The following is a 72,089-nucleotide window of genomic DNA, read 5'->3' as shown; positions in this document are numbered from 1 at the left end:
CTGGGAGTTGGCCATGGTCCTTGGTGGCATAGGTACAGGTGATAGGTAGCAACCAATCTGGATAATTCTGTCTGCATGTTCATTAGAACAGATAACTGTTTTGTCATTGTGAGTAAATAAATTAGGGACTTATGCAGGATTTAAAGACAGTTGTAGAAGTGGAAGTGGCTCAAAATAGAGTTGTAAGATTTTCCCTAAATAAATGTACCATAAACAAGCAACAAGATACAACCTGCCAGAATTAGGGATAGTTAAAGCGTCGTATTTTGACGTACTCTACCGCAAACTGCCATATACAAGGGTTATCTTCAACCCAAAAAGGAAAAAAAAAAGGTTCGGCATGTTGTCAGAGGCAACAGTTGCTAATGAGAGTGTCAGTATTATGATTTTTTTTATGGGTAGCAGCAGCTTCTTTAACAGGGATAGATTTGTTAGTTCATATACTAGCCACCAGATGCTCTGTTCTGCCTAATTTCTCACAGTAAAGAATTATTGTTTCTTTTGGTCCTCAACTTTTTTCTATACACTCACTTCATGTACACACAAAACTAGATTATTTTTTCTAAAATGTGTGTTTTTCAATGGTTTTCAAGTAATTACCAAACAAAATAGGAGGATGCTCTAATCGAATCCATGAACCCCCAAATAAGGTCTTGAAACAACTAGCATTGAAGGATATTTTGTTTTGCAAATGGGATGATATTGTTGGAAAAATAAAATCTCCAAAACTTTCGAAGGATTAAGTTTTTACAATCGCTCTGAAGCACAGCATATCAACACCAGCAGTTCATGCTTAGTGTGAGTGGATAGTTTGTAACACCATAATCGATTGTGAGTTGTTTATACAGTGTAATTTATTATGTGAAGTATAAATTGTTTACTCTTTGCTGCTTAATGTGTTTGCATTACTGTAAGGAAGTGGAATTTAGTGAAATATATTTTGTAGAATTATAACTGTGTGCTTAAATAATGATATTTTATTAAATATGTTTGTTTATGTATGAGAAATGGTAATATAAAAAATGGTTCATACTTAGGAATTTTGTATTGTATAATATAAAAGACATAGTGATTCCCCTCCGCTACGGAAATGGTGTGGTGCGAGGTAAAAGGTCAGATTAATGCTCAGGTTTAGCGGGATGCGAGAGAGTACAGTAGGTAGTCAGTTCCAGCAGCCGACCAGTTACAGTGCAGGTGCTGAGCGAGGCATCCAGTATCTAATTTGAGATGGAATGGCCTCGGGTGTAATTGAGGCTGTAAAGGGGTGCTCTCGCATTGGTAATGGCTCTAAAAATGATATTCACATCGCCAAGAAGAACTCAGTAGAGCATATTACTGCCAAAGGAGAGACCAGGTAGCCGCCACACGCCCACCACCACTATTGCACCACCACTTCATCAGATCCAAGTGGTTACAACTGTATAACAGTATGAACCAGAGACTTTGTGTGATTTAATTTGCAATAATAATTCAAATACTACTGAACTGTGTGTTCGAACCATGAATTTACTCCTTGCATGGTACCTAACAGGGTCCTCTCCTCAGAATTATTGAACACCAAGTATCCTGTGTGTGAAAACTGATAATAATCTGTGTTATTTAATGAAGCCTAATTTCTGAATGCAAAAACATATAAATGTGGATAGTCAGATTAATGGTTTCATATAAATCAAGGAAGACACTTACTGATGAATTTATAAAAATCCCCAATGTGTTTTGATTTGCTTCTATTTTACAAATATCAGTGTTTTAATGTTCAGCAGTATAAACGTTGTCAGTGAAAATCAGTTGCTTCACAAGTGGTGTTATAAAGCATTTGGGTTAGATGCTGTTTGATGTTAACTTTTAACTGAATTCTTTTCTAAAGTTTGTAGAGAGTATTGTCAGTGCAAAGGGTATTAAAATATGGCAAGATAAATCATCGTAAGTGGGGAAGAAATTCAGCTTTCATCATCATTCAAAATATTTATGAAAAGTATGTATAGTTTGCATATACAGGGTGTTACAAAAAGGTACGGCCAAACTTTCAGGAAACATTCCTCACACACAAATAAAGAAAAGATGTTATGTGGACATGTGTCCGGAAACCCTTAATTTCCATGTTAGAGCTCATTTTAGTTTGGGCCCCATGTTCTTCCACCTACGCTCAATGGAGCTCGTTATCATGATTTCATACGGGATACTCTACCTGTGCTGCTAGAACATGTGCCTTTACAAGTACGACACAACATGTGGTCCATGCACAATGGAGCTCCTGCACATTTCAGTCGAAGTGTTCGTACACTTCTCAACAACAGATTCGGTGACCGATGGATTGGTAGAGGCGCACCAATTCCATGGCCTCCATGCTCACCTGACCTCAACCCTCTTGACTTTCATTTATTGAAAGCTCTTGTCTACACAACCCTGGTACCAAATTTAGAGACTCTTCATGCTCGTATTGTGGATGACTGTGATACAATATGCCATTCTCCAGGGCTACATCAGCGCATTAGGGATTCCATGCGACGGAAGGTGGATGCATGTATCCTCGCTAACGGAGGACATTTTGAACATTCCTGTAACAAAGTGTTTGAAGTCACGCTGGTATGTTCTGTTGCTGTGTGTTTCCATTCCATGATCACTTTTACACCAAATTTACTCAAATATAAAATGAAGAGAAATACTTAAAACATCAATAACTACTTCTGTTTGTACATAAGATTCGGAGACATTTAGATTAGACTTCCACAATTTTGAGTTTGAAATTTTTACTCAATGAAAGTCTTCAGTAGAAACTTTTAAATTAAAATAGTACTCAAAGCTTTGCAAATAATCATTGTAACTTGATACTTTGGCTGACACCGTTCTATAAATTCCATTTAAATATCAGCCACAATTAAATAAAACTTTTAATCATAATATATACCTAACTAGTTGGATAGTAGGTGAACACTTTTGAGTTTCCTCCTCAATTTCAATTGCAGCTCTCTGAACTGAACACAGTGCATCGTTGAGTCATATACAAAGGTTATTAGACTACTCATTATTTCAATAAATTTTCTTGCTGGTAAATAGTTTCCCTTCCCATTCTGCATGATCAGATTACGATTATGAGCATTAGAATTTATAAACAATGCACAAGACTCTTCTTTGCATATTTATGAATGCACTCCTGAATCTTAGCCAAAAACATTTGATGCCCCATCGTAACAATGGACTCTGAGATTTGCGAGTGATAATTGCAGAGGACTAAAATGTCATTGGTGAAGTTCTATTTATGCAATAAAATCCAAAAAAATATACATTCACTGTCAGATCTTCATAACCGACTCTGATGCAGACATAGACTTATTCACCTTGGGACATGTCACAAGTTTTATCTCATAACACTGAAAAATATTCAGCAGTTTTTAACTCATCCATAATTCCTGACAAGACTGGAGTGGTCAAAAACTCGAAAATTTCATTTCACTTATCATCATGTAAGTTATTTGTGACCACCTGTTTACAACCCAGATTTTAATTCTCCCACATCTGCTCGAGCCTTTAAAATCATGGTATAGTTATTGATATTCATCATCGTTGAATTCTTGTATTGGGACGTCCTGACTCGACAGTGTCTTTAATCTGCCGAATATTTTCGACAACACGTTTCGATTATGGATCATTCGTTTCAACTGACATGACCATATCAATTGAGTAGTGTTACCAGTAGCAGTTTCGACGTTTTTTTTAATGTTTCACTGGAATTCATATCGAAGAACTTGTTACGATAGTCCTTATGGGCTCTGTTCCGGGCATTCGGTTTGAAAAGTCATCGTCAACTCATGTTTTTTTCGAATTTTATGGAGTCTGTAGAAGGTGACTGCAGCTCACACGCTTTAGGACACATTTGACACGTTCTTTTATTAGTTTGTTGAGTTGGAACAAGGGACTGTGTTTCGTTCGATAAAAACAAATGGCGTGGATGTTTTGTAATTAAAAGTTTTTCATTTGTATTTCAGGCATGTAATATGTTTCCAAAATTCAATGTCGAGTCTATTGAAGGTAACAAACTGCTTATTAAAAACACTATGACCCATTTTGTAAAGCAGAAATTTGAGCTGCATACTTTTAAGTGTACAGTTATAACACTACACCTATTGTTTTTTCCTTCCTAACATGAATATAATATCGATATCTATTTTAAGTGTTCCTACAAGGTTTTCCACAACAAAAGGGAAACAGTTCCACCTATTGTAAAATGTCTGTTAGTTAATTATAATATTCGTGACTAACTGGAATAAATTTCAGTTGATATACGATAATACAAATATCAAAGAAAATACAAATGTTTACTAATGTTCTTATACTATACGTGAACCAGAAAACCGAGTAGCTGGGGCGAACACAATCACTGTTGAACGGTAAACAACTTCACTAATCCCTTTCGCAATATGAAAATGGTGTCAGATGTGGCCGCTAATAAGCACTTAATAACCTAAAAACTGTTTTCAAATGCTTTCTACAGTAAGTGCTCAGAATAAACATGCAATTTTAGGACAAAAAATATATAAAAATAAAGTACAGCGCTTTTATGTGGCAGTTCTCCTCGTTCAATTTTTTTGGTTAGTTACTTCGATCTCGTATTTTCATAAGTGGAAGAGTTTGTATATTGACAGAATGCTCGTGAAGCTGTTGTCACAGTCAGAATGGCTGCTACATCTCTGTCAGTGATGTGGACTATTTTTCATGTGTCATCTTTGATATGTTGTTAGTTTTATTATGATTTGTTGAAATGGCGGCATTCTGCCCATGTTTGTGTGCCATGTGAAAATAAAATACGTACTTTCAGCTGTGATGTACTGTGCTTTTGCGTGTGTAACATGCCACATTCAAAGGAAGATTAACAGGTCAAGGGCCAGGTTCGCTGATCCACTGCAACAATGAGTGAAGATGCCATCTAAATGAAAACAGGCTGGAAAATCATTCGAAACGCCAGGAAACTATGAGTACTGGTACTGAAAATTTGCCCTTTTGAGAATTGCAAAGAGTATTTGTAAGAGATATTACGAAATCAATGGGAAAATGGTACATTTGACTGAATTCCTTGAAAATAATTTGGAAAATATAGGAACAGAAATATTTTCTTTCTCTTACAGGACGATATAATTACAGCATAAACATGGTGGACATGCGTAAAATCGAACTGTTGAATGAATTACCATCACTAGTCGCAAATAATCAAGGGTGTCGTGTCTAGGAAGCCTGCATACTCAGTTCACTAGACAAACAATCGTATTAATGAGTTTTATTACAATAAGAAAAGATACAACACTTAACTTTGGTAATTATACAGATGTGTCACAAGCATAGGGCGATATATAAAATAATTAATCTTCTTCAGTATAAATAATTCCAAGTCTGTGCTACATATAGAGTACAAGTGAGGTGACTAGTGTTGACGCTGCTATAGAAGTCGCTAATCTTGAAGCTGCTATTGAACTGGGGCGTCACCAGTTGGTCGCAGTGCTTATGAACTCTTCACATAGGGGCCACTGCTGTCATGTTGTCGTTCTGGACAGAGGTCCAGTCAGTGTGCGATTGGCTGACTTCTTCTCACAGCCTTCTCTTCCCTGTCGTTCCCAGCTGGCGTGCCAGCACTTGACTTTATGCCGTAACATTTCCCCCCCTCCCCCTAGAGCGACGGAGCACTGTCGTATATGGAGCAAGACAATGGGTGAGGAGGCAGGAGCATAGACGCTCTGATGGACTGGAAGCTGTGGCTGTAGGGGACGTCAGACTTCCTGTCATACCCTGCCATCACGCCTCTGCTCTTCTGGAAACGTCTCCTGGGAAAAAAACCCTAGGGTATGCGTCCCATAAGATGTAGAAGGTGACAGCTGCTGCAGCGTGGGCGGGTCCATCTCCATCAGTAGGACGAGTGGAGGTGGAGCAGGTGAATCCGTCTCCATGGGGTTGTCCTGCAATGTCGTGATGACACCCTCTGACAGCTGCTGTGGACACACTCTCATCGGGATTCATGAATCTTGGGGAAGAGATACAGAAGGATGACTGTGCACGTGGCAGTAGCGAATTTGATTGTGATGTCGGCGCTGCAATCCGTCTGGGCCTGAAATGAGATACATGCATCCGCCAAGTCAACCAAGGATCGCGCCTTGCGCCCACTGGCTGCTGACACTAAAAACTCTGTAAAACACAATATCATATAGCGTGATCGATACTTGTGGCTTCCTTCGGTGCTGAAAGCAGACGAGGGTGGAGCAGGTGGAGCAGTGTTGGATGGCGGCGGCTGTGAAGCAATTCTGCCAGCGATGGTCCACCTTGTCGATACGAACATTAGGAGTTGAGAAACAGTTGCAAAGCTTGATCCCTGATGTGTGGGGTGTGAAGTTTGTCCATCTGCTGCTTGAAATATCCGACAAAACGTTCTGCTTCGCCATTTGACTGTGGATGAAATGGTGCACTAGTAAGATGCTGTATGCCGTTGCGTTCACAGAATGTTTCAAATTCACTTGATGGGAACTGAAGGTCTTTGTGCGACCCTACGACTTGAGGCAAACCATCGAGGCAAAAAATTGAGAAAAACACCTGAACTGTGCTATGTGACATTATCGAATTCATTGACACAGCTAAAGGAAGCTTGCTACAAGGGCCTATCACAATCAACCAACGAATGTTCGTAAAAGGTCCCACAAACTCTATGTATACATGTGGCCATAGTGATTGTGACTTATAGGCCATCCAGAGATTTTTTTGTGGCGGAGCGGACTGATTTTCCGCACAGGCGTGACACTGTGACGTCATCTGTTCTATTTGGGTGTCCATACCCTGCCAAGTACAGTGTCGATGCGCTTGCTGTTTCATACAAACAATCCCTCAGTCTCCTTGGTGAAGTAACTGCAACACTTGTTTTTGCAAAGCTTGGAAGGATCAACACACATGACTGTCCACAGTCATTTTGATCAAGAATCACACGTTGTTGTACAGCGAAGCTATGCCAACGTGCGAAGCATCGGAGCACTACAGAGTTCATTATGCTATGCAATGAGCGAGGTCAATATGTGCGAATGTATTTTAGCAAAATATTCAAGTTGGAATCAGCTTCTGTGGCCTGTGCAATTTTTCTATAGTTCAGACGAAAGGATTGAAGTAATTCAGAATCCTGAGCATCGATGTGACAACAAGATGCAGCAGAAGCGTCAAAGTCTGTATCAGGGCCAATCGGAAGACATGAAAGTGTGTCCGCATTACCATGTTGAGCTTTAGGACGATACACCATCTTGTACTACTATTGAGACAACAATAAAGCCCATCGTTGCAGTTTTTGGGCAGTTCGTACAGAAATAGGCTTCTTCGGGTGAAACAAAGATTGCAATGGCTTGTGATGCGTTACTAGAATTTTCTGCACTACAATAGTGGTGGAATTTGGGTGACACCATACACAATAGCCAAAGCCTCTTTCTATGTTTGTGAATAGTTACACTGAGCTTTGGACAACACTTTTGATGCGAAAGCAATAGGCCTGACTTTATCACAAGTTGTGTGTGAAAGCACTGCACTGATTCCGTAAGAGGAAGCGTCGACTTGCAACACAATTCGTTCGTCAGGATCAGATTGACCTAGCATCGATCACTGAGCAATGCATCTTTAAGTTTTTGAAAAGTTTCTTGGCACTCATCTGTCCAAACAAAGGGACCATTGTTGCGACGCAAGCAACTGTAATTTGTGCAGCATTCCGTATGAACTGAATATAATAATTCATTTTCCCTAAGACTGACTGCAATTCTGTGACATTGCGAGGAACTGGCAGGGTACGGATGGCTAAGAAATGTGGCTGAAGAGGATGTACACCTTGACCGTCTATGACATGAGCAAGATAATGCAACTCAGGTTTAAAAAAATCACACTTGTCCAGTCTACACTTTCGTTCTGCATCAGAAAACACATGAAACAAAGCACGCAAATTTGCAATGTCTTTTCAGGTGTACGACCTGCTACTACACAATCATCCAAATAGTTTGAACAGTTTGGCACTTGAGTAGTCAACTGTTCCAGATACCGTTGGAAAATGGCGGATACGGAAGCACTGCCAAAAGGCAAATGTAAATATTTAAACAAGCCGAAATGAGTGTTCACGACACACACAGTTTGAGATTTTTCATCTAGCGGCATTTTCAGATATGCGTAGCACAAATCAATTTTTGAAAAGTAGCGACCAGCGCATAATCTGTCCATGAGATGCTCTAGGTGTGGCAATGGATAAGTATGAATCACAGTTTGTGGGTTGACTGTAGTTTTAAAATCAACACAGACGCGAATGTGACCTGAATGTTTGGGGAGCAAAACCAATGGACTTGCCAACTGACTAGCTTGTAATTCTTGTATTTCAGTGGGCACTTCGTCCCATAATGCAATGGGAACTGTTCTGGCGGGGCAAAATTTCCGCTGAGCATTGTCTTTCATAGTAAGATGTGCAACAAAATTTTTAGCCTTGTCTAAACCTTCAGAAAAGAGTTCAGAGAACTCTTTCAGCAAGCTATCTACACTGTCTTTGGCATTGAATGCAGTCACAGACAACATATTGTCCTGAATTTGAAAGTCAAACAAGTTAAACGAATTAAGGCCATATATGTTCTCACAGTTGCATGATTGTAGCACAGTGAAAGTCACAGTTCGCATATGTGAGCGATACATGGCAGGCAAAGTACATCTTCTGAGAATGGGAATGTCTTGTCCATTATAAGCCATCAGTTGTGTGCTAGTTTTAGACAGGTGTGGGGAGCCTAACAGTACATATGTGTTATGATTCAGCAATGCAACTGAAATTTCACACGATTTACACTAATATGCAAATGAAGAAAAAGTTTGTTGCACTGGCGTAGCACTGAAGAAACTGTTTGCTTGCTAGTTTTGTTAATGCCTGCAACAGACTTTGAATACACTGCATTGATTACATGGGCCTTGTGACTAGATTTTTGTGAGTAGGCAGAATTTTTACGTTTGTTCTGTTGCAAACATATGTGCTGTACATGACATTTCTTTCCACAAGTGTAACACTAATCTTTTCTGGATAGGCATTCTCGGGACTTGTGGCATGAATAGCACCGAAGGCATGACTTAATTCTAATCACTGACGTAGCTGCTTGTTTAGAGAACTGTTTACGTGGAGTGGCGTGCATGTGATGTTGCTGCCTTCTGGGACAGTCGTAGCCAAGGGGTGACTCAACCCAACAAATTGGTGACTGCTGAAATTTATTGGCTGGTACGACACCTGAATCATACTGATCGAGAATTTTCGCTACATGCTGAAATGACGGATCTGCCTGTTTCAGAATCTGTTCCCTAAGTTTGTCATCAGTTACACTGTACACCATTGCATCACGCAATGTAACATCTGAATATAAAGCACCTCAAGCACATTTGAATTTGCGTTTCCTCGTCATACCCTGCAAATCTGTTAGCCACTCATGATGAGTTTGTTCTGACCATTTCTTGCAAACAAGAGAATTGGTACCTAGCTGCCACAACATTCAGTTGTTGATCATAATAGTTAGTTAGAGAGCCTATAACTTGATCATAGGAAAGTTCGCTCGGAGTTTTGAATGAATCAAAAGACGGCACTTCCTACCGTTGACAAAAGGTAATGTAGTTTCACAGTACCTGAAACTCTGTGAGCAGTGATGTGGGCTTCGTACTGTTGCAACCACTTGAGCCACTCCTCTTTGTTTTCGTTAACCTGGCGAAAAGGCGGTATGGTGCTCAGAGCTACAGTTATTTTATTCGTTTGGTGTGCGAGTAACTGCTGTACTGTATTGAGAAGGGAGGCAATCTGCTATGTCTGAAACATTTGTGTAAGCTTATAATTGCTGTAACGTAATATTTGCGGCAGTTCCCAAAAGATGTTGCTTGACAATATTTAGTCTAATTTTAAATCACCAAGAACACACGCCACTTGGCCTGCTTAAGACTTCATTATTGACTTTACTTAGCAGCTATCCCAGAATCACCACATCTTTACTACCAGTGAATAAACAAAAAAAAATTTAAAGATATTACCTCATGTTATCAGTAATGAACTATAACTATTAACGGTCTTGGCAACTTCATAAAATATAAAAATTCCATTTAGATTTCATCACTGTTGCCTTTACACTAGTCCCCCACCAGTAACATGGTTATGAATTAATACATGGTGATGAAGGAATTTTCTTAAAAAAAGATCAGCACAACATTAACATAAAACAATAAAAAAACATATTGGAATGACAAAAGATATGATACAAAATAATTACAAAACCTTTTTACAAAGTCTGGTGTGATATTTGATTAATTCTCCACAGAGACAACTGCTCTAAGAATCGAGGTGGGAACCTTATAATCAGTCTTGACTTCGATACTCTGATATTTGGAGATGGTTCCCCTGTGGGATGTTGTGGTTCAATGTCCTTGGAAAAGTTTGGAAGTACATTCTCTGATTCCCATTTTTCTTGCAGGAGATAAGCTGGTTTAAGTCTGTCCACTGACACATTTTTGTGTTTGCACTTCCTTTTAATAGTGAAATGACAGGAAAGGGACCATCATATGTAGGTTCTAATGGTTTTCTAACCCTGTCACTTCTCCGGAAAACATGGGAACAGGTTTTCAGATCTTTTGGAACAAATACTGATCTTGATTTGCTTTGTGTAGGCCTACTAGGCTTCAGATGAAGCATTTGCTATTGCAAATTAGATGCAAATGAATCAAGGTCAATCTTTGTAGTGGGCTCTTCAAAAAACTCACCAGTAAGTCTTACAGTTTTTCCATATACCATCTGTGCAATGGAATGGTTCGATGTTTCTCGCATTGCAGTGCGCAGCCCCAATAGAACAGTAGGCAGAATTTCTGTCCAGTTAAAACTGTTATGGGCCTTGATTGCAGACTTCAGAGTTCTATGTAGTCGCTCAATTTTACCATTGCATTGAGGATGATATGGCGTTGTATGCTGAATTTTCATTCCACATACTATGCCCAAATTATTAAACAACTTCGATCTAAACTGTGTTCCTTGGTCAGTGATTACCTGTGATGGTACATCAAATCTTGCAATCCAGTGCTGCTAGAAGGCTGTTGCCACTTTTTCAGCTGAAATATCTTTAAGTGGTATGACTTCCATCCAAGATGTGAAACGGTCAACACAAGTTAAACAATAAGTCATGCCATTAGAAGGAGGAAAAGGTCCGAAGAGGCCAATGTGTACAACACTGAAACGTTCATCAAGTTCTTCAAACTTCTCTAGCAGTGTTTTTTGTGTGGCCAGTGACCTTGGTTTTCTGACAATTGACACAGGATTTAGTCCACTGTCGCACATCACTTTTGATGTTTGACCAAATGGCTCTACTACTCAACAGAATCACTGTTGTCTTTATGCCAGGCTGAGCTAAACCATGAAAATGAAGAAATATTTGATAACGAAAAGGTTGAGGAATACAAGGTCTGATATTTGCAGTGGATGTGTCACAATGTTTTCCCTGATGGAAGTTGATATGACTTGAAGTTTAAGGAGTTGTTCCCTGTTCGGAGTTGCTGTAGTTCTTGATCTTGTTGCTGGTTTTTGGCAATTTCATCATAGTCCTGTATTACTACTTCATCAACTCTGGATAGGGCATCTGCAACAATATTGTCATGGCCACTGACATGACGAATATCGGTCGAAAATTGTGAAATGTACTGCAACTGTCTCATCTGTCGAGGAGATGCCTTATCATTGTTTTGCTTGAAAGCAAATGTGAGTAGCTTATTATCAGTGAAGATCATGAAGTCTCTTCCTTCCAGTAAATGCTTAAACTTTTTTACAGAACGGTAAATTCCCAATAATTCTCGGTCATAGGTACTGTAACCCTTCTGTGATTTACTCAGTTTCTGTGAAAATAATGCAACAGGTCTCCAATTTCCATTTTCCAGTTGCTGGAGCACAGAACCAACAGCAATATCTGATGCGTCTGTACATAATGCTAGTGGTAATTCCGAGTTAGGAAAAGCCAATAATGCAGCATTTACTATACTTTGTTTAGATTTCTCAAGCATTTTCTCTGCTTCTTCAGTCCACTGAATTTGTCTATTAGCCTTCTTTCTTGCTCCCTTAAGATAGTCATGCAAAACAGCTTGAGTCTGTGTCACATCTTTAAGGTAGCGACGGTAGTAGTTGACAATGCCAAGAAATCTGCGGAGCTCATGTAGTTTGTCAGGTAACTTATACTCTAAAATTGCTTGCACTTTCTTAGGTAGTAGACGGGATCCCTCTGATGTTATCCAGTACCTCAGGAATTCAATTTCATTTACTCCAAAGGTTGATTTTGATATGTTGATTCAAAGTCCATAATTATACAATCGCTCCAGGACTAGTTTCAGGTGTGTTCGGTGTTCTTCAATACTGGATGAGGCGATTAAAATGTCATCGAGGTAAGGAAACACAACATCTAGCCCAAACGTGACTTCATTAATGAATCGCTGGAATGTTGAAGGTGCATTCCGCAGGCCAAAGCTCATGACATTAAATTCATACAGTCCAAATGGTGTGATTACAGCTGTTTTGTGCTTATCTTCTTCAGCAATAGGTATTTGATAATAGGCCTTAAAAAGATCGATTTTAGAAAGTATGTTTTTGCCTTGAAGAATACAATGGAAATCTTCTATTCTAGGTACAGGATAACGGACTGGAATTGTTCTTTCATTTAACCGTCTATAATCTCCACACGGACGTACTGAGCCATCCTTCATAGGTGCAATATGGAGAGGACTTGCCCATGCAGATTTAGATGGTCTAATGATGCCATTGTCTAACATGAATTTAAGTTCTTGTTTTGCGATCGCCCTGCGATTTGGGTCTAATTGTCTTGCCCTAGAAAACACAGGAGGGCTTTCAGTGGTAATATAGTGTTTGACATCATGTTTAATTTCGCTAGGTACCAAATTAGGTTTAGCTATGTCTGGATAGGCCTATTTCGCTTACGTCAATCTGTTGTAGAATAATGGAACATGTTTTGTGTTCTCGTATTATGACGTTCTTAGATAATACAAATCTCCTTCATCATAACCAACATGGATTCCGCAAACAGAGATCATGTGAAACTCAGCTCGCCCTATTTGCCCAAGAAATTCACAGTGCCGTAGACACTGGCGAGCAGATTGATGCCGTATTCCTGGACTTCAGGAAGGCATTTGATACGGTTCCGCACTTACGTTTAGTGAAAAAAATACGAGCTTACGGAATATCGGACCAGGTTTGTGATTGGATTCAGGATTTCCTAGAAGAAAGAACACAACATGTCATTCTTAACGGTTCAAAATCTGCAGATGTAGAGGTAATTTCGGGAGTACCGCAGGGAAGCGTGATAGGACCTTTATTGTTTACAATATACATAAATGACTTAGTTGACAACATCGGTAGCTCCGTGAGGCTATTTGCAGATGACACGGTTGTCTACAAGAAAGTAGCAACATCAGAAGACTCGTACGTACTCCAGGAGGACCTGCAGAGGATTAATGCATGGTGCGACAGCTGGCAGCTTTCCCTAAACGTAGATAAATGTAAAATAATGCGCATACATAGGGGCAGAAATCCATTCCAGTACGATTATGCCATAGGTGGTAAATCATTGGAAGCGGTAACGACCGTAAAATACTTAGGAGTTACTATCCGGAGCGATCTGAAGTGGAATGATCACATAAAACAAATAGTGGGAAAAGCAGGCGCCAGGTTGAGATTCATAGGAAGAATTCTAAGAAAATGTGACTCATCGACGAAAGAAGTAGCTTACAAAACGCTTGTTCGTCCGATTCTTGAGTATTGCTCATCAGTATGGGACCCTTACCAGGTTGGATTAATAGAAGAGATAGACATGATCCAGCGAAAAGCAGCGCGATTCGTCATGGGGACATTTAGTCAGCGCGAGAGCGTTACGGAGATGCTGAACAAGCTCCAGTGGCGGACACTTCAAGAAAGGCGTTACGCAATATGGAGAGGTTTATTATCGAAATTACGAGAGAGCACATTCCGGGAAGAGATGGGCAACATATTACTACCGCCCACATATATCTCGCGTAATGATCACAACGAAAAGATCAGAGAAATTAGAGCAAATACGGAGACTTACAAGCAGTCGTTCTTCCCACGCACAATTCGTGAATGGAACAGGGAAGGGGGGATCAGATAGTGGTACAATAAGTACCCTCCGCCACACACCGTAAGGTGGCTCGCGGAGTATAGATGTAGATGTAGATGTAGATGATACTGTAACAGTAGATCTGTAAATTTTGTGTTTTCGCTCATGGTGCTCAGGACGTTTTCCTCTGAGATTGACATAACTTTACCCTCAGCATTGAGCTTGGTTACATCATCTAATAATCTTTTATTGTGGACATCCACTAATAATTGAAATTTATTCAAAAAATCGGTACCCAATATACCTTTATTGATCTTCGCAACTATAAATAGCCATTGAAACTGACGTGGCAGTCCCAGATCAATAGTACGAAGTTCGATTCCATATGTAGGAATTTCGGTACCATTTGCAATATACAATTTATATGGTGACCGACGATTAACATTTGCGTGAGCGGGAATTATAGAAACATCCGCCCCACTGTCGACTAAAAATTGCAATTCCATTTGTTTGTCGGTTACAAATAAGCGGGTTTTGCGACAATGGACTTGGGCTGCAGAACTTGCCGCTAATTCAGCTGCTGGGTCGCGTTTCCCTTTTCAGTCCAGCTATATGGAGGTGTGCATTTTTCAGGCTTGCAGTTCTGCCCAAAGCGAAAGTGGTAATAACAGTACTTGCCCTTGGGGTTGTATTTATTTCGAGACTTCCTACGACTTCTTTTATATTGACGCTCACAGCTTTTGTTACGAGACCTGCCTCGATAACCAGTTGACAGCGCGGCCATTTGTTGCTGCCGGTCGTTGTGGCCGAGTGGTTCTTGACAGCGCGGCCATTTTTGCTGCCGGCCGTTATGGCCGAGTGGTTCTAGGCGCTTCAGTTCGGAACTGCGCTGCTGCTACGGTCGCAGGTTCGAATCCTGCCTCGGGCATGGATGTGTGTGATGTCCTTAGGTTAGTTAGGTTTAAGTAGCTCTAAGTCTAGGGGACTGATGACCTCAGATGTTAAGTCCCATAGTGCTCAGAGCCATTTGTTGCTCTAGCCCCGAAATTCTTGTCATCAAGTCACTCATTATTATCGAAACATCCTGTTGGCTGCAAGCACCACTTTTTGTGACGAACAATTCGTTACGGGGATTTATTTCTGTTATTCTATCAGCCATTATAGCCACCTTTTCGAGTCCATCGTCACTGACAATTAAAATGTTCCTTATAGAATCCGGAATTTTTCTAGCCAAAGTGTCTTTAGGACTTTTTCTGACACATCGACACCTGCCAAGGCTTGCATTTTGCGTAATAACTGACTAGGTTTTTGGTCTCCCAAATAAATTCCAGTAACTAATCTCTTAATACGCTTATCTTTACTTTCTTTGAAAATATTAAGTAGACGTTCCTTCGCCAAAGAATATTTATTCGCATCTGTGGCGCAAATAATGTCCCAAATATTCTCGATGTATTTTGGTTCTAATTGTGGCACTAGGTGGTTAAATTTAGTTTCTTCTGTGACAGTTTTGCAAATGCTGTACTGTTCTTCTACTTGATAGAACCAAATTTCGTGTTTTTCACTCCAAAAAGGCGGAATTTTGATGCTTGTTTGCTTCCAGGCAATCTCCTTGCCTGGAAGCAAACAAGGTTAGCATCAAAATTCCGCAAACGCTCCCGTTTGTCGTCATATCTTCTTATTATCACGTCGGGGTCACCAGATATCAATGCTCTAACGTAATATTTGCGGCAGTTCCCAAAAGATGTTGCTTGACGATATTTAGTCTAATTTTAAATCACCAAGAACACACGCCACTTGGCCTGCTTAAGACTTCTTTATTGACTTAACTTAGCAGCTATCCCAGAATCATCACATCTTTGCTACCAAAGAATGAACAAAAAAAATTTTAAAGATATTACATCATGTTATCAGTAATGAACTATAACTATTAATGGTCTTGGCAACTTCATAAAATATAAAAATTCCATTTAGATTTCATCACTGTTGCCTTTACAAGCTGTGTTGCATCTATTGCTTGCAGCTGAGGCGCCTGAGCAGAGGGTGGCAGAGGTGGGTTGCTCATTTAGGAATTGTCAAATGCAATAAACAGACGATGCAAGCAAGAAAAATAACCACACAAGTAATGAAAAGTTTTGCAACGCCCACCTTTTAATATTTTTTAAAATTTAAAAAACCTCTCTCTCACCGGCCTGATTTAGCTTCACTGATCAGGATAGTAAAAACATGCGTATATTAAGGGAATTTTCATTGACAAAGCAGGCTTATCGCATTCACACAGTTCAATACTGTTCTATCCTGATTAAATTGAGCTTATCTTAAATTCCATAAGGCAGTGAAGCAATTTCGAAGTCTCGGTGCGACGAAAATTGTCAGTCGATCTCCTGGAAACATTTGTAATAATTATTAACTTTTGGTGATCACATGGGGAAGACCGGAGATCTGCTGGTAAGACCGTGTTAGCCTATTTATTTGAAATAACTGGATATCTTGAGCATACAAAACGGCAGGTTCGTCCAGTGTAAATCAGACGTTCCCCACTGATCCCGTGCAACACAGCGTAGTAAGCAAACACTGTCAATAATAAACAGTTAAGTAATACGCGAACACACTTACTTTAGTTTAGTTCATGTATTAAATTTCTTCTCATACAGAATCTCATCAAGATGGCGACTCGCCCAACAATACATACATATACATCCCCCTTTCATGACTAATCGGCAAGAAGTCCCTATTCTTTTCATAAGAGAAAACATAGATAGCAGAGAAGCTATTCCATGGAGTAAATGGACGTTCCAAGGAATAATTGGGCTTGAAACTACTTTGCATTGATAATCGGTAAGATAAGAAGAGATATTTCGAGATATGTACTGAGTTATATAATTTATAAAATTTCTGAAAATATCGCGGAGAGACCACTGCAAGAGACATTACATCGCCCCTCGCAGCGAGCAAAGTTGATATGTATCCACTTTGCGAGCTAACTGTTGGCTTAGCTAACTCGTTAGAATTTTGTGGAACATACGTTCCTATAAATTTTAAGAAGTTAGTAAGAATTTTTGATTACAAGAATTGATAGAGATTTGGTATCTCCGTTACCTAGATACCTAGTTGTTGCTTTCATGTGTACTGGGGCATACCCGCATCCCACGTACACAACCAGGGAAGATTGACTTACATAGTTGTTAATCATGTCTACCTATTCAGGAACTGGCCTTCACAGGGAAACCCCGGAAAACCTGGAGGCTTAGACGCCAACTAGGTGTCACAGATGATAGGAAAGACAGAATAATTTAGAAATTTGAGATATATTCTAGAATACATAGGAAAGATAAAATCTGCCTCATAGCAAAAAAAAAATCTTTACACATGCAAATTTTTTGCAATCTTCTGAAAATTTTTCTTCATCGATGTCCTGCTGAACTGTGGTGAAACTGATCGAACAGGAACATGGGACACGGCACAGAGGACAGACGTTGCATTGGCGTACCGGACAGGAGACGTAACGGATTTTTGAGATACCAGAAGAAACCTCAGGAACAGGTACTCAGGATTGTGGCATGAAACAATCGAAATTCGTCTAAGGAATGGTCAACTATTAAAGATTCCTGGAAGAGAAGGGTTAGTCGAATTTCTCTAAATTCATTTCGAACTCAAATATGGACCTGATCCATCCAATCTTCCATCTGAGGAGTGGGAAAATCCATTCATCTTATACTTTCCACATCTAGATGTTTTAATCGATACTGTAGTTGCACAATATCACAACTCCAGATCGGAAAACAATTTTGAAAACATGGATAATTTCATCCATGTTCTTGAGTAAGCTGAAAGGTTCTAATCTTGGTTTTAACTAATTTATTTATTTAATTTGTTTTTTCGTTGGCTTTTCCAGGTGGAAGTAGATCTGAATCTTTCCTAATTTGGTTTCAAGTACAAATGTGGATAGCATGTCAGAATATTAAAAACTTTATTATTTGAGACAATTTCCAAAAAAAATTGTATCTTACTCATACATGATTGAAATGAAATTTTGCTGAAAGAGAACGTTTAATTAAGTCTTGCTGCATGATCTCTCCAGCTGAAAGTAATCTTTGTTATTGACCATCAAATTTTTCTCTTTTATACCCCAAATGCCGCATTTTCTCATGAACGTATATGAATGCAATATAACAATAAACAAATCCAACTGGAAAATGACACATTATTAGAAATTCAATGAAGAACTTTCTTATTAACTCTAATTTTATAAACACACACTAAGCTGGTTAATTAAATTCTCTTGAATAGAATTTAGCTCGCGCCAAAAAAAAAAAAAAAAAACCAGCGAGTCTTTATATCTGTGGACAGTAGCAATCGATTCCAATTTCATAACGCGGTTCATTTGTTCTCCTGTGAACTGTCAGTTTACAAACACTAACTTCACACACAAGCGCCATATTCGATCATATAGTTTAAGTAAACTTATTCTCACTGGATATTAACACTCCCTGAATGTATATTATTTCACACGCACAAGCTTCTTTGGTGATCATCGTGTAGATAGATAATCCGTAAGTCTTCACAGCAGCAATAGCTACAGTTCCATTTACTTTTCTAAATATTCCTATACTATCACAGAAGCAATTGCTTACTGTTCATCAAACTATCACAGATGCTTGGCATGCTGTCATTTCTCCTATCACAGTAGCTGAGGCATACTGTCCTTCGCACTTCATTTTTTTTTAACACCAAAATACTTCATACAGGCTTTTCATTTAATTTGAAACACTTTCCTTAAAAGTACCTCTTTAGGTCTACATGGGGAAATAATCCTTTTATTCTTCCAGAATCCGGATATGCTAATAAATATGCACCAGGATTCGGTATATCAACTATTATATATGGACCTGTATAAATTAGATTCCATTTTCTGATGGTCTTCTTCAACCTTGATGACTTGATGCGTCTTCTTAAAAGAATTTTTTGTCCGATATTGAAAGTCTGAATCCGTTTGATGTTTCTGTCATGGATTTCCTTTCGCTGTCTTGCTTTCTCCGTAATATTAATGAGAGCATTACGAATTATTTCTTCCCATGACATTTTGGTGTCCTCGAGTTTAGGCAAGTTATCTACCCAAAAGTTTCTTTCCTTATCTCTGAACATCAGTTCATTCGGGGTAAAGTTTGTAGAACTATGAGGTAAATTATTATAAATCTGCTCAAACTCGGTCAAATAGTTTATCCAGGTAGTTTGTTTGTTTATCATGACAGTACGTTCTCATGAATCTGTTTAGTTCTCGAAAGACCTGTTCAATTAAATTCCCTTGTGGATGATAGCAAGATGTAAATATCTGCTTTATTCCTAGTTGTGATACTAATTTTCTCCATAAATATCCAGTAAATATCTTCGCATTGTCAGAGATTATAGGTTTTGGAATCCCTGCATGAGGAATGTAGTCATTTACAAACTTTACTGCGGCAGCTCTTGCAGTTGCTGATTTTATAGGATATAGTTTAACATATTTTGTAAACACATCACCGAATCCAATAATGAACTTAACACCACCTCTGGCTCTAGGAAGTGGTCCACAAATATCACATGAAATAAGTGATCTTGGTGCTTCAGGTATTATTGAGTGAAGCGCAAGTTTATTTCCCTTGTTGTCCGGCTTAGCCTTTTGACAGAGAACACATTTCTGTATGACTTTGCGAACTTTTCGCCTTATGTTTGGGAAGTAACAATAATATCTAATCTTATTAGCACACTTTACAACCCCAACATGACTCCAGGTCAAATGTGTAAACCAAATTAATCGTTCTTCATATTCTTCGGGTATGCAGACACACCACTTTGGATTCTCAGCCTTCCCAGATTTAAAAAATAAAACATTATTCACAAGCCGGTAGTATTCCAAATTGACCATAGGATTTTGTTGATTGAATTGTCGTATTATAGTATTCCATCGTCGATCCTTCTTCTGAAGCTGAGCCATTGTCTTACATAAATGAATATAATATAACTTGTAATTATTTTCTTGAAGAAGAAGCACTGGAAATTCTGCCTTATTATTTACATCCAGTTCGGTGTTATTCCTTCTGGAATTCTTGACAACGCGTCAGCTATAATATTTTCTTTTCCGGCTACATGAATAATTTGAAACTGATATTCTTGCAGCGCCAGCATCCACCTTGACAAGCGAGGATGCAGCAACTTACAAGTTTGTAAAAAGGCTAATGATTGGTGGTCACAATAAACGGCTATCCTTGAGCCATATACATAATAATTAAACCTTTTCAAGGACCAAATAACTGCTAAAGCTTCCAATTCCGTAGTGGTATATGCTCTTTCACAGGTGGATAAAACTCTGCTAGCAAATGCAATTGGACAAAAGGTTTTTACACCATCCATGTACCTAATTTGAAATAAACAAGATCCTAATCCCACATCTGATGAATCAGTGGCTAAACAGAATCCAACATTCATATCAGGGTGGTATAATAACGGAGCATTTATCAGTTGATCCTTAATTTCACAAAAAGCCTTTTCACAATCATTAGACCATTGCCATGGTACATCTTTCCTCAGGAGCCGGTTTAGTGCTTCAGAGTTCATTGCTTGAGTTTTAATAAATCGACGAATAAATGAAGCCAAGCCTATAAAGCCTTTCAGTTGTCTTCTGTTTCTTGGAGTTGGAAAATTTTTTATCGCACTAATCTTCGCTTCTGTTGGAAGAATGCCTTTTGCATTAATCATATGTCCTAAGAATTTAATTCTCTGTAGAGAAAATTGGGATTTTTTTAGATTTGCCGTTATACCAGTTTGTTTGAACACAGCAAAAATCCTCCTAATAAGTTGTACATGTTCCTCCCAAGTTTTAGAGGCAATTAATAGATTGTCCACAAAAATTGTTATTCGACTACGTAGTTCTGGTCCTAGGGCATAGTCCAAAGCAGAAATAAAAACTCCAGAGCTGATATTGAGACCAAGCGGAACGACCTTGAACTGATAGCTTCTCCCTCCATATATGAAAGCAGTATATTTTCTTGAGTCCTTGTCTAACTGGACTTACCAGAACGAACTTCTCAAATCAATACTGGTAAAATAGGATACATCTTGAAATTTATGTATTAACTCATCGATGTTCTCCGGATGTGTGCGCACGGGTACTATAATTTTGTTAGTTTCCCTTGCATCTAATACCAATCGAACTTTTCCTCCTGGCTTTGGTACAACAAGCAACGGAGAACAATATGGGCTGTTCGACGGTTCAATAAGATTCCAGTTTAACATTTTTTGTATCTCTTCCTGAACTGGTTGTTTTAATCGCCAGGGAATGGGATAGTGTGTGCGGCAAAATGTCTTATGGGGCTTAATCTGCAATGTACAAATATATCCACTAATAATTCCGGGCCTTTCATCAAAAACTGACTCATATTCTGTTAATGTATTGAATAATTGTTCCCTCTGACTATCCGTTAAGCAATCTGACTCAGCAATCTTCTGTTCGACTGTTTTTCTGAAAGCCTCTTCTTGAATTGACTTGATTGGTAGTCGGTACATATTATTATTTTCAGCACAAATCAACTGCATAGCAGCACCACGGAAATATCGCTCATACACTGCCTCCTTTCTCAGTAAGACCAGTGTAACAAATTGATCTTCGATTTTAAAATGCACCTTTCCATCTACCAAGTCCAACTTGCAATTGCAGGCTTGCAAAGTTCCAATGCCAAGAATACAATCTACTAACAACTTTTCCACTACAAGGAATGTGCATTGTTTAGCTACATTTCCCAATTTTATCTCTATAAGCGTTTGTATCTTTACGTTCCGGGATTTTGCTCCCACTGCACCTATAATTCTACAATTTTGTACTGGTAGAACAGGGATTTTCTTAATTTTACTAATTCTGCGAAACAAAGTTCCGGATACTACGTCTGTAGATTAAGCTGTGCCCAATACAACATTGGTTAAAATTCCTCCCACTTCTGTGACGATCTCAGACACAGGAACCCTTTTATCTCTCGTCAATTAATTTGTCATTAATTCGCCTTCATTATATCTCAACATTGCCACGGAATTAATTTCGTTTAAAACAGGTTTGCCCCTTTTGTATTCCCCGGCCAACTTTACGGAGCATAAAGCAGCCCTCTTCAGTTTAAATGTCGATTATTATTTCCTCTTGAATCATCTACAACTTCTGTTATGACTGGTTGTTGTTGATGACTGGTTGTGTTATTTGCTTCAAATCTAGGGTCAGAATTTCTGTACGCATTATTATTATTTGAAGACTGCTGGTTCTGGTAATCTCTTGCATTTCCAAACATTGGGTTGTATCTGCGACCCGTTCGATTATCTCTGAAGCTGCCCCTCGCAGCACTGTTATTGAAATTTCCATTTCCGTTGTAATTGTTTCCGTTGAATCTCTGACTATTCCTAGTATAATAACTATTAAATCCGTTTCCGTTCCGGTTTGCGTTTGGCGCCTCAATCGATCTCCTCTTCATAACCGTTTGTCTTGGTCGATGTTCATCTTCCTCGATCATATCTATAGCGTCAAGCGTAGTCATGAAAGAGTCAAGGTCATGCTCATTAATATACAGCATTCTATTTCTGATGCTGGCCTGAAGTCGAGATTTTAATATGCCAATCACATCTTGTAGAGGCATAGGCTTGTCCCAATACCGCGATTTGTTTATATATTTCTCAAAGTATTTCTTTAAAGACCCACGTGAAAAGGAAAAAGGTTCCAGGTATAATACCTCCTGCCTTAAACGTTCTTGTACTCCTTCAGACCAGTATTTGGATAAGAATGCTTGTTCAAAATCTTCAAATCTGTCCCAAGTTGATATCATATCAGATGCCCATATAGCTCCTGACCCCTGAATATAACCGGTCACGAAACTAACCTTTTGCCACTCACTCCAATTTTTTGGCAATACTCCCCTAAAACTTCTTATAAACACTACGGGATGAACATTTTTCTTGTCTGGGTTGTAGATCTGGAATTGACGTTGTTTCAACATTTTCTCCGCAGTATTGCTTTTACAATTACAGTCATTATGACTACCCACATAGTGTTGTGATTGATGTTGACTGCAAAAGCAAACGTGTGCATTAATGTCCCTGTCTGTACTTGGTCAGGTAAATAATGTAGCTTCATTGATAGATCTTGTTATGGGTTTATTTCCTTGCGTGGAACACAAATCTTCTCGAGATAGATTTAAAGATCTCTCAATGTTTTCTTTCCATTGTTTAAGTTCTTCGCCTAGTTGCTCTTTGGCTTCTCGAAAACCTTCATTAAATAAATTTTCTTCAGAACTTTCGGTCATAGATTGTATAGCTGCTCTGACCGTACGTTCAATATTGTCTGAACAAATGCTTTGCCTTTCTAAACTTAACTGCAGAATTTTCCCGCGAGAATGTTTACCTTATGATCAACCTCGTCTTGTCTCTCCTTTATGTTATTTATGGATTTATCCAAATTTTGGATGTCCTTCGGGATCTTGTCTTGTGATTGTCTCAAGTCCTGCATATCTGCTGACATCTCATTTACTTATTGCTTTAATTCATCTTGAACTTCAACTAATACCGGAATTACCGCCATAGATCATTGCATCTGTTCTTGTGCTTGAACTATCTGTGGGATTGACTCGACCTGCTCTTTAATAGTATCAAGCTTAGTAGCAACATACTCAGTTAGCTCTAGGCGTAACTTCTTCGCATTTTCATTACGCTGCTGAGTGACTTGCTCAATTTGAGCAGCTAATTTTAATTCTGTCTTTTCATTCTGAATTTTCAATTCTTCTGCAGTTTTATTTAATTTATCATCAAGTTTCTGAAAATTCTCTACTAATTTATTATTTAATTCCGCTTGATTAGCTTCTAATCGCTCCTGGACTTTCACTTGATTGGCTGCTAATTGTTCATTCATTTCCCTTTTAGTCTCTATTTGCGCTTTCGTTAAGTCTGTTACATTTTTGGCTAACAGTGTTAACTGTCAATGGGTTTATTTCGTCTTGCTCAGATGACATCGAAACACTTAAGCTTTGTTGTGGGGCCTGACTAATGCTGCCACTAGGCACTACTTCAGTTAAGCTAGCGTCTAATGTTTCACTAACCTCAGAAACAGCTGAGGGCTGTTGTGATTCGCTCTGCTGTTGCATTGCCATTTTATAAGCCGCCCTAGTAAGAACCATTAATACACCGAACAACAAATATATAAAGTCACTCGCATCTGAGTTAATAATGTCACTGACCTAAATTTTGCATAATACTCACTTATAATAAACACTTCCTGTCTAAAGTTCAACTCAACAATCACTTAATGAATCTGATTCAAACGATAGACATTTAAATAGTTATTCTAAATTTCTATCTACAGAAATTTAATTGTATATTGTCTGGCCTGAACGATGTTCTCGTAGGTTGTGGCGAAATTGTGACTTCTGGAACAGGCCTCGTCTTCTTTTCTCTCGTGCACATGCAACATAAAATTCACACAATGTTTAAGTAATGCTCAAAAATGTGTCCTGTCACAGTGAAGCCACTGAATTGAAAAAACACTACAAGAGACACTGTTAAAACATGTTAACTGACCCCTGCAATGAAAAGACAAGGTAGAATGAAGACGCCAGCAAAATACAAAAGCCCACGACAAAACGAAACAGAGAATCTGTGGTGGCTGTCAGCTCTGGTAACAGGTGGTCACTATGGTGTTCATTCATCTCGTCACCAAATGTGTAGTGTCTAGGAAGCATGCATACTCAGTTCGCTAGACAAACAATCAAATAAGTCGTGCTAATGAGTTTTATTACAGTAAGAAAAGATGCAATACTCAACTCTGGCAATTACACATATGTGCCGCAAGCAAAGAGCGATATACAAAATAATCAGTCTTCTTCAGTATAGACAATCCCAAGTCTGTGCTACATATAGACTACAGGTGAAGTAACTAACGTTGACATTGCTATCGAAGTCGCTAATCTTGAAGCTGCTATTGAACTGGGGTATCACCAGTCAGTCGTGGCGCTAATGTGCTGTTCACACAGGGACCGCTGCTGTCACGTTCTCATCCTGGAGGGAGGCCCAGTCAGCGTGCGACTGGCTGACCTCTTCTCACAACCTACTCTTCCCTGTTGGTCCCGACTGGCGTGTCGGCGCTTGACTTTACGTCGTAACAAAGGGAATACTCATAAATAAACAATGTTTGTGTCTATCGCTCCTGGCATGGGAAACACACACACAGCAAACGAACGAAGAGCAAATGAAGGGGTGATGGAGATGCGAATAATAATGGTAGATAACAATTCACTTGATGATATACAAGACTGCCAAAAAGCGAAAGAAATATGGGATGATCTGAAAGGTCCACATACACATTTTGATTTATGGGACGGAATGCTTGGATTGAAGAAAAATGTGAACACCGAAAAGAAAATATAAGAACCGATATTAGATTTCCGTGTGAGACGCAACGCACTGCTACTCAAAAGTTTGCAGCTCTGGTGTTGAATTACCTGACAAGCAAACAACTGTGGGTAGCTTGATGGATCTACCTTCTGAATATGATACTTTCGCAAAAAGTATGCTTTAGATTAGATTACATTACATTTACTTTCATTCCAATTGATCCGTAGTGAGGAGGTCCTCCAGGATGTAGAACATGTCAGAAAAACAACAATACAAGACAAATATTTACAACTCAAACAAATAAGCTAATGTACCATTCCACAGGTCCCAAGTGGAATGATCGTCATTTTTTAATGAACACTATATGAAAGAATCATTTTACAAATACTAATGCACTGAATTTAAAATAAAATAGTTTTATTTATTTATTTATAAGGTAATAAACGTGTGATACAACTACTATAATACTTATTTACAATGAACACATTACTGCACTGAAATGGTGCAGAAGTTAGATTGCACTTAAACACACATACACACACACACACACACACACACACACACACACACACACACACACACACACACACACACATAAACACTTATTTACAATGAATACATTACTGCACGAAAATTGTGCAGACGTTATATTGCACTTATATATATATATATATATATATATATATATATATATATATATACAAAAGTCAGTTTGTTCTACTGAGAAATTCATCAATGGAGTAGAAGGAGTTGGCCATCAATAAATCCTTTAGGCTTCTCTTAAACTGAATTTCATTGGTTGTTGAACTTTCTATAGCTGCTGGCAAGTTACTGAAAATGTGTGTTCCTGAATAATGCACACCTTTTTGTACAAGACTAAGTGACTTTAAATTCTTGTGAAGATTATCCTTATTTCTAGTATTGATTCCATGAATTGAGCTGTTGGTTTGAAAAAGTGATATATTTTTAATGACAAATTTCATTAAAGAACAAATATATTGGGAAGCAGTAGTTAGTATCCCTAGTTCCCTAAACAGGCTTCTGCAAGATGTTCTTGAGTTCATATCACATTTAACTCTTACTGCACGTTTTTGTGCCCGGAGAACGTTAGCTTGGCTTGATGAATTACCCCAAAAAATAATCTCATATGACATTGTGGAATGAAAGTAAGCATAGTATGCCAGCTTTATCAGTTTTATATCACCTATGTCTGACACAATTCGCATTGCAAATAGAGAATTGTTAAGACGCTACAGCAGTTCTGTGGTGTGCTTTTGCCAGTTGAATTTATTATCAAGTTGTAATCCCAAGAATTTAACACTGTCCACTTCTACTATCTGCTTGTCATCATATGTTAGGCATATACTCATGGGACACCCCTTACAAGTTCTGAACTGCATGTAGTGTGTTTTTTCAAAGTTTAGTGACAAGGAATTGGCTAGGAACCAGTGATTAATGTCCACAAATATTTTATTAGCTGATCTTTCTAAGACTACACTTGATTTGCTATTTATTGCAATGTTTGTATCATCAGCAAACAAAACGAACTTGGCATCTGGTAATGTTACTGATGAAAGGTCATTGATATACACAAGAAAAAGTAAGGGCCCTAAAATGGAACCTTGTGGGTTCCCACGTGTTATTAGTTCCCAGTTGGATGATGCCTGAGCTTGATACATGTCCCTTTCCTAATAACACCCTTTGTTTCCTGACAGAGATATAAGATTTGAACCATTTTGAAGCATTTCGTGTTACATTATAATATTCTAGTTTACTTAAAAGGATATTGTGATTTACACAGTCAAATGCCTTCGACAGATCACAAAATATACCAGTTGCCTGCAATTTTTTATCTAATGAATTAAGCACATTTTCACTGTAAGTGTAGATAGCTTTCTCAATATCAGAACCCTTTAGAAATCCGAACTGTAATTTTGACAGTATGTTATTTGAGATGGTTATAAAGCCAATTGTACATTACTTTTTAGAAAATTTTTGAGAATGCTGGCAAAAGTGAAATTGGATGGAAATTTGATGCTATTCCTTTATCTCCCTTCTTAAACAGTGGCTTAAGCATATTTTCACCATTCAGGAAATATTCCACTGATGAACGACTGGTTACACAGATAGCTTAATATGTTACTTAACTCAGAATCAGATTCTTTAATTAGCTTTGTTGATATTTCATCATACCCACTAGATGTTTTTGATTTTAAAGATTTTATGACGGACATTATTTCTGCTGGGGTAGTGAGGGTCAAATTCATATTATGGAAGTTACTTGAAATGTCTGGTCTGAGGTATTGCTTAGCAGCATCTACAGAAGCTGACAACTCCATCTTTTGCGTAACAGTTGTGTAATGTTTGTTAAAAAGTTCTGTGTGATGAGACAGATTTCTCGCTTAAGATATGAATAGCCGACTGTTAGAAGAAGAAAGACGGCTTACAAACATGAAACGTGAAAATAATCTGAGAGCATTAAACGTTTCGACGTTCAGAAGAGGCCAATCACAACAAACAAAGCATTGCAGAAGTATCCGAAGGGACGAGGCCAGCGTGATAACTGTCACAGAAATTACGAGAAAACACATGACCATGGTCCACGATATTTTCGTTGTCAGGAATATGGACATACTGGAGCATATTGCCCACAATTCGGTGATAACACTTCAAATAATGAACAAACAAACCATAGGAAGGAGACAGATAAAACATCTTCAAATTCTGTTACATTGGCTGGCAGCAAAAGAGCGTTACTGACAGTGAAACTCTATGGCATACCATTCTACCAATAAATTACGTGTTATCATGTTGTAAATTGCTATGTATCCACAATGTGACATACACCACTTTATGTGAAAACAAAAGAAACGATTTGTGGATTCTGGACAGTGGAACAACAGACCACATGGCTCACTAACGAGATAAATTCGTCACTTTCACCAAACATGAAGAGTCAGTAAAGGTTGCAGGGGGTGGATATTTCTTGAGTTCTGGTTTTGGAATTTTACCCATATGCTTGTCAGAAGAATGTGGAGGACGAACAATCGACTTGCACAACACTTCGTACATCCTAGACATCAAATGTAATTGGATATCAGTCCCTCAGGCGACCGATAAGTGGATGTTGGCATCATTAACAAAAACTAAAGCTAGGAAATGAAACATTGTGGGGAAATAACTGCGAATGGTTCAAGAAAAAGCAATCTCTATTACTTTAGTGAAGACACTTCGAGTGCTCCCATGAGTGGACGTGGTCATGTCGCAAGTCTTACCACTAGTTGGGAATTGGATTTGTGGCACCAAAGACATTCATGGCAATAAAGCAAAGATAAAAATCGAATGCAGTGAAATAACTCTCGAAGCATCTAATGAATAGATAAATCAAATGTGCTGTGTGTGTATTGAAGGCAAGATGAAATCTAAGCCTTTCCCCAAGCTGACTGAGAACAGAACAAATGAACCATTACGTTTGATACACAGAGATGTTGTGTGTCTCTGGCTCACAGTCACTCGATGGAGCAAAATATGTTGTACTAAAAGCCAAAAGTTAAGTGTTTCACTCATTTAAAGGCTATAAAGGGTATGCAGAAAGTTTTCAACAGAAAAGAAGAGGAACACAGCATTCAGAAAATTGAGGCAAATATATGAGTACAGAATTCAAAACATAGATCTCGGAGGCAGTTAACTCTCCATGGCACACCTCAACAAAATGGTGTAGCAGAACGGTTCAATCAAATTCTTTCAAATATCATGCGATGTATGCTGTTAGAAAGTGGATTACCACAAAATTTCTGGGGCGTAGCAATAGCTATAGCAGATTACTTGTGAAATAGATATCCAACAACAGGAAACGATGGCATGGACGAGAACCAAATTTTGACCATCGGCAGTTATTCAGATGTCATGCACAGGCAAAAATGAAAAATGGACATGGCAAATTTGAACCAAAAGGGCAACCTCACGTAATGGTTGTATATTCAGAAACCATGAAAGCCTGCAGATTGTGGCAGCCAACAACAGGAAATATAACTATTGCCATCGTTTTGTATTTGATGAAAGAATCTTTCCTGCAAAACTGGACAAAGGTACTGCAAAAGTAATTGGTGTGAAGAAGATAAAAATGACAGATGATGAAGAACCATTACAGAATGTGGATATTATGGAAACAGGAGAAGCATCTGAAATCAAATGAACTTAAGCTGTGGAGAAAGGAATGCCTTCCAATAAGGCAGTAATCAAAAGATATTAATGATTGTCATCTACAAGAACCTGAAATAAATGAATACTACAGAATAAATTCTGGGTGACAAATCAATCCACCAAAATGGCTGGTGGACTTCAAGACAAAAGAAAGGAAGAAGACATATGCTGTTGAAATTGAAAGTACACCAAGAGAAAGTGACCCACAAAGGGAACAGGAAGCCATGTCAGTTGAAGATAAAAAGTGACAAGAAGCAATGTTGGAAGAACTGAATAACCTAATACGAAACTGAACCTGAACATTTGTTCCAAGTACCAACAACACAGAAACCATATAAAAAAGTGGATCTTCTAACAGAAATATGATAAGAACGGGAACATTGCTAGACAGACAGGACAAGTGGTGGCTTTAGGAAATGAGCAAAGATCATTCATAGACTTTGACAATCCAGTTTAAAAAATGAAAAATACGTACCTATGGGAAAAGGAATTGAACGAGACTGGGAAGTTCATCCTTTAGATGTCAATGCAACATATTTCATGCTGACATCAGAAATAAAGCCTATATGGAATTATCCATTGGTTTCACAGATGCCACTGGTAAATTAAAAAGAAAATTCAATGGGATACCGCATCAGGCACAACTGCAAAATGCTGAGTGGTTCTGCAAACTTGAAAGTGCACCTGCAGGTTGCATTGGTCCAGCAGGATATGAAATGAAACTCTCGATCAGTTCCTGCACAAGCAAGGGACGCTGCAGTTGGTACCTGACCTGTGTGTTTATTATGATCTACAGCATCAGCTCATAGTAATTGCATATGTAGATGATATAATGTTGTATGCAGACAAAACTGAAATAAGTAAAATGAAAAATATTTTAAGTACTGAATTTTGAAGTAAAGGAGCTCAGAGTAGAATGACATGTACAGTCAGTTCAAGTTACAAGGGAAGATCGAACACTGGTTTAGGACCAAACACCATACACAATACACAAAAGAAATATTAAAAGAATTTCAAATGGAAACTTGTGCAAACTCATCATGAATGTAAAGCAACAGAAGGCAACAGACGAAGACAATCATAGCAAACACGATGCGTCAAGGTAGAGAATCGCTGTCAGAAGTCTTCCTTACTTGACAATGGGTACAAGGCCAGTTTTAGCATATACAGCGATGTATCTAAGCCATTTCAGCAGTATTCCAAGTGAGAAACACTGGCTGCTGTCAAACACACACTAAATTATTTGTGAGTTACAACGAAAAAGGCCCTTGTTTACCAGGAGAACTGGTGAGGCAATTGACATGTATACTGATGTGGACTGGGGAGCTAATCCAGATCATTGTAAATCCTTCAGTGGATATTTGACTGTTTTTGGGGGTGCAGCTGCAGGTTGGAGCAGCAGCAAACAATGAACTGTGGCAGTAAGCACTGTTGAAACAGAGTTTGTTGCACTGAGTGAAACTGAGAGAAGCAAAGTGGAAGAACAGTTTTCTCAGTGAGATTGCTCAAGATTTTCTGTGTCAGTGTTTGAAAATTTTCATCGATAATCAAGGTGTGAAGAAACTTGCTGAAAATCGTGAGGCTTCAGAAAAAACTAAACATGGGATCTAAAGATGTTCTTCATACAGAAGGAGGCGGAGACCAACAACATTAGTTTGCAATGTATTGCAAGTGAAAAGCAAGTCACTGACTCTGGGTCAGAGGCAATCGACAACCTGAAGTTGAAAACCCATCTGAAGTTAATGGGGGTCAAGGACTGGAGAAGTATCAGTGATGTGGACTACCTTTCTTGTGTAATCTTTCTTATGTTGTTACTTTTGTTATGATGTGTTGAAACGGTGGGATTCTACCCATGTGTGTGTGTCATCTGAAAAATAAAATACGTTCTTTCAACTGTGATATGCTGTGAGTTTGTGTGTGTTCTCTACCATACTCGAAATAAGATTAACACGTCTCACAATAATTAGCAGTGATCTCATTGCTTAAGTAAGCTGCTCTCACGTTTTGGACTGTAGTAATCCAAAATATGCGGCAGTGGCTACACTAAGATGTTAGGTTAGTAATGCCACCGACCGTAAGTGATGTTGCTGCCCCACTTTAGAATGTATGCATTATCATTTGGGAGAATAGCTCTCTCAAAAGAGATACGACTGCTGTCTGGTATGTCGCAGCAGTAGGGTCAATATCTGGGAGAGCTGCTCCCCCAGAAGTAGTAAAGGTGTAAGTACAGGGAGTGGATAAAAATGGAAACATCACAAACACAACACATTATTATGTGTAATACATTGTAGGAAAATGGTTGGTTTTCTGCTTCCACTCATCTTGGAATGGATGAATACAATTACTGTATAGTTTTCAACGGAATCTTATATCATTCTTCTGTCAAAATAAAGGCAACAGTGATTGAGCTGGCTAGGGATCGCCTACCCTTATCTCCAAAGCAGACCACAAAGTCTGAATGATGTGGGGATCTGGCGACTGTGGCAGCCAGGGGAAATCTAACAGTTCATCCTCGTGCTCAAAAACCAGTACTGGGCAATGCATGCAGTGTGGACAGAGGTTCTGTGTCTTGAAACATATCATTACCATTGGGGAAGAAACATTCTACCATAGGATGGAACTGCTCAGGCAAAATGGTCACATAATACTACACTAATTTGACATTGTAGAATAAGAATGGGAACCATGGAATAACATGATAAGGCTGCCAAAATCATAATCAAACCCCCCACAAGGTTTCATTCTGGAGAAGCAAACTCTGCCAGAAGTGGAAACAGTGTGACCTTAGACTCATCTAAAGAAATGACTTTCTTCCATTGCACCATACTCCAGGTTCTATGGGTTCAGAACCACATTCTCCTGTTATGGACATTTGCATCCTGATGAGCAGATTTCTCTCTGTGCAATTCCTTGCTTATGGAACTCCCTTCATGTTATTTTGGTGCTGACAGGGTTCATGAGTGCAACACTTTTCTGCAGTGACCTTTGCAGCTATTGTCCTCTTTATTTTTTGCCACAATCCTCTTTATCTTTCATGATCTCTCTACACACACTTTCGTCCATATTGTGACTGAGTGGGTGATGATTTTTCCGCTTTCTCTCAATGTTCTATAAATCTTTGACAAAGTGCCTCTTTCAACACGAAACACCTCGGCTATCTTGGTTATGAATCACCAACAAGTTTCCCACATTTGAATTCACTTAGCTCTGACATGATGCATTCACAAATACAGGGAACACTGTCCTGATCATGACTGAAATTTGCAAAGTATTCAGGATATTGCACTGTTGCTGTCTGTGGCCAAATACAACAGTGCAGCTTGAAGGCTTGGTTAGCATCTGCATTTATGTCCAATCATGCATTTCTCACTGTGTTTCCTGATTTTTCTCCAACGTCTGTATATCATTGTAACTTCAATTAGAATAGCTGCTCTGCCAAAGTTCTTTCAGTGTAGATAAGTAAAGTAAAGCACAGCACTCACCAATCTGAAGATTGTTTTGAACACCACAGTGCTTTACTAGGCATGGTCCTGTTAGAGGACCTTCCTCTGGCTTCCAAACTGACATCCAGCTAGTTATATGGGGAACTATGGGACAATGTGGATTCCTAACCATGGTGGGTGTATATTCCATCATATTGAGAATGACCATTTCACCCACTCTGAATTTTTTCCATGAGTGTATTACCTACTGTACCATACCCCAGACCTGCAACATGTAAATGCTTAAAATTATTTCATATTCTTGAAAAAATGTTCTAGGTTCCCTTATATTTTTCAGTGATCCATGAAAAGACATCCTACTTCTGAATATAAAAATCAACATGAAGTCAGTTCATGTAATATTTAAATATTCATTCATGGGTCAAAATTTTGTATAAAAAGCGAAATACTTTCAGCACATTTTGAATGTGATCATGTAAGCCATACACTCAGTTTAGTTCAAAAAGGAGTAAGATGCTTTCAGACTTTAAAATTTATTTATGAAATGCAGACTACAAAGGTGTACACAACACGCCAGGTATTAATGAAATAAACAATGTACCGGTATTCCGTAAGATAGCCTACTGTACCGAAACAAGTTTTACATATTTCATTCCATTTATTATTATTTTTTGCAAGTGTTAAGAAACATGCAGAGATCAGTACCACTGTTCCTAAACATAAGCAGCTCGTTTTCCGTGGCAATACTGGAAGATGCAGTGACAATCGAAATAATGATTGAAATTCCTTGCTAAATTTCTCGTGTGTCGCAGGGTCAAGGAAAGTGACTGATTGCTTGCAATATCACTGACTGTTTCTGTAAATCAGAAGGATGTTACAAATAATAAAGCATTGTCATTAGGCACTTATATACAGAATTCTCCTTAACCCAAGGAAGCCAGTTTTAACTGAATTCAGTTTGTCAGTTAATGGTGCATGAAGTGGAGCATAGGTATTCATGCTCAAAACTGGATAGACCTCGTGTAAAACGCAATGGAAATGCCCACTGAAGTTCTATTGACAAGGAATTCTTATAGATTTAATAAATGTCCTTCCCAAACTTAAATGAGAACAGTTTTATTGCTGTGAAAGCCCTTTCCTTGTAGATTCATATGTTACAAGTGATTTCCTTATCAATCCATGAATGTATATATTCCATTTGTTGAAACTGTCTTAAATATATGATGTATTTTTTTGTTGTTGCACACAAGTCACACAAGTAAGTCATATAAATAATATTAGAAAACGATTTGTTCAGCATAACAGAAAGCATAGAAAACATGCAAAAAATTATGCAAGGAAAATATATTGCAAAATCCCTATCTTATTTTGATGAGCATTAGCCACACTGCTACATGTTTTCAAAAGTCTCTATTACTTTTTGTCTTAGTTGCGAAAAGCTTGGGGGGGGGAGGGAGGGGAGTTGGGGGGTAGGAGAGGGATAGCAATTTTAGGACTCTCATCAGGTGGCACAAATCCATGCTACATCACTGGATATACTACATATTTACTTGCATACATTGTTGCTCTTATTGTCAGTTATTTAAAACTAATTTGGTAAAGCAAAAATAAGGAAAATTAATTGAAAGTTAACAGTTACATAACCTGATTTTCTGAAGCTTATTGTGCTTAGCAGATGCAAATTTTATCTGAAGTTTGAAGTTACATTACAATTTTAGTAGCCATCTAGCATGGACAATTTACATATGTAAACAGAAAGACAATTTTCTAAGAATGAATTTCAAGTGATTATAAGACTTTTTTTCAAAATGTGTCTGAAACTGAACTCAATTAAGTGGATAACAGAATGTTCTGGATATATCCACTAAAAGATTTATTCATGATCAAATATTTGAGATATTGTTTCTTGTAACACAAAGATCTCTTTGATATGTAAAATTTGCCTTTTTCATTACTTAAAAATTACTATTACTTTGCAGTTATCTTTTTAATCAAAGACAACAATGCCATTTAACATCATTTGCCTCGTAAATGGAAAACTTTAAAATATTTACTGCTCTTAGACATTCAAGATTTTAATTAAAAGCTTTTAATGTTTAATATAATAACGAAGATTTTTTATGGTCAACTCACGTCTTTCGCAAGAGGACACAGCAGACATAAATCTTCCTCACATAGAACAATGTGACAACCTTAACACATACTGTCACAATGCACAAGGATTGAGAAATAAAGTAAGTGAACCTGAAATTCTTACAAGTGATACTAATGTTTCGTCAGACATGCACTTACTGTGTATTAGTGATCACTGGCTAAAAGAGTCAGAATTACCTTATCACTATATTCAAAACTTCAGATTAGTGCACCACTATTCATGGAAAAATTACAAAGGTGGTGGAACTTGTATATACATAAGAAATAGCGTTAGCTGTGAACCTTTCCATCCCTGTGAAGTGTATTCCTTAGACAAAGACATTGAAATAGCTGGGGTAGTACTTACCGGCCTAAATATGTATATAATGTGTGTATATAGATCACCTAGTGGTAACTTTTCAGTCTTCCTCAGAAACTTTGCACTATTGCTAGAAAAAGCTTGTCACAACAACTCAAAAAATCAATATACATTGATTTCCTTGAAGAATCTGCTCGAAAGTCCCAATTAGTAAATTTAATGATGTCATTCAACTTAAATATGAAAGTTATATGTCCTACGAGATTAAACAGCTGTCTTGGTCAGGTTGCTACTAACACTGATTGCACTGTAAAAATTACAGAAGTTGATTTTTCAGAGCACAGTGCACTAACAATATATTTTAATCCACCACTCAATGTACTCCCAACAGGAGAATCAGTTATTAAATGTAGAAGTTATAGTGATAGCACTTGGACGCCCTCAACAGAAATGCATACTGCCACACGCGACACCAGAAACAAAACACAGTTACAAATTATAGCCCACAACACAAAATTATATGTGAATGGGGTTAAATGTATGGGCATTAAAATATACAACCACCTCCCAACAGACATAAAAACAAGCAAAAACCCAAAAATAATGAGAACTAAATTAAAGGAATTGCTACTAAATCACTGTTTCTATTCCGTACATGAATTTCTTGAAACAGAATTTTAATTACTTGCAATAAGCTGTTTACTCAGTTGTAGATATTTCTACTTAGTAAGATAATTTAATTATTGTATCTTATCTATATTCTGTCTGTATCTCATATAGGCCTATGTATTCTGCTATGTGAACTATGTACCACAATATTTTAATTAGGCTACTTGTAATAAGCTGTATATTCACTTGTAGATATTTCTACTTAGTAAGATAATTTAATTATTGTTTGTTACTCATATTCTGTCTGTATCTCTTATATGTATTCTGCTATGTGCAGTATGCACCGCTGTCCTCTCTCATCACACACCACCTTTTTTATATTTTGTCTATATATCCTGTATGTATTCTGCTATCTGAGTTATGTACCACTACTGTCATCTCTCGTCATATACCATCTTAACATAATTTTTCAAATTGACTTGTCTTGTATCATGATGTGCTTTGCCGTACAAATTGTATGATCTACAGGACCAATAATAAATCAAATCAAATCAAATCTTTACAAACAGTATTATCAATAATTAGAGAAAAACTCTATTTGCTCTCTTTAAACCTTCTAATGTATTCATGGAAAAATTGGTATTTCAAAAACAAAATTTCCACTGGCATTACCATGATAAAAGGATTTTACATAGTCAAATGCAATGCTGGAAGTGCGGATAAAAGAAATAAAAATTAAGAAAACCAACTTTCCTGCATATTTCATAAAGTCACACAATAACCTACTCATTCTATGTCTGAGGTTATGTGAGGGGGATGTAATAAATCATCACTTCATGGACTTTATTTTAATTGCAAAAATCAACAAAACCACTCGCTTTTTAGCCTTGTTTGAACTTATTCATGGTTTTACATGTTTACAAAGTTTGCTACTACGTGAGTCGAACTGTGGCTTCTGTCTTCATATCAGTAGTAACACATGCTATAATTATATACTATGAAAATTGGTTTTCCAATAAATGATTCTTATTTTGCAAACTAACTTTGATATTGTCCAAGACAAACATCTGTCCTTCACTTTTTTTAGATATGAGTCATGTTCAATAAGTAATGCAACACGTTTTTATTATCTGAAGGATGTTGGTTTTATTCAGGATTTCAGTGCACCATATTATTCACCATTATTTTGGGCTACAAAACGCATTTCTTCAACACAATCTCTGTTTTATGCGATAGACTTAAACTGCCTTACTGGGCGGTCCTACATGTCCTCATGGTACCAATCTCATGGTGGACGTTGGAGCCGTCATCTTGCTGCATCAATAAACTCCGCACCATCCATGTACTGCTTCCCATGGAGTACATCCTTCATTTGACTAAACAGATGGAAGTCAGAAGGTGTGAGATATGGGCTGTGGAGTGGATGAGGAAGAACAGTCCAAAGAAGTTTTGTGAGCTTCTTTCAGGTGCACAGACTTGGGTGAGCTCCAGCATTGTCATGGAGAATGAGAGGTTCATTTGCATTTTTGTGGCAACGAACACATTGAAGTTAAACGTTGTAGGAGTCACAGCTGTGAGCAGCCAGTTGGCACACTGAAGACTGGACAAGATTGTGCGATCTTGTTGCAGTGATAACAGATGCATCGCCCAACAACTAAGTATGCTTTTGTTCACTGCCAGCTCGCCATAGATATTCTACAACAGCAGCGAACGGGGCGCGGTCGGTCGTCTTTATTCTCCCTGTCACTTATCGAAAGTCCACCTACCTCTATATTCCTTCCTTCCGACGTCCCTTCACTTGGTAGTAGCAGATACGTGCTAGGCAGTGTAAAGCAGCGTTGATGAAACCACTACCTAATACCTACCAAGCAGAGGCCGTGTAATTCAAGTTGAAAGTCAATTCCTGAAAGTTCATATTTAAAAAATCTGGCGTTCGGAGGATGAAGTCTACTTGCAGAAAGCATTTAAAATTTAGAATGAACCTGCTTTTTATTCACACAGAAACACATGAAATGGCTATCAAGTCCTTATTTACAGTGTTAATTCTCTATCATTGAAAGTTCACTGTGTGTACAACATAGTTTCACTCAAAAAGCAGCCAGAATTTTTGTAATTCCGACCCAACTAATCTCCACGTTCTAACAGTCACAGACCCACAACTATTAGTGAGTTAAACATTCGGTCGTTTCAGTGGTCTTCTTAGTAAGAAGTGCTCGCCAAAGTTTTCCGTACAAATTAGGAAATATGCCACGCAGAATTATTACTAAGACCAGAAAGTTCACACACTCATGAATCTTCAACTACTAAATTTAGAAACACCAAACTTTCATTAAAATGTTCGTAGCTCCAGTCGCTTCAGTCACAACACGTTCTAATCGAAATGATCTCACTAGTTCTCCATCTTACAGACTATTTTTATGGAGATATCTAACGTGGTGTTATCCTAGGCGAGTATGCAACTGACTATCTCGAACTATTCTACTCACTGCCCATTCCACTATATTTGCCTGGGATCAGCTTAGTTCCGGTTGGCTGTTGACCTAAACAACCAATCTGAATATTCCTTCCAGGTCATTCTCGCGGCAAAAGTTGCTTTATCGAATCAATATTCTGATCGTAATTAATGTCATGAAAACTTCAATTTCTTGTATATTGTTTAATCAAAATAACCGAAGTTCAAAATATTATACAAATTGATAAATAAGCTTATTCCACCTGTAACTATCATTCTGACTGCTTTTATACAAAAGCAAGCTCACACCAACATATGTCATCTGAATTGTGGTCGCACTCTCTAACTCATTCTCATGCCGTCACACAGATAAATTATAAACAAATAATAATTTTGAGCGATTTTTGTATTACATAATGTAAAGTAACTAATTTTTGAAAAGAAAGTTCCAAGTAATTGATTTTATGCGCTAATAACTTTGTAACAGCTTCAAATGATAGTGAAAGTCAATTTGTTATTGTTCCTGACTGAGTTTTAAAACATAATCGTCAGTTTTAGGTCTTTTATGTAATTTTCTTTATCTCCGGAACTATAATAAATAAAAATCTGAAATTTTCACAGCATCATTCGATTAATAACAAAAGACTGTGTACCAAATTTGAACAAAATCGAATAATAACTAATATGGATTATTTAGATTCGTAGAGAGTATGAATCTTCGTACCAACTGAATTTTACTCTATGCGGTTCTCACGGCAGGGAGCGTCAGCTACACTGTGAGGAAATCGAAAAGAAAATGTTAGCCATACTGCAGCCACCGTACCAAACGGATGCATGCCTTACTGCAACGAATGTCATATCGTAATAACTTGCTACGTTACAGGGCCCATGAATATCTGTAGTGCTATGGTTGTGTGCCAAAATAAAGTCAACGACACCTCTCTGCCTGTAATGCACCTCTGTTACCTACAGACGCCATTTTGAAGGCTACATATGGCGTCCCCACCTGGCGGTACTTTATGAAACTGTAGAGTAGTGGGAATGTTCCACATGTCCTACAACAGGTTCCACACTTTTCAATCAAAATTTTCTGACAAAAAAAAGGGTTGCACTACTCGTTGTATATCCCATGTAATAATTTACATCAAATCAAATTAACAATGTAACAGAAAAATCAGTAATTTCAGAAATATTTACCTTATTTTGATACCATATCAATGTTTCTCATATTCTCAATTATCTACAATAATTTACATTAGTGAATTATAGACATTAATCTAAAATAATAATAAAACCAAACAATGGAAATAGCTTAGTTACTAATTTTATTTAATGAGCTGTGTGAAAGCTCCTAGAACAAAGTGCAATGCATATACTCTATGTTTTTGGCAAAAAGAGCTTCACTCTCATTGGTGATTGCAACTACGAACAGTAGCTTAAGATCTTTGCCATGTTTCACTAGACAGTGTATTTTTTCTCAAAATGTTTTGTGATATAATATGAAAATGAACAGCGTGAGGCCATGGTATGTGGTATAAACTGAAAATATATTACCAATGCCGATATGTGGAAACAAGTTACAAAGTTTCAGTCTTGTCTGTACAAAACACCTGTGTTGATTTCCCTAAATCACTTCAGACAAATGCCAGGATGCTTTCTTTGAAAGGGCACAGGCGACTTGCTTCCCCATCCTTCCTTAATCTGATAAGACTGATGACCTCACTGTTTGGTTCCCTCCCTCAAATCAACCAACAAACCACAGCTGTACCTATGACTTTTATTTAGACTATGCATTTATCACAACACATAGATGCTGATGCCATTTCCAAGTTATCTATGAGTACATGATTAAAAATATGTGTAAATATTTCTATCTTAAAAAATATCTACTTTCAATTGCATATGAAGTGGTTAACACTTGGAAGCAATGTTATTTAAAATTAATATTTGTAGCGTTCAAATTTAAGGGAGGATCTTAATACAAACACTAACACACACACACACACACACACACACACACACACACACACACACACACACACACACACATACACACACCTAAAATTGTAAGTGACCAGATGCAAAACTTGAGAGAGGCTTTCCACTGAGTAACCACAGTGGTTCACAACAATACTGCTGAAGCTTTTATCTTGAAACTGGCCTACTCAATCTGGATTTGTTCAGTAGTAGTGCATGACAGTTCTTATTTTAGTTGTGAAAGTGGTGAGGTGGTGGAGGATAACACTTCTTGAGAAGTTTCAGTGTATGGTTATGTGAGAGTGAAAGTGATTACAGTTGGATAGAAGAGCAAATTGTGTAAGTTACTCTGATTATGGACTTTCAACTGATTCTAGTCAATAGCATAACAAATTTTTTTACTGTATGGACTGGGTGGGGAAGAGTGAGTTTTTGGCAAATCCAGCATAGCTGGAATTGGAAGGCTAAAGAGAGTATGTTTGGAGAAAACAAAGTTTTAAAAGACTAAGGCTACTTGAAGAATGTTCAAACGCTGTGTTACATGACTGTCTGGTTTCCAAGTTTATGACAGACATAAAGAGGTGATCTCTGGTGGTGTGATATTTGCTTGGTGTGACTGTTTTCACAGGTTCATAGAATGGTTAGTTGAAGGCTTTTTTGATCAATAGGGGTGGTGATATTACAAGGAAACAGTATGAGGTTAGTAGATCAGATAGTTTTTTAAGGTGCTATTTTGCCTTGTTGTTGAAGAGCAAGATTTGATATGGATGCTAAGATGTGGGATTTGGGAATTGTAAAGCAGTATTCTATGGATGGAAGACATAGACCATGGCTAATATCTTTAGGATGAGTGGCGTGGTTTTTGTAGGACTAGTTTGATGAAGATTATAGACCGTCAGAACTTTAAAGAATAGAATAGAATAGAAGAACTGAAAAGAATAGTTGTAATTAAATCAAATATTTTATGGTAATGCTACTGATACCAGTCCATTAGGCTAGGCAACAAAATACAAATCCCATGTAAGGCTGTATTTTGGTTGTAAGAAGGACAAATTTCCCTTATGATGCAGATGGTCAAAGAATGTGTCTACAGTACACAGGTATGGTGCATTAGAAACCAGTTGTGGAAAGTAGGTGTATTGATGGATTAGTCAGAGGATTGTGCTAAAAAAACTTGTGTTAGTGGTGTGATATATTTTGGTGAGTCTAAGTTACTGTGTTACTAGATAAACAGAAACAGTTGTAATCTTTTTCTTGTTTCATATCTTTGTAGACCATATCACTTTATCATATGTACAATAAACATTACATATAAATAAATTAATTGTAGTTTCACTGCCATTTTTGTCTCTCATTACTTGTGTAGAGTCATCTTTCCAACATATTCAAAACCAGTCATCACAATACTTGTTGCCACTTCATGTGTGTTATGCTGGTCTTTAGGACCTGGTTATCATGATTTCTGTGTGTGTTTCTGTCCAATTTTGGCTGCAAAACTGTAATTTAAAGTTATATTAAAACTTAATTTCTCTTTAGCTATCAAAATACTGAGATCATTGAGGTTTAACTTTCGTTCATTTCTAAGAAATGCCAGATTGTCTCAGTATGTTACAATGCTGAGGTTATACATACATGGCTTCTGTACAAAACATATTTTTAAATTCTGTATCTATGCTTTGTGGTATTTACTGCCTTTCAGTTGTGACTGTAAACGTCAGGTGCTATTAGAAACATTTTTTTTTCTGGTGTCTCACTCACATCTGACAAAGACGTTTGTTCCTTATTATCGTAGCTGACCCCAAACCAGGCCGCTACTCATACTAGTGGCTGGGCCGCAGGCATTTCCTCTTCACAGGTGCCAGTTTCCCACTACAATGTGTGCACTCTGGCTATAGTAGTGCTGTGATGGCAGAACTATTTTCTTTGCCCATGATCATGTGGCTAGACACAAATTTGTGCACACCATCCATATTGGTGCTACAGTCAATCAAGTGTTGACTCACATAGCAAACTAGCAGCCTTTATAGGCCATCGTGACGCCAAAATCATATAGACAGTATTTCCACTCAGGGCACTTACACAAGTCGGTTGTGCCCCACCAGTCGGAGCCTAATTTACCATCTTGCCAGTCTGTCCTCAGGGGCTGCCATTGGTTGACGTATCACTCTCATTAGTCCCTGACATCTGCTGGCATTATTGCCTGCTCAGTGGCTCTGCGCCGCACACTCCATTGGTACCTTCATATCCCAGGTGGCTCTGCTGGTTGAGCATCACCTGCCAATGCCCTAGCTGGCTGTCGGCCTCACCATGCCCCAGGTCTTTAACACCCATCAAGTGTCAGCTTTCCAGCATCCACTGATGCCTGCTGCCACCCCTAACTCATCAGACTACTGACACTGCCAGTCTTGATGGGCACCAGCTGCATCCCTCTCACCGATGTGTCAATAATCAGATGTCTCCTGACGCTGCCATCACCCAGTGCACCAACGAACTCATCCAGCTACCAACATTATTACTCTTTCCAGGCATTAATCATTCCCCATTGCAACAGCGTCCATTTGTGGGAAAATACTGTGCCCTGCTGAACCTGACCAGGTGCCAACTGCAATCACATCACAGCACTACACTGGGTCTGGACCAGATCTCGAAGATCCTTCAGTATTGTCATACCAGATATTTGTGCCAATAACGAAGTGCATTAAACCCATATGGATGTCACAGGGACCTGCTGTTTGCTTCCTGTGCCCTTCCACCATGCAAGCACAAAAAGCACATCATAACATTTATTGTGAATTCAATCCATAGAAGATGTACACGATGACCAAACGTCTGTTAATGTTTGAAAACGCATTATTCATGGAGTACATCTACATCTACATAGATACTCTGCAATCCACCATACGGTGCGTGGCGGAGGGTACCTCGTTCCACAACTAGCATTTTCTCTCCCTGTTCCACTACCAAATAGAACGAGGGAAAAATGACTGCCTATATGCCTCTGTACGAGCCCTAATCTCTCTTATCTTATCTTTGTGGTCTTCCCACGAAATGTAAGTTGGCGTCAGTAAAATTGTACTGCAGTCAGCCTCAAATGCTGGACCTCTAAATTTCCTCAGTAGCGATTCACGAAAAGAACGCCTCGTTTCCTCTAGAGATTCCCATCCGAGTTCCTGAAGCATTTCCGTAACACTCGCGTGATGATCAATCCTACCAGTAACGAATCTAGCAGCCCGCCTCTGAATTGCTTCTATGTCCTCCCTCAATCCGACCTGATAGGGATCCCAAACGCTCTAGTAGTACTCAAGAATAGGTCACACCAGCGTTCTATAAACGGTCTCCTTTACAGATGAACCACATCTTCCCAAAATTCTACCAATGGACTGAAGACGACTATCCGCCTTCGCCACAACTGCCATTACATGCTTGTCAGACTTCATATCGCTCTGCAGTGCCCAAATATTTAATCGAAGTGACTGTGTCAAGCGCTACACTACTAATGGAGTATTCAAACATTACGGGATTCTTTTTCCTATTCATCTGCATTAATTTACATTTATCTATATTTAGAGTTAGCTGCCATTCCTTACACCAATCACAAATCCTGTCCAAGTCATCTTGTATCCTCCTACAGTCACTCATCATCAGCAAACAGCCGCACATTGCTGTCCACCCTATCCAAAAGATGATTTATGTAGATATAAAACAACAGCGGACCTACCACACTTCCCAGGGGCACTCCAGATGATACCCTCACCTCCGATGAACACTCACCATCGAGGAAAACGTACTGGGTTCTATTACTTAAGAAGTCTTCGAGCCACTCACATATTTGGGAACCAATCCCATATACTCATACCTTAGTTAGGAGTCTGGAGTGGGGCACCGAGTCAAAAGCTTTCTGGAAGTCAAGGAATATGGCATCTGTCTGATACCCTTCATCAATGGTTCGCAAGATATCATGTGAAAAAAGGGCGAGTGGCGTTTCGCAGGAGCGATGCTTTCTAAAGCCGTGTTGATGCATGGACAGCAACTTCTCTGTCTCAAGGAAATTCATTATATTCGAACTGAGAATATATTCGAGAATCCTGCAACAAACCGATATTAAGGATATTGGTCTGTAATTTTGAGGATCCGTCCTTCTAGCCTTCTTATATACAGGCGTCACCTGTGCTTTTTTTCCAGTCGCTCGGGATTTTACATTGGGCAAGAGATTCGCGATAAATGCAAGGTAAGTAAGGAGCCAATGCAGTAGAGTACTCTCTCTAAAACCGAATTGGAATCCCATCAGGCCCTGCCGATTTATTTATTTTCAACCCATTCAGCTGCTTCACAACCCCAGGGATGTCTATCACTATGTCCTCCATATGGGAATCAGGAACGAGACTCAAACGGCGGTATGTTTGTACGATCCTACTGCGTGAAAGATTTCTCAAATGCTAAATGTAAAACTTCAGGTACTGTAGGTAAAGAAATAAAACTTGACCTACATACTCAAAATGACATGGTTTTTTATTAAAACCAAAAACTAGTGTAAAAAACGACCAACAGATAATGCTGGACATCAACTTGTCAGCGAAGCGAATGTCAGCATGACGAGTGCTGCATACACTGATATATTACAAAACCATGTCAGCCCTGGCTTGATGGATGATTGCCTGATGGAAGGTAAGGCTTTGATATAGGATGGAACTGCACCCCATATTGCTAGATATGTGAAAGATCTCTTGTACACATTGTTTGGTGAGAATCATGTGCTGTGCTGCCATTCCCATCATGATTGGCCTCCCAGGTCCCCAGACCTCAATCCATGTGATTATCACTTGGGGAGTTAGCCAAGTCACAAGTCTACTGCGATTGTCTGACCTCATTAGAGGTGCTAAGAGGAAACATTTGACAGCAGTACCTACTGATATGCTGCACAGTGCTGTTCACAGCATTGTACCTAGACCTTAGGTATTGTTGACAAATGAAGGCTGACATGTTGAGCATTTGTTATAAGCAATATCATCTTTGCTAAAAATCAATTGTATTGTTAATTCTAGTTTTTGTGTCATATGAAGTGCCATCTATTTGTCAATTTGTGCAACTACTTTCGGTTTACAGTAAATCCCATGTCATTTCATGCATGTGCACTGATTTTTACCCTTGTATCTACATTGTTCTATCAAGTGTTGAATTTTAAAATGGTAAGAGACTTGGGGATCACCTAGTAGCTAACTAACTAGATGAGGTAAGAGTGTTAGGGCCACTGGTGCAGAAGAAATTATATTCATTTTGCCACATGAAAAGAATTGTTTGAACATTGCAGCTTGCCAAATTTAAGTATTAGTAACAGAAAATAAAAAAGAAGCAGGAGAAATGCAGCAGAAAAATTACAGGTGTTTCAGTGTATTGAACGGAAGTGGGTACACTCATGGGTTTCTAATAGACTACCTCTTTACTTATTTATATAAAGATTTAGAACTCTTGATTTAAGTAAAATAGTTCTGATTATTATCTCATGGTTGGGGTTCAGAATCAGGTAGAATTTTTTAATGAACATCATATTTACTATTGACTGTAGAAATTATTTATTTTACTATTTCAAGTTCGGCCTTTGGGCCATTTTCAAGTGATGTTGCAAGAGATTTTGCTTCAGCAAGTGTTAGAATTTAAAATACGCCAACAAGTATACATAGCTTTGTCAAAAATATGCCTTCCCACTGTAGAAATACAGTAATACCAGACGAATGAAAAGCTATGTGCATCATGAAATGTTGTAAATTGCATGGAATGTTACCACTGTTAACATCATTCACGTAAATTGTTACACACTCTTTACATATCAAGAGTGTATATACATTGAAGGATTTCAATGTCTGACATTTGCTGAACGAAAAGCTATTGCATTCCTATTTGAAAACGGCCCAAGGTCAAAACTGTAGTAGTAAAATAAATAATTTAGACAGTCAGTGGCAAATACGATGCCATTTAGAAGATAAAATAGTTCTGTTTTGTTGATGGGTTAACGTTGTTAGAAAATGCGGAGTAAATTGAAGGTTTCCAGTATGTGATAACAATGGTCTACTATATGTACATTTCCAGCTACACTTTGCAAGCCGTAGAGTGTACTTTGCAAACCATTTACAACAGAGCTGGTCAGTGGCTCCCTCGCACAATTCAAAATGTTCCATAAATTTACAATGCACTCAAATACAACTCAAACGGCAAATTCACATTTCTTATAGTTTGAATAAAACAAATAAAATATTTATGTGTACTTATACACACGATATACATTTCAACAGGAATATAACTTGTATAATGTTAATTGTTTTAAAAAATCTCGAATTATTTTTCATATATTGAATTATATAAAAAGTAATTTTGTTGTCTGATACAATTACACTAGAAGCTATCAACACTGAAATTGTTATTTCAAAACTCTCAGACTAACTTCAGAAAAGATTAACATTAAGTTAATCATTTGTTATTGAAAAATTGTCATTGATGTACATTTTATATTTGTGTTTATTGGTAGGAATTTGGTTGTGGAAGGCAGTTTGGTGTTCTTCTTACTTGTATTGTTTTCTTGCTGACAACATTTACTTGAACAATTTCATTTGATATTGCGAAATAAAAGTGTTGAACAATATAAATGCCTGCAACTCTTCTTTGAAAATAACACACCAAATAAAATGAATCTAACAGCCTTTTGTGTCACACAGGAATAAAATTCTCCAAGACATTGTTCATGATTATGAAGAATATAAGTTATTATCTTCTTCTTATTAAGAAGAAGGTAAGTTATTATAATTATTTGCAAAATTCATGTTAACATTCGAGATCTAGCCATCACCTCTTAGCTTCGGCATTTTAAGCAGCTGGAAAATACTGAGTTAAAACAAGTTCATTGTCAAGGAAACGTCTGCAAAAACCATTATATTTTTTTAATATTTTAAGATAAGGAAATGAAAAGTGTTAGACACTATCACTTCTCCCTTCTCCTGTTCCAGTTACAGTGGTTAGTGGGAAGATCAATTGATAGTATGTCTCTGTGTGAGCTTGAATCTCTCTAATTTCACCTCAGACATATTTTTATGAGATTATGCATAGGATCAAGTAATATATTGGTTGACTCTTCTAAAAACACGTACTCTCGGAATTTAACAATAAAGCATACTGTGATGCAGAATGCCTGTCCTGCAGCGTGTTGTAGTGACATTGGCTGAGTGTCTCCATGATACTTTCTCACTTACTAAATGAACCTATAATGAAAAGCACTATTTTTATCTGAAGCTTCTCTATTTCTTCTGACAATCCTATCTGGTATGAATCACAGACTGATGAGCAGTACTGAATTACTGGTACGAAGGTACTGTATTCTAAGTCAACAGCTTTGTGGATTGAAAAGTTGTGTAAATCAACAAATATTAATGAGTACAAAGTAGGTAGTAAAGTAGGGTCTCATCATCAGAAAATTCGCAAGGAGTGTAAAAAATTTTCATTATTTATAATCATGTCTGATAGCACAGTTGGACAGTCATGTAAACCACTGCCCAAAACAATGAAAGGGAATTACAGTGTATTTATATTGTGAACACCCTAAAACACATTCAAAGAAATTTCCATGGGAATGAAATCAGTACTGGAAGAAAATGTTAGCTGCAACCACAATTGTACTAGTCTATGAGAAAACTTCCTGGCGAACACAGTTCCACGGGGAAATACACTCCTGAACCACAACGTTATGACCACCGTCTGCTGTGAGGCTGAATAGCACATGATGGAGTTGCAGCAGAGACCATGACAAGGAAAGCAAGATAAGCAGAGCAGAAATGAATGTGGAGTCATTCTAGTGATAATATCTAACTAAAATTGGCGAATCCGCTGACATAAGTAACTTCGACAAAGGTCAGGTTATCATGGCCTGGCGCTAGGGAATGAGTATTTTGGGAACAATAAAGCTGGTCAGCTGTTCATGAGCTACTGATGTGAACATCTATGAAAAGTGAGAGAGGAACAGTGAAACCACAAATAGGCAACAAAGTGTTGAACACCCATGACTTATCACAGAATGCTGTGTTTGGAGGATTCCAATAGCTTCGTTTTGGAGTATTATTAATTGGTTACATAATTGAATTAAGATTGTATTGGCAGATTCAATAGGAACTATTAAGAGTTCTCATTTCTACTTTGTCCAAAATGCGATATATTTGTAATGACATTGTGAGAAAGTAAATAGTCCATATGGTTACAACACACTTGTTCAAAGGTCATAATGCTTGTGCTCATTTTGCAAATGTGCTTTCTTCTGATTAATCTCAATAATTAAATGACAAGAGAACTCTAAAACTCAATACAGAAATTATGATACACCAGTTACCCAAATGCATGATTTCTTTAACTTGTGATCTTCTAATTTGATAAATCACACATTTGGGCCACTGTTACACCAGAATCTATTTTATTTATTTATATACACATCAAGTTCCGTAGGACCAAATTGAGGAGCAAATCTCCAAGGTCATGGAACATGTCAGTACATGAAATTACAACATAAAAGTAATAACAGATAGAAATAAAATGTTTATGAACTTGAAAAATGTCAAGCCATAAGTGTAAGTAAATGCAATAAACAATACAACAAGAATCAGCTTAATTTCAAGGAAGTCCTCGACAGAATAGAAGGAGTGACCCATGAGGAAAGTCTTCAGTTCCGATTTGAAAGCGCGTGGATTACTGTAAATATTTTTGAATTCTAGTGGTAGCTTATTGAAAATGAATGCAGCAGTACACAGCACACATTCATGCACAAGAGTTAAGGAAATCCGATCAAAATGCAGGTTTGATTTCCGCCAAGTATTAACTGAAAGAAAGCTGCTTGTCCTTGGCAATAAGCTAATATTGTTGACAAGAAATGAAATCAAGGAATATATATATTGAGAGGCCAATACCAAAATACCCAGACTCAAAAACAGCTGTCAACAAGAGGTTCATGAACTTACACCACTTATTGCACGAACCGTGCATTTCTGAGCCAAAAATATCCTTTTAGCATGGGAAGGGTTACCCCAAAATATAATGCCATACAACATAAGCAAATGAAAATTAGTAAAGTAGACTAATTTTCATGTTGGAACGATCACTCACTTCAGATACTGTTCGAATAGTAAAAATGCCAGCAATAAGTCTTTGAACAAGATCCTGAATGTGGGCTTTCTGCGACAGTTTACTATCTATCTGAACACCTAGAAATTTGAACTGTTCAGTTTCACTAATCATTTGCCCATTCTGTGAAATTAAAACTTCAGGTTTTGTTGAATTGTGCGTTAGAAACTGTATAAACTGTGTCTTACTGTGACTTAGTGTTAGTTTATTTTCTGCAAACTATTAACTTATGTGATGAACTGCACTATTTCAAACCGAACCAATGTTTTACACACAACATCCTTTACTACCAAGCTAGTGTTATTAGCAAACAGAAATATTTTAGAGTTACCAGAAATACTAGAGGGCATGTCATTTATATAAATAAGGAGCAGGAGTGGCCCCAACACTGATCCCAGTGGCACCCCCTACTTGACTGTACCCCACTCAGACCCCACATCACAGCCACTCTCAACACTGTGAAAAGTGACCTTTTGCTGTCTATTGCTAAAATAAGAGGTGAACCAATTGTGAGTTACTCCCCATGTTCCGTAATGGTCCAAGTTCTGGAGCAATATTTTGTGATCAACACAATCAAACACCTTAGTTCAATCAAAAAATATGCCTAGCGTTTGAAACCTTTTGTTTAACCCATCCAGTACCTTTTCTTTTGTTAAACGTCTTCTAAGACCGGACTGTACATTTAATAGCAAATCGTGTGATATAAAATGATCAATTATCCTTACATATACAGCCTTTTCAATAACTTTAGCAAACACTGATGGCAAAGAAATAGGCCTAAATTTGTCTACATGATCCTATCCTCCTTTTTATAAAGCGGCTTTACTACTGAGTACATTAATCGTTCAGGAAACTGACCATTCCTAAAGGAAAAACTATAAATATGGTTAAATACAGGGCTAACATGGGCAACACAGTGCTTTATTATTCTGCTAGGCACTCCATCATATCCATGAGAGTCCTTAGTCTTCAGTGATTTAATTATTGACTCAATCTCCCACTTGTCAGCATCAGAGAGGAGTATTTCAGACATCAATCTTGGAAACTATTACTAACTTAAAACTATCAATGACTATACCTGTAGCTTCAAAATTCTGTTTGTCACACAAATACTCTAGATCCAAACTATTAACAAAGCATTTCAATGACTGGTTAATATAGACGGCTAAACCAACTCTTATATGCAATTTTCTATTGAAAATATTTGCTGTATATTAACTATTAAGTTTGAAAACTATAAGTTCCTCCTCAGTAGCCTAATGTACACTCAAACAAAAAATATCAAATTTATTCTCTAGGAAGAGGCAGTGGTCAAATGACTTAGCTTAGTGGAGGTAGCCCAAGTGCCAAAGTGACCTATTTTCCAGCCTTTTTCTTAGGTTAGTGGAGGTAGCCATTTTACATTGCATTGTCATGCTGGAACTTGAGCTTCCCAATATTTTCTTTGGGTGGGGTTCAAGTTCCAGCATGACAATGCAGCGCAAAATGGCTACCTCCACTAACCTAAGAAAAAGGTGGAAAATAGGTCACTTGGGCTACCTCCACAAAGCTAAGTCATTTGACCGCTGCCTCTTCCTAGGACATAGTGGGAAAAGTACTCAGCCTATGCTGGGCTGCTGAATAGGATGAACGTAAGTATTTATTTTACATACAATGTTTACTTAAAGAAATTGATGCAGTAACTCCATCCAGTGTATTCACCATGACGTCTGGAGTCCAACTGACCTAGTACACAGTACCGCCACCAGAGGGCGATGTCGTCCCTTCCTTGAGTAATCCAAGATGGCGGTCTGGGAGAAAATGGTGGGAAAAGAGCTCAGCCTGTCCTGGGCTGCTGGAGAGAGGAAGGAATGCTTGGGGTCATGCTACATAGCCTACAGACCTGCAAACTACTCCTACAATATCGAAATAATGCAGTACACTGATGTAGAGACACGAAAACAACTCGTAAAAGATCAAAATAATGTATGTATAAGGCTCTGCAAACAAGCTCACAACGCTTAAACAGCAGAAAATACTGCAGTGCACAAACACTCAGTGCACGTGAAAAACACATTCGAATTATCATCAAATGCAACGTATCTGAGGCTCCAACGTGTGCACACACCAACACCACCAACCCCGCATAGATGCTTTGTAGTGGCAGCTGGACGCAAGCCAGACCAGGTGCATGAGCCATCGCTTTCATGCCCCAGCAGCCTACAGCAAGCAGGTGAAAGTTGCATCAGTTTTTGAGTATGCAGTTAGAATTATTTGATTGTTATACTGATGTCATATGTCTACATAAATAAGATGCAAGTCACCCTCTGGATGAGGACGAGTTTACCATTACTGGTGTGATGGCTCTGCAAAGACCTAATTGCCAATTGACTCACACTCGCAGACACAGCTAAAAGGTTTTCAATGTTATATTGTCGTCACAGGTTGTGCTATAGAAATCTGTTGCATAGCTTCTCGAAATAGCTCAGGGTGCATTCTTCCTAGCGATCCTAATGGGAGATGTGAGATGCCTACAGCTGCGCAAGTGTTTACTGTGACTGATGTCTACCAACAAGTCCAGGATCAGCCGAGAGATGTCTGCATAGCAGCTCACCCCAACAGGCACAGCTAAATGTTTCTCAATGTTATACTGAAGTCACATGTCCATGTAAAATAAAAGCTAAGTCTACCTTTCAGAAATAGTAAAGTGCTGCACAAATAGTCAACAGTCGCTTTTGTAGGAGCTTTCGTGATGTCTCAGCTTGTCTGTATGTAAATTCTTATCCTAACACGAGCTGTTTATGAAAATAGCCCAGAGTAACACTGATTGCATTCTTCCAGATAGTCTTAATGAGGCACCTGTTTGTCATGTGTTATCCATACTGCAAATCGCGACGTCCTCCTTTCAACATACATCTCAGAAACGGTAAATGTTCTCACTGCTATGTAGAGGCTCCTACATCCCAGCACAAAGCATATTTGCGAATGAATGGAACATTCTGATCGGCTCTTACCAAATTTACCCGTCAAATTACTGATGTTGCCAGTGTGGATGCACTGTCCGCCTTTTTTCTTTCTTTCTGCAGGCGATACTTTCAGTCGCAAAACTGTTTTGTACAGATCACCATATTGCACTGACAGTTAAACACTGCAGAGTGGCCTACCGATCGTCAAATATGGAAAGACTCTTGCTGAATTACTCTGCTCTGCCATTGAGGACAGAAGATTCAATATTAAAGCATGAAACCAATCTCCAACCCATCACCACATACAGTGTCGATGCAGTAAAATACAATTCGTACACACACCCCTTTCATATAATTCATATAGCTATCGAACGGCAGACACTAGTACATATACCGCGAAGACAGACAGCATAAGAATATGCATCGTATATGCTCCTCGCAGTACTAGATATTAATCTAATCTAATCTAATCTTACCGCAAAGTCGGGTAGTCATCCACCGCAACTGATGAACACAAGTCATCCACCCTTCACACGTTACCAGAGCACCTTCAGTGGACCGAAGTAACTCTCAGAACTTTTGTACAAAGATGGGCTCGTTTTTCTCTCGGCACAAAGGTGTTACTGTTTCTAGCCCCTACCTGCTTGCTTGCTACACCCATCTCCAGACTCTGGGACTACAAGAAAACATGTAATTTCACATGTTTTTTCAGAATAACATACCATTTACGCGATAATTCTTGATATCAAGCACATAGCAATACTGCTTCCATAGCGGTATTGCTCGCACAGTAAGATTCCGAAGATATAGACTGGAAATTATTTCTCTAGAAACCCGAAACTTTAGCAGGTTGGAGCGTGCTGTAAGCCACTCACTAACTAGAACCTTATCCCGTCTACGAAGACCTTTAAGTGAGGACTCCAAAAAAAGTAGAAGAAACTGATATTTCCACTGGTAAATAATGATGTTGGTGATGTAACAGTTTCCATATCATTCTTACAATTTGCAAAGTCAACTAAGGTGTTTCTCATCTCTAGACAATCAGCAAACGTGTCTTCCACCCATCTTTCACCCGCTAGATGCACACACCACAATCGATGTCCCATCTACTAAATAAATGTGGGAAATGTGTCGAAGCTGTCAATAGGACAATTTACATGGGAGGGAATAATGGTGCAGCGTAAACACACGTCCATATTGAATCTTCTCATTTGCATGCAATAACGAAACCTATCCAACACATAATAAGTATTAGTCAACTATTCGACTGTCTACACGACACCATGGTTAAGCCAGCTACATTCCTGCATCCGAACAGGCCACTCCACTCGTGCAGCTCCTACCATTAGCTGGAAACATGAATCTCTGCATGCACAGGCCATCGGCGCAAACAGAATAATCCTAGAAAAATGGTCATATATATATTTTATCACTGTACATACAATTAAATTTTACGATTACACTCTCAATTTGACGAAATCAACAATGAGCGAAGTATCGTAAATACACCCTGCTGACAGCTGTGGCTCAGGAAACAGAAATATCTGTACCATCTGAGTCTGAAGGTGACTGACGACCTCTACATTTAAATTCATCTCAGACAGTGTCGGAATAGCTGATATCTCTGCATTCCATTTCGATTGATTCCTCATACTGCATTCATGTACATAATTACTGTTTCAGTGCTAGCCATCCGCAGAAGGTGTTGCTCTCCACCAAAACTCTTTCTACATCTCTAACACATGATGTCAGTCAATCATTATGTGGTGACTAACAGTGTACCAGTGGGCAGATGAGATGGAAAAGACACCGTCTATGTACTCTAATAATTAGCATCACAGTTGATAGTGCGAACAATTTTAGCAATTTTACAGTAATTTCAACACTGACCAATGATGCGACAGCATGTTTCCCAATTTCAGTATCATCGCTAAACAGCCCTTTCTCTACATTGCGTGTATCATTACGAATGTAGATAGATGACTGTGCAGTACGTCCATTCAATGTTAATTCTCGAACATACACACCATCAAGGTATACCACACAGTGCTCTACATATTTCTAGGATATTGAGCATAGTGCATAATTTATGATCTATCTCTATGCGGATGATAGTCACAGAGCATTCTTGTAGTCTTAGAATAAAATTAGAGACTGAAAGACTCTGTTTCACTGTCTTTCACCAACCCACCCTGCAGTACCGTTACCGTTTTTGTCTGCAGCTGACCAGAAGTAGACAGATACATTCCACATCTTGTGAATGAATGGACCAGCCGAGTTATCGTCCATCCCAGTGCACAAGATTTCTGCAGATGCGCCCATGTGGAGGAGGTTAGCATCCCTTCTCCATGTATAGTAACAGATTTGAAAGTGTTGTAATAGCAGACGGTTAAGAAGCAGAAGGAACCACTGGTTTTTATGCGTGATGGAGATCCAGACGGATGGAGTTCGAAGCATTTTACATAAATCAGCTACGCCATCAATTTTAATGTATTGTCCAGTGTCTGGAATCACTACCAGTTGGGTATTGGTAAGAGGGAACATAAACACACATACACTACTAAGGCTACGCGGTTCTGCAGATAAAACAGGCTATAATGTTAGATCGCTTTAGTTTCCGACCTATCAGTCACGTGGAATGCAGCGCTGTTAATATCCCCCTGTAAGTAATATATTTGCAGCCCATGACATACAACCTTCTTCCAGGTTTTTGTACTATAAACTATGATAACAAACAGTAAAATGAATAAAACTACTTCCTTAATACTTCCTTAAAAGAGTAGCTCTGTGTGATACATGCACAATATACATTCCCAGAGATGCGTAGCATCCGCTGCTCACATCTGATCACAATTCTGAAATTATACCATACCCAAATGAGTACTATATAAAATGATCGTTAGTAACGAAGGATACCTCCTACAAGGAAACAGATAAACACATAGCAGCGCCATGGAACATGTGGATTTACACATCATGCCACCACTAACTCTGTAAAAAGTGCATTAGTCAAGATGTATCCATGGGGATTGCAGTGTCTCCCAAACACCTATCATAAAATTAGAATCACCTTAGTTATGAAACTGAAGTGTCGATGCAACAGGGGAATGGAGTACATTGCATAAACCTTCGTTCATTTAGAGGATTAGGTCGAAACAGGAGTGTCACGTTTCATCAAACATCAGTTGGAAGTCCTCTGATGACTGAGAGGTTTGCTTTTGTCGATCGTAAGGAGACAGTGGTCCAAGTCACATACAGGACATGTGATTGTATACAAGTCGAACACAGGCTATGTCACACGACCATTGCATCCTGACAGAACAGAGGAAAAAATGTTCAAATAACCTGCAGCAACTTCTCCCTATCTCTCTCTACAATGCATCATCACTCCACCATTAAATCAGACCTCGTCACATCTCCATCTCAACCGACCACTACATCAGCTCTCTGTCATCCTTGAACGCAAATGCAAGTAAGTTTAGAGGCAGATGGTTCTCTGTTTTCCCAGGAAAGCATGAAAGACAGCAGTCAACCCATGTGTATTACTATTACCTCAATAGACATTCAGTAGAATGCTGCCTTGACAAAAAAAAGATGGTTTCCCAAGTTCCCAATGCTTCCGTGTCAACATTTTCTCGAATTCCTCTTGCTGTCACATACTTGTTCCCAAGCGCAAGAATTCCTCTGCACCAAAGTAGGATGATTTGGCCGCTTCTGGCGCAATAATGTACTGTTAAAATAAATTCTTTATTTTATATTTCAAACAACCGAATTTTAAAAATTAAATTAAAAATTCAGTATATTTAATTAAATCAACCGATTTTATTAACTGTAACTAAATATGCATTTTTTACAATAACACAACTAAATACAATAAACAACTGATTTCTAACAACATTCTTTTTTTTACAGTGTGACTGTAGCACAATAAAATGTATTAGTTAAAAAAGTAAGTTATGTTTTTAAAAAATCACATTTGTGAACATAAGTAAATAAATAAAATGTATTAGTTAAAAATTAATTTATTTTTAAAAAATCACATTGTGAATGTAAGTAAATTAATTTAAATGTGTTAGTTAACAAAAGTAAATTATATTAAAATTTTCAGTTTTCATTTCTTCTATCTTTTGTAATATCTTTCGGATATGTATATAAGCATGAAGTTAACATTTGTATAATTATTTTAAATTTTTCATTAATTTATATAGAAGCAAATGTTAATAATTAAAAATTTTCAGTAAGTAATCTATGTTGTGCATCATATGAAAGATTCTTTTTACCATACATAATTACATAAGCAAGTGTATCATTAGGAATTTTATCACTAAAAGTTGCACAAAGTTTCATTTCTGTTTTTTGTGTAGTCATGAGATTTTTTTCTATGTGTCATATTGATTACATAAATTGGATAATTAGTTTTAAAACTAAGTGGATTAATATCAATATCTGACTTTAGTAAAGTAATTCTTTTAAAATCAAGAAATGCATCATATACTTTTAGAAAATTATTTGGTGGATAAATTTTCCACATTTCTTCAGGAAAAACTTCATTTTTACTATTTTTTAAATATATATTCTGTAGCTTAACATGATCATGTAATAATGAATCAACTAATTGATTATTTTTACTATTTTTCTTAAATACAACAAAAACAAAATATGGCATATCAAATTCTGTAGAGTTATAGAAATTTGTTATATCTAGTTCAAAACTATTTTTACTAGATAAACCAGCAATTTCTTCTGTTTGAAGTTCATAAAAACAAATAGGATTTCTAGGATTTTTAAAAATATTTTTACATTGTTGAAGTTCATAATTTGGTTCATATTTAACAACTGGTACACGAATTTCCATGGATTCTGTAATAATTTTACCTTATTTAGGAAGAGCATCCTTTTTATCAAACAAACGTAAAGTTGCATCTCCAGAAGATGAACTACATGTGAAAACTACAGTTAAGTTTCCTTCAAACATATTTCTTTATAATCTTTAAAAAAATCTGCCAAGTAATGATAATGGATAAAGTACTTCATCATTTTACTATTTATTATTCCTGTATTAAGAATATGTCCTTCTAAACTTCTTTTGTCAGTAACAGATGAAGTTAAATGTAGTGTGTGAATCTTGTAGGACTTAACTGCTAAGGTCTTCAGCCAGCTAAATGTAGTAAAACTTTTGATGAAATAGAGGTATGTTCAATTCTAGATAATATATTATTTCCTTTTTTTATTGTTATCAAGTCAAACAATTTAGCTACATAATTATCAATTACTTTTTTGTTTGATTTTCCATCATAAGTTGCATAATCTATACCATCATTTCAAATAATACTAAAATTCGAGTATAATTGTGCATGATTTGGATGTAGCCAACCATCACCAATATTTATTTCTGTATCGTTGTCAGGAACATTTACATGATTTTTGATTTTTTCATTAACAGGAAATGAACAAACCTGATAACTTTCAATTTTAATCATGATTGTTTTAGCAATTATTTATTTATTAAGATATTTTTAAAATAACTGTTACAGTGGCACCATTAAAGTCAATTAAATTGTCATTTTCATTAGTTACAGTAACTTCTAAATGTTGAATTGTATTAAAAATAGAAACATTTGTAGGATAATTTGGTTCATAAGTTATTGGTCCACCAAATTCTGCATTATGTTTGAATGAAGCAATAAAATTAGTTCTTAATGAAAATGATCATTATGTTTTACATACAATCCATCCGCAAGATAACAATTTATATTTATTAATCCAGAAGATTTATTTTAGGAACATTCTTAGCTATAGCTTTTTCATTAGCTTGAACAATTTGATTATTAAATCCAAGTAACCTTCTAATACTATCTGCTACAATTTTACATCACTTTCAGCAACAATTCTGATTAAAATCTCATGTGCTTTAATGTGTATATTGGTTTTTTTTTCAAATGATTTTTAAAACTATATTCATCAACAGGATTTTCTATTGTTTCTCCACCACAGTTAAGTTTATTATTTTTGTAGCAATATGTGGTGTTAAAAAAGTTGAATAAAACCAACTAATGAAATGGTTAGTATAATTATCACACATTGGACCAGTTAATGTTTTTCTAAGTACAGCAGATTTATCAGTAAAGTTGAAATAATCTATTCATTTACTACTGAAAAATTATTTATCAGTGTAAAAGTTATTAATAAATAAAAAATTTAAATAAACGGAAGATCTAAAAAAATTGAAAAAATTATTAATAAATGAACAAAACAGGTTGGGAACCTAAAGTAAGAATTCCAGAAAATAATTTAAAAAGCAAACATGGTAAACTTTTACCAAATTCTATAAGATATGCAGTAATTAAACGAAGTGGTTGTGGAAAAACAACATTATTGATTGATAATTATATTTTAGCTCCAGAATGGTCAAACTGGAATAAAATTAAATATTCGTATGTTTATCCAAAAAGTTTAGAACAACCAAAGTGCCAAAAATTTATAAAACAATGTAAAAAAATTGAAGATAAAATTAATGAAAACATTGTTAGTTTCATTAAAAATAATGAAGAAATTATTCCATTTAAATGGATGTGAAGAGAATCCAGAAGCTGTATTTGAATATTTTATTGTAGAAAATACTATAGGTGGACACAAAGATATAGATTGCCTTTATTTAGCACAATCTTATTCAAAAATACCAAAACACATAGTTAGAGATGATTTAAATTTTTTAAATACTTTTACACAAGATGATACAAATTTAAATAATAATTATCATGAATTTGTTGGTGGAGATTTAAAGTTAAGTAATTTTAACGAAATGTGTAGTAAATGTTGAATGATGGATTTTGTTTTTTAACAATACATATGTCTAGAAAATCAAATGAAGGTAAGTTCAGAAATAAAATACAACATTTCTTAACAACATAAAGATGAAATATAAACATTAACTTTGACATTAACATTAACTCTAACTTCAAACATTGACTTTAAAGTTAAACATAAACGTAATTAATGGTTTTTCTTCATCAATATATGTTTGCGAAGGATGATGAAAAAGTTGTTAAGTAAGCTAAAGAAAATAGAATGAAATTTGAATAATTAAAAGATCAATTTAAGCTTTGGGAAAATCAACCACGAAATGAATGTGAAAAATATAAAAAAGGAGATCAACCTGGTATTAATGCTACTGAAAAATTAAAAGAAGGTATTGAGGGTTTAGTGATAATGTTTTAAAAGCAGTTGAAGAAAGTAGAGAAGTTGAAAAACAAATGATTCCATATAATCATCATATAGAATATTTTAAAGATTTATCACCTTTTAAAAAATTTAACATATTACTCTGATGATATTCCTGGAAAATATAATTATACATTATGTGAAAAAGAAATTAATGATATATTTAATAAATATGAAGATGAAAATACAAGTAAAAATACAAATGAAAATAAAAATATAAATGAAATTAAAATGATAAATGTTAGTGAAAAAAATGTTAAAGTACATTAATAATAGTGATGATAACGTTTTTCGTTTAGAACTTGCTGGTATGTTTAAATATGTTGGTAATTTACCTGTAGATTTTAATAGTGATAAATTAAAAAGCGTTGAAATAACATATGAAGATACAGATCGAGTAATGAAACTTTTAACTGAAAAACAAATTACTATAGACAATTTAAATGAAAATTTTAATGTTCAAGATTTATCAAATTTTGCAAATATATTATTAGATTCAGAAGCATTATATTCTGATAATAATCCAAATAAAATAAGATCAAGTAAAGGTAATAAATATAAATATTTAATAAAACCAATTGTTGATGATTATTTTCCAAAATTAACAATGAGGTCTAGCGCCATATACCGATCCTGCCTTAGAGGTGGTTAAGTGGGAGTTGTGTCTCAGAGCTGGATAGTGACAGATGTTGATGCGAGACTGGACGCACACAGACTTTATGTATCAGATTATAGAAGACAGTATTGGATAGTGGACTGTGATTTAGTTTCGATTGTGCCCACTATAGTGCACTAAAGTAATAGAACGTTTTTCATAAACTGTTCTAGTATTTTCATAAAGTGTTATTATGTCTTTGTGTGTATGGATATTGTTATAAATGAACTTTTGCACTATGAATGATGTGTGAGTGTGGTTTAAGGTTAATATGAAGATAATTGTTTAACAAGTTATGTAGTGGGATTTAGTGTGGGAACATTTTGAGGAAGAGTGGATATGGACAAAGGGGAATGTTGTAGAATAGATTTGTAAAGTAAGTTTATGGTAAAGGGAAAGCTAATTCAGGTATAAATAACAATACTAGATAACTTTATGCATAAACAAAACTACAGCATATTAGATAATTATGTCGGTAAAAAGTACGGTTGTTAGGTTTACTATTTTGCGATTGGTTATTGATGAAAAACGCCGACTGACGCGGGAGAACGTTTTTTTGCTATTGGCTGTTGAGTAAACTGACCAATGTAAAGCAATATTCTTTGCACACCTTTCTCTGCTGGTAGAGAAGACAGAGTAGTCTAGAGAGGAGTCAGAGCCTAGACATGAAACAGTTCGGACGTGTGTAATAGTAGTTTCGATGGATATGATAAGTTGCCGGATCTAGCAGTGTTTCATACATCAAAAGTGTTGTAAGGTGACGGCATAATTATTCCGATGGTGTGTAGAAATTCCGGAATTTCTAAGTGAATTTTGTGATAAGAAAATACATAAATTCCGCTTGGCGTATTGAGCAGGTCGGTGGCTAAAAACTGTGACTGCATTAGGTACCGACAGACTTAATATTTGTCAAGCACTCTCAATCAAAAACAATCTGTATTTTTGTAGCTATTACGTTTTCGGGAAATGCAACACCATAAACCTGCTAACGTGAGTGAAAGGGATTGTGAGTGACTGTGTTAAGAGTAGCATGGACTTGGCAGTGATACTTGTTCACCTAAGTTTCAGAAAATATTAATTAAGGACAAAATTTCCAACCTTTCATTTGGTATGAAAACTTTCTCCCAAAACGTATATTAGTGACTTTAATTGCAGCCTGGTTCACGTCGAAGTACAGTAGGTTTCGCTTGGCTTTCCTACTGATGATCTGCTGAGACAATGTCCACAGGTAGGTGCAGGTTCGTCGAAAAGGGACGGAAGGAACCGCACCGCTGCACGTAGTGCGCCGACGACGGGAAACACTAAAAACATAGTATTTTGAATCCAGGGTCGAGAGAAAGATTGTGATGGACTCAACATTGAACATTAATGAAAGAATTTAGTAAACCGGTACAAGCAGAAGTTTGAATGGAGCACGTTTCGAGTTGCTGGATATGCAAGAAAGAAGATGATCCACAACAGCTGCAGTAGTGATGGGAGCACAGCGGAGCAGCAGATGGCGTCTTAGCGGTGGCGGCGAGCTGTACAACAGCAGCTGCAGGGGATTGGAATAGCAGTTTCAACACGCCGAGGCTGCAGCATTCGACTATAAGTCAACGTTGTTACATCTGTTTTGTGTGTGTGTATGCTGAAATACTGAGAAACATGGCAAGTGATAAAGATGTTCTGAATACGCTGAAGGAGGAATAACTTTCATTCAGTATGAGTGCATCACACATTAGCACACCTGAACAGAGAGAACGAGTAGATGTTAAAGTAAAAGGGGATGTTTTTGATGATATTTCTATGCTATTTACGGACAGTGGAATTGAGTCTGCTTCAAGTATGTCTGTTAATGTAACTAGTGGGGATAATACTAATCCCAAAAGTGACATTAAGCATGAACTCAGTAACGATCAGTTGTGTGATGATAGTGTTGGTAATGTTACTGAATCAAATGTGTAAAACGTGTCAAATGAGGATACCAAATTTGGTATAGTTCTGGTGGAACAAGGTAAACAAGAAAGAATTAAAATTTTTAGGTCTCATCATTAGTGGGAAAGGAATAATGCCAGATCCAGAAAAATTGAAGGCTATTATGGAATACAAAGCTCTGAATAGTAGACAGAATTTAAAATGGATGTTTGGATTATTTGGATTTTACAGGCGTTTTGTACCAGGGCAATTATTTATTGCAACCTGTTTAAGAAATTTGTGGGGAAAAGATGTACCATGCAAATGGACCAATGAATGTCGAAATGCATTTGAGGAACTAAATAAAGCCTTATGTGAATGCCACATACTTCATCATCCTAATTTTTCCAAACCTTTTTGCTTAATGACAAATGTGTGTGGATACGTGATTGCAGTAGAGCTGTTTCAAGTGTATGAAGAAGGAGATAAGGATGTTCATAAAACCATAAAATTTGCGAGCAGATCATTGCAGCAGTCTGAGAAAAATTATTGCACTTCAGAACAAGAGGCATTAAGGGGAGCTGAAGGTGGTCAAAACCAAAAAATTACGATTTTTTTTGCTACCGAAAATTAATTGGAACAATCCTTTTTAATGTAAACTATGAATTATTGTTCTACTCGCCCTAGAAGTGGAGTTATTACCATTTTCCCCCACGTCTGCAGAGGAAATGGGCGGCCACTGAATGCATCTAACGCCCTCTCGTGTCTTCCTGGCGAACTGATTGGGATTTTCTCGGCTTGTTACGCATACAGCGCCTTATGTTACGCATACAGCGAGTGTGCAAGGGTTGGCTACATTGTTTTCTGTGACAAATGAAGCGCTAAGAGCGCGGAACATCGTCTCCTTGCTGTTTACCGTTTCGAATTAGTTCAGTGTTGCGCCTGTTGTTGGTAGTATTATACTTCTTGTGTAAAGCGTTGTTCTGGTTACGATGCCACGTTTTAGTAACCGTGCATATAAGAAGAGGAAGAACGTAGTGAAAAGAAAATTAACACTAATACCAAGTTGCGATACTACAATTACTGAAACAGTGCGTTCTTCTGCTAAGCAACACATGACTGGCCATAGCCCTGTGACATCTTCTAGCAAGAAGCTGACTCATGGAAGTGACAGATTTCGTGAATATGTTAGTGACAGTGATGATATTAACGAAGTACTGAATATTGGATTATTATCTTCTGTGCTGAAAGAAAGTGTTCTGTGCAAAATGTGTTCAAGTGTAGCAGTGGGACTAGAGATAACAAAGTATTTTGGTTTAGCTTGTGAGATGAAGATAATCTGTGCATGTTGCAAGTATCAAGTGACTTTCTACAATTCACATGCCAGTCTCTTTGGTGAAAATGGACGATCTAGAGTATTTGATGTGAATGTTCGACTTGTGTATGGTCTTCAATCCATTGGAAAAGGGTCTGCTGCTGGTAAACTGTTTTGTGGTATTATGAACTTGCCATCGCCTCCAAGCAAATTTGGGTACTGCTGTGAACTGGTAGGATCCTCTGTTGAAGATGTGGCTTTGAAAACCATGAAGGAAGCAGTGGAGGAATCTGTAGAAATGAACGGTGGTTCTAGGGATTTGGTAGTGGCATTAGATGGTTCCTGGCAAAAGAGGGGTCAATAATCCCTGAATGGGGTTGTAGCTGCTACTTGTGGTGATGGTGCAAAAGTGATAGATGTTGCAATATTATCAAAACATTGTAGGTGCAAAAATAAAATCAAAGGAGAGCACAGTCGAACCTGTGAGGCAAATTTTAGTGGATCAAGTGGAGCAATGGAAGTGGATGGAGTGAAACAAATTTTTTGAACGTTCAGTTCCCAGATACAACGTTAGGTACAAATACTACCTTGGGGATGGTGACTCCAAAGATTTCAAGACTATAGAGGAACTGAAACCATTTGGAAACGAATTTGTAATTGAAAAGTTGGAATGCATTGGGCATGTGCAAAAGCGTATGGGTGCATGGCTTCAAAGGCTCAAACAAACTTTGGGTTCAAGTAAGCTCAGTGGTGGAAAGACAATAGGAGCGAGAGGCAGGCTTACTGATGAGGTGATTGAACGTCTACAGAGATACTATGGATATGCTATAAGCCAAATTCTAGTAATGTTAGTGTCAAGCGAAAAGCAGTGTGGGTATTGTTCCTTCATACTGCCTCTTCCAATGAATACCCTCAACACAGCCTGTGCCCAAAAGATTCCTGGTGCAAATATAATGCAAAAAAGGACTATGATCACAAACATGGTTTGCTAGCAGCTGTGGTAAATGCAATAAAACCAATTGTTACACAAATGTCTACACGGAAAGACACAGGATCCTAATGAGAGCGTAAACAATTTGATTTGGAAAGTGATTCCTAAAAGGGTGTTTGTAAGCATAAAAACACTGCACTTTTGCATTTATGATCCAATAGCAACCTACAACCAAGGGAACAGTGTGAAGTGTGAAGTTCTGAAAGCATTAGGATTTACAGCTGGGGTGAACACTGTACGAGCACTAAGAAATATTGACAGAGAAAGGATAAGAAGAGCAGAAAGAAGAGAAAGGCATACGAAGTATGATGGAACAACAGGCCAGAAAAGAAGACAGAGGAGGAAGCTTTTGGAGGATAAAGAGGAAGACCCTAATAATCCATCCTATAGTGCAGGAATGTATTGAGAAACTTTGATAGCCATTTCCCGTAAATTAGAATTTTTCAAATATAAGGAACATTTTCTCAAAATCCACTCAAGCTAGAGAGATGAAATTTTTATACAGCACTCCTAGTGGTCAAACTTACATTGTAACACAGCCATTTGGCAATATGTTCAGTAGTTTCATTTCAGTTTAATTATAAAGAAATTATTTGTAAAAAAAATTTGGGTCATTAATAAAAAAAATAATTGGAAGGAAACTAGAAAAGATACTCCAAAATCCCTCTGTCATAACTGCAATACTAAACCACTCTATATGTAAAAAAAAATTCAAATTTTCTATTTGGTAGTTTATTCATAAATGTTCCACAAACTTAGTGATTTTAACATGGGCAGCATAGGCACCTCCGACTCACCTTAACTATTATCTTTTGGGGACATAAAGTATTTGTATACAGTGACCATAGGGCGTTGACATATCTGCAGACGTGCAAATTAAAACACCCCAGGCCAACTAGGTGGTCTCTATACTTGCAGCAATACGATCTGGAAATTCAGTACATAAAAGGATCTGAGAATGTGGTGGCTGATGCATTATCCAGAGGGGGGGGGGGGTAGAAGATAATGAGGATAATGGAAATATCTTGACAGACAAAAAAGGGGTTCATGTATTTGCAACTGTGATGAAGATTGATGAGGAGGGACAGTTGAATAAAGTGTGTAAAGAATTAAGAAGGAAACAGAACCAAGATGACAATTTGAAAATAGTAAAAAGTTATTTAGGTAATCCAGCTTATCCTAAAGTTGCCGAATATTATAAGATGCATCAAGGGATTCTATTCCTTAGGAGAAAAAATACTGATAGTCAGTGGAAGGTTTGTTTTCCTGATCAACATATGAACTTATTAATTGGCCATATTCATAAGAAGTTTGGGCATTATGGGGCCAGAAAATGTGTAACTAAACTCAGTGAAATTGTGATTTTTAATAATATGTGGAGACGAGTAAAAGCAATAGTTGAAATGTGTGCCAGATGTCAAAAAATGAGAGCTAATAACAAAATAGTTCAAGGAGACATGTATAGAGTTGAGCCACAGAATAAATTAGACCTGGTAGCCTGTGACTTGTTCGGACCTTTGCCTGTGTCTCAAGGGGGTTGTGAATACGTTTTTCTGTTGGTGGATGGGTCCACAAAATTTGTGAAACTATACCCAATTCAGAAGGCTAATGCAAAAGTGCTACTAAATCGTTTCCAGAATGACTATTTTGTGGAGGTAGGAGTTCCAAAAGCTATCTGTCTGACAACGGTCCGCAGTTTGTCTCCAACAAATTTAAGGAATGTTTAGAAAGCAGGAACATTGAGCACATAAAGATCTCAGCTTATTTTCTGCAAGGAAACATGTGCAAAAGAATTGTGAAGGAGTTGAAAGGCTATGTCGTAATTATTGTCATAGAAAACACATGGCATGGGTACAGTATATAGAATATTTTGAGAATGTTATCAATAACATAAAGCATGAAGCTACAGGATTCACTCCATGTGAATTGCTGTGGGGGGTAAGACCACACAGATTGCTGTTTTACTTGGTAGAGTTTCCAGTTACTGTAGACATGGAACAGAGTGTAAAAGAAAAAATTGCTAGAGAAAACATTAAGAAAAAAGCATTGGAAAGTTAGACACCATGATGTTAAGGCTCCACTGACAGGTTGCCAAATTGGAGAATTGGTATTAGTTAAAACAAGGGACAAATCAAAGAATACTACAGCAGAAATGAAAAAGTTCAGTGATGAATATATGGGTCCAGTTAGAATTACTGAAAAATCACACCCAAATGCATATAGATTAGTGTACTGGAAGTCCAGGAAACCATTGGGTTTAAGAAATATTATTGATTTAAAAAGATATATTTTTGAATTCTGTTACATAGTGGTGAAACTATGAGGAAGAAGTGATGGAAAGGGACACTTCATAAAAAGTGGTAACTTTGTACTATAAAAATGTTTGTAAATAATTGCTTTATAGGAAATGTGTTTTAACGTTAAATATTTTCGAGTTGAGTGAAAGTTAAACACAGAAAATTAATATAGCCTTTACTTGCATAGCAACTAAATCTTTTAAATTCATTAAGCTTTTGAAAAAGAAGTAAATTTTAGAAAAATTTTTTCAATAGATTTGATCTTGCTTTCATTTGAATTCAAATTAAAATAAATAGTAATAAATTTAAATATTCTCCTATACTATAAGTAATTGGATATTAGAATGTATATAAAGGAAGTAGGCTTAAACAGAAGTATGGTTTCAGAGACGTCTATGCATGTAAACCATGGAGGGACCAATAAGTGGAGAACGGAGGTGTGTCATGGATGGTACAATTCAAAGGTGCCATACACAACCCTCACGGAAAAGTGTGTGATTTTTTTAAAAAAAGGTAGGAAAAATACTGTTATTTTATAGCAGGACACCAATCGCAGTGCCTGAAAAAAGACATTCAAAAAGTAAATGTAAAAAGTTATTAAAAAAGTTAGGAATGTTTTTGAGAGATTTGCAAAAATGTTTTCAAGTAAGAGAGAATTATTATAAAAAAATTAAAGATTTTAGACTACGTTAGTTATAGACTTCCAAGTCTAAAGTAAGAGATTTGTGATTTAAGTTTATAAGGATGAGAATATTTTTGTGAAAAATGTTGTAATTTTAAGTCAGGACCGATATTAGTACAATTTTAAAATTTTTTGGGATAAGATTTTATAATCATAGGGGGTGTGAGGCGTAGCGCCGTATATCGATCCTGCCTTGGAGGCGGTTAAGTAAGAGATGTGTCTCAGAGCTGGATAGTGACAGATGGTGACCCAAGACTGGATGCACACATAGTTTATGTATCAGCGGGTAGAGGACAGTATTGGATAGGGAACGGTGATTTAGTTTCTATTGTGCCCACTAGAGTGCACTGAAGTAATATAACGTTTTTCATAGACTGTTCTAGTATTTTCTTAAACTGTTAGTTTGTCTTTTCGTGTATGGAAAATGTTATAAATGTGTTTTAGCAGTATGAATGATGCTTGAGTGTGGTTTAAGGTTAATATGAAGGTAATTGTTTAATGAGTTATGTAGTGAGATTTAGTGTGGGAACATTTTGTGGAAGTATTGATATAGACCAATGGGATTTTTGTAGAATAAATTGGTAAAGTAAGTTTATGGTAAAGGGAAAGTTAATTCAAGTATAAACAACAATAGTAAATAACTTTATGCATAAACAAAACTTCAACAAGTTAGATAAATAATTCGGAAAAAATTGCAGTCATTAGGTTTACTATTTTGCGATTGGTTATTGATGAAAAGTGCAGACTGATGCGGGAGAAAGTTATTTTGCTATTGGCTGTTGAGTAAACTGACCAGTGGTAAAGCAGTATTCTTCGTGCGCCTTTGTTTCTTTTGAAATAGATGATTTATGGCAAGCTGATCTAGTTGTAATGGAATAAGGTAATTTATAAGGAATTCAAAAATAATTAAAGGGTATAAATCTTTATTAAAAGAAATTGATTTTTTCAAAATAAGCATTTTCTGTTCCCATTAAAGATAAAACAGCTAAAAATATTGTTGATGCTTTTCATAAATTTTGATACTAATTAATCCAAATAATTTACAAACAGATTATGGTAAGGAATTATATAACAACGATTTTCAACGATTAATGAAAAAATATAACATTAACCATTATTCAACTATTTCTGGATAAAATGCAGATGTCGTTGAAAGGTTTATTAGTACACTTAAAGAAAAAAAGTTAAAAAATTTGCTTTCCAAGGAAATTATAAATGTTTAAATTTAATTATAAATCTAATTGATGAATTCAATAACATAAAACATTCTACAATAAAAATAAAACCAATAAAAATTACTGAAAAAATATTAAAAATTACTAATATTGTATTTAATGAAGAACATAAAATTTAAAAAAAATGAAAAAGTTAGCGTTAATAAATCTCAAAACCTTTATTAAAAATGTTCTAAAGCTAATTGGTCAACAGAAATTTTTGAAACTAAAGATGTCCTCTATTCTAATCTAATTACATATCAATTAAAAAAAAGGACATTTTTAAGTACAAGAACTGCTGAAATAAAATATCCAGATGTATACGTAGTTGAAAAAGTTTTGAGAAACAAAGGTGATAAAGTTTATGTTAAATGTTAGGTTTTGACAATTCGCATAACAGTTGGATAAATAATTTTATTAAGAAATTGTTTACTATTTAGTTTTCAAACAATTAGTTTTTAAAATAATTAGGTTACTTTTCCAGTTTAACAATCAATTAGTTTTTAAATAAGTAGCAGTTATTTCCATCAAATTATGATTTTGAAAATTTTGTACTTTAAATATTTAATTTTTTAAATGAATTATTTCATTATTTAATTTAATTATTTCATCTTTCATTTCCATTTTATCATCTTTAACTTCAATGATTTCATCTTTCATTCTAATTCCTTCATCTTTTATTTTAATTATTTCATTGTTTAATTTATTCAAACTTTCTAGTTTTGTATACAATAATCTGTATGTTTTATCTGATCTTTCTAAAATTTTATTAGACCTTTGTAAAGGTACCATTTGTACCGAAAAATGTTATAAATAAAAAAGTACTGATTTTGTACAGAAATAGTGTTATTAATTTAAGTGCTTATAAAAACCATCTGGTAATGTATCTATTTTCTTCCAATACGTTTCTATTATTATCATGAGGGCTTAGTGCTTTTTTGTTTACTTTACTTGTATGTATTTCATGTTTTTCACTTTTAATTAAGTTAAATTTTCTGTATTATCCTTTATTGTTAAACAAACAAACTTTATAATCTTCTAAACTTACTTTGTTTTTAACAACACATTTTTTATTCCTTTAGACTTTTTCTCTATTTTGTTACAAACTTTATAAGCAATAATTTTCACTTTTAAACCACAAAATCTTTCAATTACTTTTCCACTACATTCATCTTTCATTTTACCATCACCTTTTCGTTTATTTTTTTGGAATATTATAAATATTATCTGTTGGATAATCACTTGTATTAAAATATCAGTCATTGACCTTATATCTTCATTGAAATCTTCAGTTTTAATATTATAAATATAACTATCTCCAGCTTGATGAGATAAATCAATATTTTCTCCATATTTAGGTTTCATAACTCTGTAGCGAAAATCATACATTAATTCTGTAAATAAATCAAGTATACTTAAACCTACATATATATGTTTATCAAAAGTTATTTTACTTTTATTCGTATGAATAGCAGAAACATTTTCATTAAATATAGTTCTACATTTAAAGTTTGGTTTAGCTACATGTGTATCATATACTTTGCTGTTTGAAACTAATTTTATATATATTCTATTGCTTATATTTTCCATTGTATTACTAAACACAGAATAATTCGTTAATTTATAGAAATCTTTTTTAAAAGTTATTAGTAGCTGTAGTTAATAACTGTGTTTAAATCTATATACATCTTTAGCCAATTAGTTTGTTTCAATTTTAAAACTTTATGTATTTTTGTAACTTGCAGTCCAAGAGATAAATATTGTTTAAGATTTCTATAGTGTACTACATAATTGCGATTTCCGATTTTTATCTAAAGCAGTTATCCATTTACTTTCATGTGTACCTTGACCAAGTTCTGATTCAGGACCTAATGGTAAATCTTAATGTAAATCATGTAATTCTTTAGAATATTCTAAATCTACTTCAAATATATAAACATTTTCACAATAGTTTGAAATTTCATTTATTTTTATACAAATAAAATCATTTGGTTCACCCCATTTAAATGCACCATATGGTAAATATTGGTTCATAGCATAACCATATCGATTATACATTATACATTATTTGATATTTCTTTATTATTAAAATATTTTAAATATTTATTAATTTAAATAATTTGCTTTTACATATCTTTTACAACTTTGTGATATTCCTCCTCTTGTTCCTTTTTCAACCATTAAAAGCTTATCATAATCATATAATAAATCAAGTTTTTTTCAGTAATATTTAACACTGCATCCCAAGATAAACCTGGAGCTGTAAAATACCAAGAAGGATCTAGATTGTATCTTTGTATACATGTTTTTCTAAACTTTTCAGAAACATCACTTAACAGTAACACATCAGTTTTAAGATATAAATCAAGATACTCACCAATATTTTTCGTATTGAATTTTTCCAAAACTAATCTTACACGTTCATAATCTTCTTCAGTTATATCACAATAATTTTATTTACTGTAAAATTTTTCTTTTGTTGCAGATTGTTTCTCCAAATTTTTTAAAGAATCCATATAATCATATGAATAAACACCTTTTATAACCACTAAATTAAATAATTCTGAAGAAAAATTGTTTTTAATATTTTTTTTATTTTTCTTTAAATTTGATGAAAGTTTGTCAAGTGAAGAAGCCATAAATTTAAATGTTTCAACAACTGTCAATTTTAAATTTGTTGTATGTTGACCAAAATTAACGTATTTATTTTCTTAGTTTGGTATTAGTTCTATTTCCTTGTTATCATAACAAAGTTCTTTTACAAAAAAATGACAATCATTACAAGATAAATTATGTAAATAAATAGCTACAAAGTCAGGTTGTTTTAGTTTTAAATTACAATTTTTGCATAATGAGACAACATATTTTCGAGTTAGATGATCATGATGATGAACTTTTTTATTATTTTTTGTATAATAACATTTACTCATTATACAAAATTTAGAATTATTGTGAATTTTATTTTCTTAAGATGCAAATGGTTACATTTCTTCAGATTCATAATAAAACTTTCCTATTTCTTCAACTTCTCGTTTTATACATTCAATAAATTTTTATGGTAATTTGGTCCTCT

This window comes from Schistocerca americana, chromosome X, assembly GCF_021461395.2.
Source record: "Schistocerca americana isolate TAMUIC-IGC-003095 chromosome X, iqSchAmer2.1, whole genome shotgun sequence".
NCBI classification, from domain to species: Eukaryota; Metazoa; Arthropoda; class Insecta; order Orthoptera; family Acrididae; genus Schistocerca; species Schistocerca americana.
Note: the sequence above shows the minus strand (reverse complement) of the source record.